The 71,371-nt window shown below is 48.4% G+C and overlaps 1 protein-coding gene across 10 annotated transcripts; it reads right to left on the bottom strand.

Moving 5' to 3' along the window:
- Nucleotides 1–28,031: 28,031 nt before the first annotated feature.
- FHDC1 (FH2 domain containing 1) lies at nucleotides 28,032–69,343 on the bottom strand. Of its 10 annotated transcripts, XM_036315703.1 has the most exons (15): nucleotides 64,094–64,503; nucleotides 63,664–63,759; nucleotides 61,392–61,571; nucleotides 60,697–60,777; nucleotides 60,149–60,281; nucleotides 52,019–52,080; nucleotides 51,265–51,367; nucleotides 45,618–45,703; nucleotides 45,431–45,531; nucleotides 43,366–43,436; nucleotides 43,164–43,271; nucleotides 40,941–41,011; nucleotides 38,066–38,183; nucleotides 34,531–34,695; nucleotides 28,032–32,603 (listed from the first exon to the last, which is right to left on the bottom strand). In XM_036315703.1, the coding sequence occupies exons 6-15, from the start codon at nucleotides 52,051–52,053 to the stop codon at nucleotides 30,465–30,467; spliced, it is 2,997 nt and encodes a 998-aa protein (XP_036171596.1). In that variant the 5' UTR covers nucleotides 52,054–52,080; nucleotides 60,149–60,281; nucleotides 60,697–60,777; nucleotides 61,392–61,571; nucleotides 63,664–63,759; nucleotides 64,094–64,503; the 3' UTR covers nucleotides 28,032–30,464. The 10 variants fall into 10 exon arrangements, with proteins under 10 accessions (XP_036171596.1, XP_036171598.1, XP_036171589.1 ...); XM_036315705.1 differs by lacking the exon at nucleotides 45,618–45,703 and having other exon boundaries at nucleotides 64,094–64,625; XM_036315696.1 differs by having other exon boundaries at nucleotides 60,149–60,777; nucleotides 64,094–64,515.
- Between the last annotated feature and the right edge of the window lie 2,028 nt (nucleotides 69,344–71,371).

Below are 71,371 nucleotides of genomic sequence, written 5' to 3'. Positions count from 1 at the left end.
AATGAATGTATGTTTGCTGAGCAAGGGGTAGGGGGAGCCTGAAAAGTTCAGGCCGGGGAGTGGGGGGAGCAGGAAGAAGCCAGGCAGATCATCACAAAATTGGTTTTCCACATATACCCAGTAACCCCAGCCTTGCCCAGCAAGGTCAACCATGGGCTGGCCCTGGTCACTTCAACATTCTAATTAACCAAATGCCAAAGAGGCCAGGCATTTTCGAAGCCATATTCCAATGAAATACACCCAGCATTAAACAGCTACTCAGCATGGCTCACCTATGCTGATTCAATCGGCCTTGGAATCCTGCCGGCCTTTGGGGACATCGTTTTGAATGTGAACTGTCCATGTTAGAGCTGTGCTTGCGAGCGATGCGGGCGCTGGCTGGCCCTGTGATTAATGTAGAAGCTGCTCCTGGTCACACAAATCAAGGGTAGAAAAAGAGTCTGGCCGTAAGAGCTTGTGGGTGTTTGGATTCTAGATTAAGAAACAATATCTTAATGGCCCTTTGTCTGCATTTGACTTTGAGGCCATGGAACAGTTTCATGATTGACCCGTTGTGGTTAGAGCATGTTTGATCTTGCTGAGCAAGGAAAGGCAGGATCTGTGCTGGTCCAGCCCCACCCACCCACAAGAGGAGGGCAGCCCCGCTGCCCCTCAGATGCTGCCACTGAGACCCTTCTGTGATTCTTTTTTTAAATATATATATTTATTTTTTAAAATATATTTTTATTGCTTTCAGAGAGGAAGGGAGAGGGAGAGAGATAGAATCATCAATGATGAGAGAGAATCATTGATCAGCTGCCTACTGTATGCCCCACACTGGGGATCGAACCTGCAACCAGGCATGCGCCCTGACAAGGAATCCAACAGTGACCTCTTGGTTCATAGGTCGACTCTCAACCACTGAGCAACACCGGCTGGGCCCTTCTGTGATTCTTTGACTGGCCTTTGAACCATGTTGCTCATGGGCTTTCACCAAAGGAATCAAAACATCCACCCGTCTGCCTCTTAGTGGTCCAGACCTTCAGTCTTGCCTCGCTGTGGGGTAACAGGGTTTATCCTTTCCTGTGGTTGAGCTCAGCTGCTCCTTATCAGAAAGCAAGGTTGCCCTTCAGCAACCTCCTGGCAGTCCCACTCTCAGCTCCAGCCCCAGGGGGGCTCGCAAGGCAGCAGGCCACAGCGGCCTACACACCATCCTGGAAAGGAGGTGAGGCTTGGTTGGCTCTCAGGGGGGGCTGACAGCTGCTTTGCATCTGCTTTGTGTGTGTCACCTCACTTTGGGGCTTTGTAAAATCTTATTTATTGATCACCAAGACACTGAAAGCTCGAAACATTTGTTCAATAATTAACATGTGATTAATAGGGACTGTGTCTATTTTTGCTCTCACTGTAACGCAGGGACTAGCATGATGCTCAGCTCAGAGGAGGCCCTAAGAATATTTAGGTAATGAACAAGTGAACACATAATGAGCGCCATACCAAAATGAGAGTGGTGGTACTATGAACAGGAAGGACTCAGGGGAACCAAAGCAATCCAGGAAGTTTCCACGAAGGACTGGGACCTGGGCCGGGCGGCTGACACTGAGTGGGATTTAACCAAGTCATGAGAAACCACAACTATTTCTGTCAAAGATCTTCTAGGGAGGAAAGGACCTGTGACGGTGGGGATGTTGGGGGCTCAGTCAATAACCACCATCCTGGAGGCTTAAGGTTTTTTTCTATGGGTCCAACTTGGGTCCTGCCTTGGGAGTTTTAAGAATTTGCGATCACACAGTGCAGGCCAGCAGTAGAGGCCATGCAACTGTGGGTACAGCAATGAATGTGAACCCAGGGCCTGCTCAGGCAGTGGGGCCTGAGAGGTGTGTTTTATGCTCTCAAGGAGAAGGATTAGGGAAAGTCAACATCTTCCTCCCACTCAGTGTCCTAACTCTTACCCACTTGCACTGACCGGTTTTCTACTTGAGCTTCTTGGATTTTCCCTAAGGAAGATTTTCAACAGCACCACCTACTCCCAGTGTGTCATCTTGGTTCCCACACAGACGCATCTATTCCACCCATACTTATTGAGCACCTGCCATGTGCCAAGAATTCTCCTAGCGGTGGCAGAGCACCAGACAGGCATGGTCCCTGCTATCATGCAGCTTACATTCTCCAGCAAGGAAGACAAAGAACAAAACAAGTAAAGAAAAAAAAAATTAGCATAATTGCTGATGTGAAAGGCACAATCAGGAACATCAACCAGGGCAATAAGATAGAGAGTGACAAGGTGGGGATGGCAACTTCAGGTATGGTGGTCCATCAGAGAAGGTAGCTCTGAAGAAGTGGCGTGTGGGCTGAAAGCTTTAGGTAAAGTAAACTCATGCCAAAAGTCAAGAAACAGTAGGGAATAAAGTTTTGAAATAGTATCTGTTAGAATCTGAGATGAACTGCTAATAACAAGAACCAACTAAAGTGGCTCAACTAAATTAGAGGTTTATTTCTCTTACATAAAATAAGTACAGAGGTAGGCAGCTCCAGATAGCACCATAGCTCATCATGGACCTAGCTCTTTCTAACCTTCTGTTCCACCATTTCTAGTGCCTAACTTCTAGCCTTATAATCACATCATGGCTCAAGACCGCTGCTTGAGCTTCAGCCATCAGATCATCTGTATTCCCGGCAGAAAGAATAAAAGGGGAAGGGGCTACGGGTGCACTGCCCAGCTATCTGTCTCCCTTTGAAAGAACTTTCCTGGAAATTGCATCCGGTGAGTTTTTATTTGCAGATCTTTGACCAGAACTTAGTCTCATGGCCACATCAAGATGTAAGGGAGGCAGAGTCTTTTGGCTGGGGACTCGGCCACTAAGACATTGGGTAGTGAAATAGTCATCTCTGCTTCCGGAGGCCAAAAGATACTTCTACTCCAGACCCCGAGAGCATGAGCTTCTGTTGACAATACCGATGGGATAGAATTCAAAAAGGAGCAACTTCCCCACTGGTGATCTAAATCAGAATTCAGGGGCTGGCTGCTCCCCACCCCCTGTCAGAGCCCACTCTCAGGTTTCCCTTGACTTTACCCACTCATATCAAAGTCATTTGGATACATTCTGCTCTCTTTCCTGAAGAATGAGGAGTGAGTTCCCTCCCCACCCCCCCTCTCCCGAGTACTTGTAGTGTGTCTCTTGATGGACACCCAAAGCTATCAAGTCCTTATTCCCGGAACTGGCAAATGTTACCTTATTTGGAGAAAGGGTTCTTGCAAATGAGATTAAATTAAGGATTTTGAGCTGGCATTGCCCTGGATTGTCTAAATTGGCTCTAAATGCCATCACAAGTATAGTTCTGAGAGACAGAGAGAAAGGAAGGGGAAGCAGTGAGACCAGGAGGTGGAGATTGGAGTGATACGGCCACAAGCCAAGGAACACCTGGAGCCACCAGAAGCTGGAAGAGGCCAGGATCAGATATTCCCCTGGAGCCTCGGAGGAAGATGGCCCTGCCAACACTTTGATTTTGGGCTTCTGGCTTCCGGAACTGTGAGAGAATAAATTTCTGTTGTTTCAAGCCACCCAATCTATGGTACTTTGTTACAACAACCCTAGCAAATGAATCTAGCAGTGTACCAGCCTGGGCGGGGGAGTCGGGGGAAGGGGGGGTTAGAGTTATGGGGGGGGGGAAGGGGGATAGAGGTAGAGGCACATTTTATAGTATACAGTATATATTAATGGATTAAAAAGTTACATTTTAAAAAATTATTAAATTGTTGAAAATAGTAGAAAATGGAAAATACATCACAATCCTGAGACTATAATAATGTTTTTAGTTAAAGAATTTTGAGAAATCTCAGTGGGAAAAAAAATCTACCAATTAAGACATATAACATTGCTAAACATCTAAAATGAAAATGACAGAGTAAAAAATATTTAGAACTTATATGACAAAAGACTAAAGCTAAAATATATAGAGTTCATTTAAATTTATTTTTTTAAAAACAGCTAGACCCTAACATAAATGGAGAAAACTATGAACAACTCTCACAATGAAAAATTCAGTGACATCATAATAAAAAGTTTCTTTTTATTGCATTAAGCTCTATGCTAGGTTCTTCAGAAACACTGTCTCAAATCCCTGCATTAATCTACTACAAGGTAGTGTTATTATCCCCATTTTATAGAAATAAACTGAGGCCCCAGGGAGTATGGACAAAGCTTAGGGAGATGAAATTAGAACCTAAGGCTGAGAAAATAACTATCATTGCAGGTAATTCATTAATTTACTGTCTTAAAGCAGTACTTGCCTTGCTTCTACTCTGTAGGACTAGGCATTGTGCTAGGATTGAAGATATAAAAAAGGACAAGATGCCTCACTTTTCTTTAGGAACCTGGAGACATGGGAGCAGGTAGACAGTGAAACACCAACCAAAGGCTGTGATAAGTTCTGTGATCAGAGCATCTAGCCCAGTGGTTCTCAACCTTCTGGCCCTTTAAATACAGTTCCTCATGTGACCCAACCATAAAATTATTTCTGTTGCTACTTCATAACTGTAATGTTGCTACTGTTATGAATCGTAATGTAAATATCTGATATGCAGGATGGTCTTAGGCGACCCCTGTGAAAGGGTCGTTCGACCGCCAAAGGGGTCACGACCCACCGGTTGAGAACCACTGATCTAGAGGAAACCACAGAAATACCCGTCAAAACATGGATGGATCTTCAGAGTGCCAAGCTAAGTGGCATAAGTCAGACAGAAAAGGACCAGACTGTATTATTTCACTCAAATACGGGATATAAAACAAAAAGCAGCAAGTGAACAAACAAAAAACAAAACAAGCTCATAGATACAGACAACAGAAAGGTGGTTACCAGAGGGGAAGGGGGTGGGAAGGATGAGGAGGGTCATGTATGGTGATGGGAGGAGACTAGACTTTGGGTGCTGTGGACAAGAGTACACAGATGTGTTATGAAGATGCATACTTGAAATCTATATAATATTGCTAACCAATGTTACCTTAACAAATTTTAAAAAAAGAAAGAAAAATTTTGTCATAGATTCCGATTCGCATTTGGGCTGATTTTCAGCACTAACATTCAACAGCAGTGTAGTACCAACTTCGGAAAAAGCAATTTTGCAATTCATGTCCTTTGACCCAATAATTCACTCCTGGGAACTTATCTTAATAAAATCATTCAACAGAAGAAGAGAACTATGGTACTATAGGTTTAGCATAGCATTTAAAAAATAACAACAGGAAGTGGAGAGGAGGCAAGGGGCACTTTGAGACATCCTGAGACAAAAGCTTGGGCGTGCATGACTGATGGATAAATAGGAGTGAGATGAAAGTTCAGCAGGCTGATCAAACAGATCTGTGACTGAACCTCTTGGGGCCCTGGTGTCCCCGGACATGCCCATTGCCTCTGCCTCTGAGTCACAGATTTAGTCCTCACATGTGTCTCTGTGGCCAGCTTGGTTCTGACCCTGTCTGTACTAACAGCCAAGATGGGGAGTGTGTGTTCATAGAATGTGGTGGATAAACACAGTGAAATATCATTCAGCTGCTTAAAAAATTGAGGAAGTCTATGTCAAAATATGGAAAAATGTTTCATAGCAGAAACAGCCTAGATGGCCATAAGGGAAAAGATTTAATGGGCTGTGACAGATTAACACAATGGAACATTATAGTAGCTATTTTTTAAAAAGGATAATTATGAAGGCCATGTAGGAACATGGAAAAAATGTTGGATATGATGATAAGTAAAAATAGCTATACAGAATTAAATATGGGAACAGACTATATAAAAGGTTTCTCTATTTCTCATTTCTATAATGTTATATAATTTTCATGAGAAAAAGGGATTGCATACAAATAGAAAGTAATATGCAACATTTTTTTTAGTTATGGTAGGGTGAATGATTAAAACTTCATTTTTCATTAGCATTATCTTAGTGTTTTTTCAACAAGACGAACAAAGCTTTTAAATGATAAATTTCAAAATTAAGAGAACTCTTCCAACCAGCAGAGGAATAAATATTTCTTGAGCTTCTTCAAAAACATTGTTCTGGGTTCTGGTAGTGAAGGATGAAGGAGCCACACTGGGCACCTGCTCTCGAGTTGTCCACACGATCTGTCTCCATCCTCGTGGTAGATTGCCTGCAAAGATGACCCTCCCCCGTTCCTCCATTCTTATGCACGCTCCCCGTCATCAAGACACAGAGACTACTTTACCTCCCCTTAAATCTGGGCTGGCCCTGTGACTTGCTTTGGCAATAGAATGTGGTCACACAGTATGATTTCTGAGCCTGGGCCTGAAGAGCCTTCCTGCTTCTGTATTTTTTTGGCCTTAATGGAAGCGTGCTGCCATGTAAACAAATCCAACTGTCCTGCTAGATAGAGGCCATGTAAGGAGAGAGGAGCTGGAGGAGAGAGGGTCAGCTCAGCTGGCCCCTGGCTGTTCCAGCTGCCCCAGCTGAGGTGCCAGACATGTGAGCAAAGCTATCCTGTAGCCTCCAGTCTGACAGAGCCATCCAGCCAAGACTACGGGGAACAGAGATGAGCCTTCTACACTGAACCTGCTCAAATGGCAGAACTATATGCAAATGGATGCTTCTTATTGCTTTCAGTTACTAAGTTTTGGGGTGTTTTGTTACGTAGTAGTAGCTAACGGAAACAACTCTAATCCTGACTAGACCAAAGGACTCTAGGACCAGGACTGAGTCACCCTGGCTTTACATCCCCCTCCCAGCACAGAGCCTGGCCCTTCAGAAACATTGGGTGGGTGGATTCAGGTGTGAGAGAGGAGGGAAGCAGAACATATATTGAGCACAATGTAAATTCCTCCTACACACGGACCCAGTTATCCCGCATCAGTTCAGTTAAGGAAATGTGGCACAGAGAGGATAACTCGCAGCCAAGGTCACTCCCAGGGATACAGTTGGGTTTCACACCCAGGCAGTCCAGAGCCCGTGCACTCAACTGTTTTTATCTGAGCTCTCAGAATACCATGACGATGACATTAAGGGGTCTAAATGCTGGCCCTCAACAAGCCCTTCCTGCATAAGTACAGGGAGAACCAGGATTCTTACCAGGCGAGGGCCTGTGGCTGAGGGATTCCTGGGCAAGGTGGGGGGGGGGGCGGGGGGGAGCCTGTGGCCTGGTTTCAGTGAGCCCCGATTCCAAGGCAATTCTGCAGGCTGACTCCACCTGCACCTGCAGCCTCGCGAACACAGACTTCCAGCACTCAGGGGTTCTCACAGGCTCACTCATGTAGCTGGATATAGAGAAAGTTACATAGAGAAACCAACTTCACCTTGGTTTCAGTTTTATGTAGTTGCTATGCTGGGGAGATGGTGAATCTTGAGAAGCCGAAACCACCTAGCTCAGGGCTTGGCCAAGTATAGTTGGTGAGCCATATGCAGCTTGCCATAATTTTGTATGACTTGTGAGCTAAGGCTGATTTCAATGTAATTTAACAGATAACACAAAAATCGCACAGAACTCCAAGGCTGAGTGGAAAGATCTGATCAACCTGGTTGTCTGGTGAGCTGAATTGATTATAATAAAGCCGGTTCTCCAGACTCCTCTCAGCATCTCCAGACAACTCCAAGTTAATGCATCTTCCAGAATGTGCCACAAGGATTCCCATAGGAACAAGAGCGAAAGAGAGGAAAGTGGTCTCACGAACACGGGGCATGGCCAGCTGCAGCCTGCCAGACCCAGGCACATCCCCACCCTGACTCTGATCACCACATTCAACCAAGGAGAACTGGATACAACCAGTGGATTCTCTCCTGCAATTCAAAGCTGCTCAGAAAAGCGTCTCTATATTGCCTCTCTTGGGGACTCAATTCCCATTTGTTTGCATGCAAATAACCCCCTTTCCTAGACAGGTGTCCTAGCAACTCAGTGTTTTCAGGAAGTGAGATGAACCACTCCCGCTACTGCTCTAACTCTCCTGGGTGGAAGGGGCCACAAGCAGCCAGGACACCTGGGTTCAAGACCAGGTTCTGACACTTCAGCTGCGTGATGTGCCCATCTGTAGAACAGGGTTAATGTTTATCTCGCAACCACACGGGTCTGCCTTAAGGCTTAAATCAGTGGTTCTCAACCTTGGCTGCACATTAGAATCACCTGGGAATCTTTTTAAAATCCTGATTTCTGGGCCTCACAGGCTTTTAAAAAGATTCCCAGGTGATTCTAATGTGCAGCCAAGGTTGAGAACCACTGGCTTAAATGAAATAAAGTGGGTGAAAGGTCCTGCAAACACACAGCGTTTGTCTTTCAGATCCTCTCTCTTAGGTTGTTCATTTGGCTCCTTGGGAAGAGAGAGATGGTGAGGAAAAGTAGAAAGGGAGGACAGGGCTACCCATCTCCCAAGTCCCTTCTACATGACAAAACTCAGAGCTCTGATTAAGGTCTAATGGAGAACAAGGAGGAAGCCAATAGTTCAGAAACCACAGTTAATCTTGCTTAACTTTTTAAATCTGTTTTTTAATTTGGAAAAAAATGTTTAACTTTAATTGTACTCAAAGGAATACAAATTAAAACCGTAATAAAATACAGTCTTCCTCCTTTGCATATTACTTCTCTGATGCTCTTTTTTTATGTAGATTCAAATTAATTTCCTTCTCTCTAAAGAAATTACTTTAACATTTCTTGCAAGACAGGTTTAATGGCAACAAATTTTGCTTGTCTGAGAAAGTCTATTTCTCCTCCACTTTTGAAAGATAATTGCACAGAGTACAGAATTTATTTCTCTCAACACTTTCTTTTTGCTTGCATGGTTTCTGAGGAAAAGTCAGTCGGATGTAATTTTTATCTTTGTTTTTCTATAAGTAAAGTGTTGTTTTGTTTTCCTCGGGATTCTTTTAGGATTTTATCTTTATTTTCTGTAGTTTGGAAATGGTATGCCTAGGTATGGGGTTTTGGTCATTTATCCTGCTTGGTGTTCTCTGAGCTTCCTGGATCTGTGGTTTGGTGTCTGATATTAATTTGGGGGAAATTCTCCATCACTACTGTCTCAGATATTTCTTCTGTTCCTTTTTCTCTTCTGCTTCTGATATTCCCATTATGCACACTACAACTTTTTAAAAAACTATATTTTATTGATTTTTTACAGAGAGGAAGGGAGAGGGATAGAGAGTTAGAAACATCAATGGGAGAGAAACATCCATCAGCTGCCTCCTGCACACCTCCTACTGGGGATGTGCCTGCAACCAAGGTACATGCCCTTGACCAGAATCGAACCTGGGACCCTTCAGTCCGCAGGCCGACGCTCTATCCACTGAGCCAAACCGGTTAGGGCCACGCTACAACTTTTATAGTTGTCCCACAGTCCCTGGATACTCATAGTGGGGGTTTTCAGTCTGTCTTCTCTTTGCTTTTCAATTTTGGAGGTTTCTGTTGAGATAGTCTCAAGCTCAGGTGGTCTTTCCTCAACTGTGTCCAGTCTATTTAAAAGCCCATTAAAGGAGCTTTCTCTCTTCATCACTTTCTGGGTCCCCACCTCCAGCTCTGGCCCTCTGAGCCATTGATGTGTCACTCATTTGTGCCAAGAACTTCACTTCCCCAGAGCTTTAGGAATATGACCTGAAATTCTTTGTGGATAAACTAATGACTTCGAAGACCCCAAAACTCTGGCCTTCACCTGCCTTTCCGACTTGATCTTCCTTAGCCTCCTCCCCATGCCTCAGCCAGAAACTGCTGCTCCCTTTGCTGCCCCTGACACCTCTCAGGGGCTTTTGCAGGGGAGGGGGGGTTGGTTATTAACCTGAGTCCTACACTTACACTTATCTCATTGGTATAGTGGCTGCCAAACGCTGCCACCCACCCTCTCCTCCTCCGCTGGGTGTGCACTGTTATAAATCGGTTTCACAACGATTGTGAGGTGAACTCAGGGGCCCTGAGTACAGTTGGGTGCTTTTGGAGGCGGGGTATCTGCAGCACAACAATTAGAGTCCCTCACCCCTCTGCCCTCCCATGTCCTGCTCCTCCCATTTATCTGCCAGACCCATCCTGAGGTAGGAATTAGGAAGTGACACTCCCTGGCTGTGTGTGTGTGTTATTTTCAGCCACCATTTTCCATGGCGCCTGCCCCGGCCCCTTCCTCTAGCTCCCACTGGCCAAGGTCTCTGGAAGCTGTGGACAGGGTAGATAATGGGGCGCCCTGGATGAAAAGGGAGCAGTTCGGGCAGCTGGGATGCAGCAGGGGGGTGGGGCGGTGATGGAGGCTGACCTCCCTCAGGACCCTGGGACTCCAGCTTCTGGAAACTCCTGTCTCAGGCTGTCCTCGAGGCCTCCCTGAAAGGGGTCTGGCTCACACTGCTGTTATTGGAGTTAAGCCAGACAGCAAGGGCTGCTTCTCCTCGCCTCCCCTCTGCCTCACCCCACCCCGTGCCGTGTTCCAGGACCCCAGCTCCACCATTCCCTACACCCAGCATCACTTACGGTGCCTGAAAACAGCACTGGAGGGGCCCCCTGACCCCTGAGGAGCACCTGGAACACGTCAGGCCCTGGGCCAGGCTCCATGCAGACCGCCTAATCTGGCTGCACACAGATGGAAACGGGGCCAACAGAGAAGTTCAGGGATTTGGGTGCCAAGACCCAGGACCTAAATCTCAGGTGGTGGTTTTGAAACAATACCTTCTTTTTCTAATTAGTAGGTTTGATGAATCTAGACCAGACTCATAACAAGGACTGTTTCCCAGAGTGTGTTTCTGTAAACACTGTCCCCAGATGCCCAATGGAAGAACACAAAATGTGTCCTAAGGTCAAATCCAGAAATTTAATTTAATATATTTAATTTGTAAATTTAATTTACATTAAAGGCTCTGAGAAGATCTGAAGTCAAGAAAATGGTCTAACCCAGGTGCATTCTTTTGCTTCCAAGTACCACAAACTGGGTGGCTTAACCAGCAAAAATGGATTGTCTCACTGTTCTGGAGGCCAGTGTCCTTCTGAGGGCCTGAGGAAGGATCTGGTCCAGGCCTCTCCCCTAGCAACTGGTGTTTGCTGGCAATCTTCAGTGCTCCTTGGTTTGTAGAAGCATCACTCCCCTCTCTGCCTTTATCTTCTCATAGCCTCTCCCCATGTGTCTGGGTCCAAACTTCCCCTTCTTATAAGGATGCCAGTAATATTGGATTAGGGGTCCACTTCACTCTAGTATGACTTCACCTTAATTACCTCTGCAACAACCCTATTTCTGAATAAGGTCACATTCCGAGGTGCTGAGGGTTAGGACTTCCATGTATGCGTTGGGGAGGGATGTGTGCACAGTTCACCCCACACCACCAGGTTTCCCCACATTAAATCTGGCCTTGTTCATTCTGGAAAGGACAAGGATGGCATAGCTCAGGGAACCAGAACAGACACTCCCAGGAAAAATCAGCCCCTACCTTTGAACTTCCCCAAACTCAGTGTCACTGGATAATCTGCCCACCCCTCCCACTTCGCACCGTGGCTGGGAACAGATTGAGGCTTCTGGGGCTCAATGAGGGCAGCCCAAGGCCCAGCCCAGAGGAGAAACAGAATCATTCTTCTCAAGCTTATCTCCCATCCCATCACTGGGCGTTGGCAGGAGCACCTGCCCTCCACGTTGAGGGAAAAAAGATCAATTCTCTCCTATTCATCGGCAGCCTCTGGGCAATCATAGTTCCCAGTATTCAAGGGGAACTGAAGCTCTGAGATGTGTACCAATGTGCCATTTGGCTGGGGCGTGAATCTGACAGGACTGGTGGGACTGAGCAGTGACCAAGGCTGAGCATCTCAGCACAGCCTCCCTTCCTCTGCCCACGCATCTGGGGAAGGGTTCAAGGCTTTCTTGGGGAAAAATGGTCCATTGGAGATCTCCATTCTGGTTATCCCAAGGAACAGCGAAGGAATAGAAAGCTTTTTATTCAAATTGTATGCCCAGCTGGCCCTCTACAAATCACCAAAGTTGACATGAGCATCTTATTAAATGTCAGGGACACAAAAAGTCACATTGAAGGACAGTAGACGGGTGGCATCTAGATGAGCCCAGAGAATCAGCGAGGCCAGACAAGGAGGGAACCTCTGGTTTGGAAGATGAAAGTCTGAAAGCTTGAAATTTAAAGGATCATGGGCAGCTCAGAGGAGAACAGTTTAGAACCCTTGAATGAACAAACATCTCCTTGAAACCTAAAAGCATCCAAAGTCGCACAACCCAGGAACCTCCTCAGTCCTGGGTCATCCTAAAGCTTCTTCAGAGCCCCTCCAGATTTGGGGTTTTCTGTGGGCTCCCCTAGGCTCTGAGGGACACCCAGTTCTCACACTGAATTAACCTCCCAGGACTTACCCTGCTCATCACTGCTGCCGGCAGCCCAACCTCCCCCCCCACCCCCCCACCCCCCGCCACTGCCCCCCAGCCAGCGGTCTGTCATCCTGGCCTGGGGGCCTTCACAGCAGCTGTTGCAGACCAGACCACATATTATCTCACCTGATCCTCCCACAGGCCTGCAGAAGTCAGGAAATGAGGACAGTGAGCAGCAAGCAGGTGGTGAATCTGAATGAAACCCCAGGTCTGCAAACTCCAGAGCCCATTCTGAAAAATAAGAAATAGAAAGAGTGTGTGGGTTTGGGGGGTGGTGGCAAGTCATTAGACAGTTGGACAGTTAGGCCCGAGAATCTGCCTCTGCCGCTCCCCTCCACCCCCAGAGAATTGGGATGGTGGCGGAGGTGGTCCTGACAAGTCCCCAATCCCATCGCCTCTGGAGAACCACAGGAAAGACCTGGCTCTTCAAACGGGAAGGGTGGGGAAGAGATCATACTAAGCTTCTACAAATGCATTTAAACCTCGAGATCTATAAATCTCCCAGGAACACGGCTCCAGCTCCCTTAGGGTCGAGACTCCGAATCTCATATCCCCGCCCCCCCGCCCTCCCCTCCCCCGCCCAGGAGGATCAGGCTGAGACAGCTAGCTGTGACCTTCTCAGAAGCATGCTGCTGAGCTTTCCTCTGCGCACAGCCGGAAGGGGTCACCCTGGAAAATAAACCAAGTCAAGGCCCATAAGAAATCCCCGTGAGCCTTTGAATGTTGGAATAAAAGCCTTAGAACCCCCAACAAAGTGGCATTTTTCTCAGTCTCCTTGTGAAGGTATCAACGCTTGACAGACGCAGAGATTTTCAGGGGAGATTGGACCATATTTGCCACCAGCAAAGGCTGAGGGCATTGCTAGATGGTTCAGGGTCTCAGGCCAAAGTTTCCCAGGAATATCTCGATCTCCTATAGCTGCAAAACGAACACATCTCTCGTCCTTTCTAGAAGTCCAGGAAATATTTCTTTAATGTTGTTTGGTTTCTTTTAGTTGTAAAATGGAGAAGTCTCTAGTCGTTTCTATAATGCCAAGAAAGTACTTACTTGGGCCATTGAGAGAAGAAAAAGGCAGTCTCTTGTTGGCTTGCTATTTTCCCTACAACATGTCACTACAAACCCTCCCCAGCCATTAGTTCCCATTGGTCTCCTGGGTCAGCTTTGGCCTCCAGTCCCCAGGCCTTTGACTCTATAACTGAACAGGGGACTTACCTGCCACGGGACTTCCATTTAAATGTGTTTCTTGAGATCCATTCTCTTATGTGAGATTTGATTCTTTGGGAAAGAGTGCCTGTCATGGGCCAGCATTCAATCACAGTGCTTTACTATTGTACTTCACATGATTCCACTTAACTTTCATCGTAACCCTGAGATGGGCGTCTCTCTACCTCACAGGCGAGGCTCTGGAAGGTTCATTGACTCTCCAGGGTCACGCCACCAGAAAGCGACTCTGCGGGATCTGGCTCTCAGCCAGCACTCCTTCCCTTGTGACCCTTGTTTTCTCAGGTGAGCAAACTTCTGCACACGGGAAGCATGCACCGAGTGCCCATTGACCTAAGTACCAGGGACCAACAGAGGCACAAGACACCGACAGAGTACAACAGGGCCCTGTAAAGGGACTGTCTAATCTCTGAGTGACAGTGAGCATGGAGGTGTGTTCTGCTGCTGGGAGGGGCAGCACCAAAGAGCAAGTGACCCTTGAAATGGGTCCCAAAGGGTGACAGTGACCTCTAAGCAACTGGGGAGGTAGGGAGGCAGTTGGCCAGTCCCAGAACAGGGCGGTTGGTTTGCCTGGAGACTGGGCTGGTAGAGGTGGGAATAGTTAATGATGGAAAAGAATGGTACTTCTTGCCCCAATCACTCATCCTCCTGTAGGTATCTCTCCCTCCCCAGCTTTAGGAAAAGGTTTTGCCAAACTCACTACGAGTAGCACGAAGGTAAGACCGGGGTGCATGGGTGGAGTTTAGGGCAGAATCAGGAGAGAACTGAATTTTCCAGCTTTTCATAATGTGTGACTTAGCCCTGGCATCCCAGGGCCCACCACCCACCCATTTGGGATCCCTCCCGCCTCTGGTCACAGGGTGAGTCTACAGACAGTTGAGATATGTCCCTGGGACTACAGCCCTGAACAGCACCCACCATTCATCCTCCCACAGAAACTAGGAAAAGCCTGCAGGGATGGCAGGAAGGAGGCCGGTGTGAGGAGGCCTCACCCTCTGCCCATCTCCAGAAACCTCAGTCGAGCTCTGAGAGTACAATCGCATCTGTTGGCACCACTCATGCACTCTTACTGCCATCGAATTTGCCAATGGCTCTGGCTGAAGAGCAGAGACAGAGATGCAGTCCTGCATGCATACCTGAAGGTGGGGAAGGTTTGGCTGAGCACCTGGAGCTCTGCCATTGGTGGGGTCAGACAAATTCCCGAGATTCCTGGCCTGACAGGAACATTTCAGCGGTTTGGAGGTCACTGCTTTCCCTTTCCCCCTTTCCCCATCTGCCACTCCTTAGAATAACACAGAACGGGAAGTGTCACCCACGGCTGCTGAGCCAGAGCCCTGCTCTTTGTAGGTAGACATCTCTGATCCGGAATGTTCCTCCAACAGCACGCCCGAAGTTCAGAGCCTGAAGGTGGTGCCATTTGGCACTTTCGACCCCTTCATGTGTGTCAGCTCAGCCCACTCCCAAGCGGCCTCTGGTTCTGGCCATTCTGACTCCTGCGAAGTTAGAAGCCTCTCTCGCGTGAACTTGTGTGTCACGGGAGCAGTGATATATGAGTCTGTTTGACCAACTCACTTTCTTGCACTGTATGCCATTCACGGTTCCTAAGCCTGCTGCACTATGAGTGAGCATGAATCAGACAGGAGAGATTTCCGGGGAGCCCTCCTGTACTCCCCTAAAGCAAAGGCACCATCGACGCTGTCTTCCCAAGTGTGTGTCCTTCCTGTCTGGCTGAGATGGGGAAACCTGGGCATGGAACGAAGGTGGAAATCCTACCCCTGTTGGAGTCCAAAGAGCCCAGACCCCAGACCCCCAGGCACTGTGCACACTTTCTAAGTGACACGTGAACTTGTAAAAAAAAAAAAAAATTGCTATGAGTCACTGTACTTTGAGGGAGGGAAAGGGAGAGATCCTCTCCACTCCTTCCTCCCACTCCTGGTTCTCAAGGGCTAACCCGGTCCTCTCTGCAGAGCAGGCTTTTCTTGGTGCCTGAACTCAGGTCCCCCCTGGGCTGGTCCTGAGAGCACTCAGCAAACCAGATCGGCCGGCCCTGTTTGCAGTGGAGCCACGCCCAGGGGGACTTACTTGGTGGAGCTGGGATATGACAAGTGGACTGGGAGCCTCTTCAGCCAGAGGGTGTGATCTCTGGCCCACTGGGGCCTTTAGCTCCCAAGGGCCCTCCCCATTGTGGCTCCGTGGCTCCGCTCTGCCCTGCCTGTGGTTTATGGCTGTGTGAACCCAGTGCCCTCCCACCCCACTGGGCTCTCAGGCCCAGAGGGCACAGAGCCACATTGAACTTCTACAGAATGTATTGGCTTCAGGGCTGGGTCCCTCTTCCTGCTGTCCCGTGTTCTTTAGAAATTTAGTCACTGTTTGATGAGGGGTTTTTAACAAAGACCTTCCCTTCTAGAGGCTGCAGCCACAGAAAAGGGACCCTGGGACTAGTCACAGAACATTATCTTGAACCTTCTGTGTGCTTTCTGCGTGGCTAGAAGGAGACGGGGGTGACCCGTCCTGCCGTCCCTGTGCAGTGGAGGAGCGTGAAGGCCATGCCTTGTCCCATGTCACACAGAGGCTCCTGGCTGGACCAGCACTGCCCCGAGCCCTCTGATTCTGTCACCTATCAAGGCCCCGTCCGCTCTCCCTCTGGTGTTTCTGTATGGCAGTGACTAGTGTCTAAAATGCGTCTATATTTCCATGACTGTCTCCTGTCTCTCCTCCACCCACACACGCACCAGCTCATGAGCTCCTTGGGGCTTTGTTTCTCTTGTTTCTACCTCACCCCGGTGCCTGAACAGCGAGGTGCAGTAGGACCTCAATGAACAGTTGTGGGTGGACTGATGGGCCTGGAGCGCAGGGCCCGGAGCGCAGGGCCCTTTCCATGCCTCTGATCTGCCTTTAGTGGCGTTGAAGGTGAAACCTCAAAGGTGGAAAAGATGGCTTATCCTTCCTAGACCCTTCACTGAAGCGGACTGGGCTAGTCGCACACTGGGCCGGTCGGGAGAACAGGGCTGTGAATCACTCCCGTGGCTCCTGCTTTGGCACCAGCGAGGTGACCTCACCCACTGCGAGGCAGGAAGGGCTCCTGATGACTCACCTGGTGGAGCTCGGAGCCAGCCGCAAGCCCTGCCTGAATGTGCACGAGGCAGTGCTGGCAGGGCAGAGGCGGAGGCCGGACAGCCTGCAGAGCAGGACCCTGTGCACGATGCACACCTGCTCAGTCTGCGTGCATGTGTGGGGAAAACGGGCCCGGAACACACATGTGAACAGTGGGTGCTCCGAGGAGGGGCGTAGCTCGGGGATTGGTAATCAGGGAGGCAAACTCTGACTTTGTACTGTATATGTTTATATAGCATATGTGTTTACATGACTCCTACAAATAATTAAAAATAAGTATATTCTCCCTGAGAATCCAAAATAGCTAGACTGTCTGTCACCTCCTCCTTCTCTCGTCCTCTTCTACCTGGGCTGGAGGCAGAACCCTAGCAAAATAGTTGAATTCAACGACACCAAAGAAAGCCTAGGCTTTAAATGTTTAGATCCCTGAGGAATGAGGTCAAAGGTTGCATTGACCAACGGGGTCAAATAGCTCGCTGGGTTCCATGGACACAAATTGCCCCTCCAACCCCAGGCAACCGCCTCTTATTTTTCTACCCACTTTCCCAGGCCTGGAGACACCGGCTGAGATTTAACATCGAAATGACCCGGGCTCACCTAGTGCAAACAAACATCGCACTAAAAACATACGAAATGGCAGCACTTTCCTAACCTTGGGCTGCATCGAATCCCCAGGGAACTCTTGCAAGGACTTGCACCCTACTGCTACTTCCTGGGGTCTCCCTACAGCCAGGTAGGAGAGGAAGTAGGAGAGAGGAGGAGGCGAGGAAAGCAGTAGGACCAGACAGCTGTCTCAGGTTGAACTACTTTCCTTTAAAAAACATAGCCGCATGCATTTATTTTTTAATTTAAAAAGAATGAGCTCCCTGGTGATTTGACATCTCCCCCGGAGGAGAGCCATAGCTGTATGTCACTCTAACCAAGCTGGGCTGAACCTGTCCCCAGGTCTCATTTCCACTGAGACTGAGAAAGTGTGGACTTCCTTTGAGGCGGGCGTGCAGGCGCTGGAGGGCTGCAGGCGGGAGTGAGTGTCCCCAACATTGAAATGACATCAGGGGCCAACTGTCAGTGCCAAGTCTAAGCGCTGGGAGCTCACTTCTGCCAGGAAGCCACTGGTAGATACAGCCGCGGGACTTCCTGGTGGGACAGGGCTGTCCTGACAGCCTGTGGGGGCCTGGCCAGGCATTGGCTGCGGCTGCTGCTCCCAGCAGCTGCAGGGCTGAGGGGAAGTTGGACAGCGGAGGTTTTCAACTTGGTCACCTGGCACGGGATCTGAGGTCAGGGGACAAAGAAGAGATTCAAAAGGAACAACCCCCCTGGCCTGTTGGGGGGTGGGGGGGAGGCAATGGGAGGAGGAGAATAAAGACCTGAAGGCGATGGTAACCCCCAAACACTTTCCCAGAGAGCAGCCGAGCCTGAAAGTCCAGTTCGGTAAATGGGTGGAGAGGAAATGAAAATTTCTCCTGGGCAGAGCCAGCATTGGAGTAAGCAGAAAGATAATGATTTCTCCCGCAGGGAAGGAGGCATCCTCCATAGGCGTGCTCAGGATGGCCCTGCTAACTGAAAGGCTGTTTTTTAGGTTTTAGTTTCAGGAGAAAGGAAAGGAAAGGTTCCCCCATCGTGGCCTTTGAGCACAGGTGCAAAGCGAAGGCTCCCCCCACCCCCCGCCCCAGGGCTGTGCCCGCGTCTCCTCCCTCCTGACGGGGACAACCTTTCCCAGGGTCTAAGTGGGGCAAAGGCAGGTACCTCATCTTCCAGGCCACGTCCTTCATCTTCTGGCCCAATGGTCTTTCTCACTTCTGGAGAACACCTTTGCCTATGGTTGTTTGCTTTCTGAGGCTGGGGGCCCCTATTTTATAGGACAGGTGTCTGTCTGGCTCTCTTTCCACTGACCCCAGTGAGACCCCACCCGCTGGCTTCCAGAGCCTCCGTTGTTCTCTGGGTACCCAGGGCCATGACTCTACACCCATTGGCACACATGCGCCATCCTCTGCAGGCAGGCTGCTCCTGCCCTGCTGGCAGGCAGTTCTGTGATAAACTGCTGCCCCCAGCCCATGTGGCCCCTCTGAGCTGTACGCCACTTTACCCCTTTGGTCTCCCCTGCAGCCTCACCTTCCTGCTCCCCAGACACATTACCTCATCCCAGCCTTGAACCTCATGCTCGTTGACCACACGGTGTTGTTCTGACTCAGGCCTCTGCACAGGGCACCCTGCTCAGATGCCCTTCACCCACTGCTTTCTTGACAAAATTCAATCTTAGCCATCACCTCCTCCATGCTGCCAGAGTTAATCACCCACTCTTTTCTGCCTCCAATGTCCTGGGTGACAGCTTCCTCCCTTTTCATTCTTTAAACTCATCTCTGTGCACTACAGCGATCGTTTTCATGTCCCCTCCCTCACCAGGCAGCGACTGTGAGAGTTTCTCTGGGCCAAGTCCCAACACAGGGTCGGGCACACGGTGATGCTCAGAGAAAGGGAAAGGAAGGGAGGAAGGAACAGAGGAAAGGGCCAGGTTAGATGCTAAACGTGAGGTCAAAAGCTTTCTAAGGCGAATGTTCCTGAGATCAGAGCGGGGTCTAGGATAAGGCAAGAGACTCTGATCTCAGGTTGTGCTGTACAGGGCAGCCCCTGAGGGTGAGGCCTCCTTAAGGGAGGGGCCCCCAGCACCCTCCCTTCTTCACCTTAGTCCTGGCCCTGCTGAGGCTTTGCTCCTGTTCCTCTCAGCCCAAGCTCACTCACTGAGTGGTAAATCCAATGGCTGTTTGCTGGGCACCCACTGGATTAGCTCTGTCTTAGGCCTGCGGCATAATACAACTATGAGGGAGAGATGTACCGTGCCTGCCCTTGGAGAACTTGCACGCTAGGAGGAGAGGAGACATCAGATAGTAAATCAAGTCACATTTAATTAGAAACCATTGTGTGGCCTGCAAAGGAAGGGGATACGTGGCTCTCAAAATCTGAGCTAATCAATGAAAGATGTGCCTTCCCCAGAGAAAAGAATCTACAGCCGGCGCCAGACAACCCAGCCAAACGACGTTCTCGTTCAGCAGGCCCTTCTCCAGGCCCTGCCTTCCCAGCGGCCGTGCAGCTGCCTCCTCCATCCCCGCCCCCTAGCAATCTGGCTGTACCTAGTGACGACAGTGACTATACATACTGTGCATTGTATGTGGTGGCAATTCCGGAGAAACTCTCTCTCTGCGGTCCTTAAGGGGATGTGTGTGGAAATGTTCACTGTGGTGCCATGTGTGTGAAATGTATAACTAACCTAGGTGTCCATCAGTAGGGGAATGGTTGTGAACACTGTGGTAGCCACATACTAAGGAAAGTTGTGCATCAGTAAGAATTAACAAGCTAGATGCACACAGAGAAACATGAGAAGATCATAAAATATAGTATAAAGAAACCGAATGGGATTCATAGAGTGCTATCACTTATGTAAATTAAAAAGTACACTCTAAAACAATGCTACATATTTTAAAAGGATATATTTACATGTAGACACACACATATCTAGAATCGTTATCAAATATGTTATGGTGGGTGCCTACTGGGGAGAGGGCGAGTAGAAATGGAGATTAGAGGTGGGGCAGGGAATAAAATAATATCCAACATGAAAGGGCTTTACACAGACTGACGATAATGCTGGGACAAGAACTGGGCACGGTCAGCTTTCTTCTCTGCCCCTGTGGTCCAACACAGACCAGACAGTAAAAACCCACCCACCAGTAAAACCCTGACTGAGGGTGCACGACATGGGCACGGTGATGTCATTCCATTTTTTCGGGGGCCACTGGAGTTGTTCCAGCCCAACTCCCCACTTTACGGTGGAGAAGGCCCCGAGAGGGCATGTGAATTGCTCCAACTGCACAGCTCCTTGGTGGCAAGATGCAGGTCCTAGCCCCCAGCCGGCACTCTATTACCCACTCTCTATCTGCTTCTATTTTCTGACTCCTCAACCCAACCACCTCCCAGTGTTTGTTTAAAGGGCTTGGCCATGTCTATGTTAGCACCTGGGCGCCCAGTCTGAAACAATGCACTGACGTCAACTGGCCTTTCCTTCATAGAGTTCAAGGCGAAAACCTCAACACCAGCCGGGAGGCTCAGGTACTACTTTCCTTATTGTTCAGTGTTTTTTCTCTTTCCAGGACAACAGCCTCGAAGCTCAGATGAGCTCATCGACTCACATGGGTAGGTAAGTGCCAGGCCCGGACAGGGCTTTCACGGGAGGAAGTGCTATTGATGTGCTGAGGACAGGAGGAGCTTTTCTTTAAAGGACCCACCTTTCCCACAGCCCGTTCAGCATTCGCTCTGCCCGTGGCGTGTTCACAAGTCCCTGCACAGTGTGGGTACAATGTGTTGATGTCAACAGTTTTGCTGGATCCCACAGACCCATAAAACTACTGACAAGAAAATGGAACGGGGTATTAATGTGGGCGGTTGGTGGAGGTTTATGGCAGTGATGCTGAGAGACAGGGATGAACAATAAGTGGGAGCCTCTTGCAGGAGCAGCCCTCGAGGTGGACTTGCCTCCCTAGTGCCCCTTGTATCCCGAGTGGCCCAGCTTGTGCTAGTACAGGACAGCATACATGCGCAGGGAAAACTGCATATACCATAGGGTTCCATCTACCCATGCAATCAATACCCTGAGCAAATTACAGAACATTCCCAGACCCCGAAACCTTTCAGGTCACTGACCTCCCTCCAAGGGTCGCCACTATGCTGACTTCTGACAGCACAGATGAGTCGTGTCCCCCCTGTTTCAACCCCATAAGCAAGAGGGTCCATAGTTGATAAAAGCCCTTTTAAAATATGAGTTTCTTTGACCCCACTGTTTTCTTGTGGGACAGGCAGGTGACAAGCAGTATTCCCGTCCCGGGACTGCTGACGTACAAGGAAACCTAAGTGACTTGCATAGTCTCAGGGTCTCCCAGGGTCAGCAGAGACCCGGCTGCTGGGCCAGCTTGCCCTGAGCCACCCGACATCCATGGGCCTCGTGCCATAGGCTGCAGCTGTCTGCTGGGCCGCCTGGGCCTTGCTGGGAGGGCACAGGCTTGAGCCATGATGTAGGCACCTGGGACAAGCTCCTGGTATTTCCCTCCAAGAGGCCTCACTGGTGAGCAATCCCAGCACCTTAATGATGTATTGGCTTGTGGGAAACAACCAAACACTGTAGCCACATGTGAGATGCAATGATCGGGCATGCCTACATCACTCTAGAATTTCTCTTTTAGAAATTCCTTTGGAGCCATCTGATAAGCCATAGTTCTTTTATCGTGTGGCTTGTCACCTGATGATCACATTGTGATGAAAGGCAGGTATAAACCTGTTTGACTACCCACCGTTTTTCTCACGTGTGCCCATCAGAAAACAGCGCCCCAGCCAATTGTCACAGGAAATATTCACAGAACAGACTTTCCTCATAAGTCCAATTACCATTCATTGAGCACCTTCTATGCACCCAGGTATATCTCCCATTTTTATAACAAACCCCAAAGGTAGGCATCATTTCCCCCACTTTACAGATGAGAAGCTGAGACTCGGATAAGAAGTGACTTTCCAAGGTGACCCGGTTAGCAGAGCTGGGGTTTGAAACAAGTCTGTCTGGCTCCAAAGCCCACCTCTCCCCCATCAGTCTCCACGGGTCTCTCAGAAAGACCCTGCCGGGCAACCCCGAAGTCCAGTGATGGGCAGGCTCCTTGAGCCCCTTCTGAGGAGATGGGTGAGGCCACTGATGTACGTTGTGAGCCAGAAGAGCAGAAGGGGTGAACTATGACGTGGCCCCAATATCCCTAAGACTCTCACCAAGAGCCCAACAACCGTACTATTAGAATCAAAGAACCTCAGGCGCGACAGCAACATGGAGGGCTGGAGCCCACCTCCCCTGGATGGATGAGAAAACAGACATTTAAAAGGATGTATAACTGGCCCAGGGCCACCCGGCCGGATGAGGAGGTCTCCTCTCTGTTCTCAACATCTGGTGGCCTCCTTTTTCTGTCTTGCCTTCCTTGCAGCCAGGGCGACTGGTTTTCTGTGGGCAGAAGACCCTCCTGCCCAGGTGACCACAGTGAAGCAGGTGGTCGGTGGTCTCATGGGGAGTCAGGAAGAAGTCCACTGGGCTGTGGAGACAGAGCCTCCCTCTCCTCTTTCTCGTGCGGGGCTCTGTTGACCTTGAGGGAGACTCCAGGTACAGAGTGTTCCCTTGGCCTTCCCCTGGACTAGCAGTCTGCTGTGTAGAGAACACCTTCCCTTCATATACATGCTGGGCAAACATTTTCCCAGAGAAGGGAAGTCAGGAGTCGGGATGAGAGGGAACCCTTTGCAGACTTTGACCTTGAGGATGAGATCATGGGCCTTGGAAGTAAATGCATTTTATAGACCCAATAAATTAGACGCAACCTGGCCATATAGGTGCTGTCAGTTGTCATGGAGCCCAGGCTTGCTTATGTCGCTGGAAGAGGGAGCAGAAATAGAGGCAAAGCTGAGTTCAGTGACTTGTCCAAGGTCACACAGCCAGATAGGGACAGAGCCCAGGTGAGGACCCACTGCCCTGAGAAGTTGCCAGGTGGGGCTCTGACCCAGAATAGTGATAAATGGCAAATACATACACTGTCTTAACACAGTCATCTAGCCCTCAGGACTGCTCAAAGTTACACAGGGCTATGATTCCCAAGCAGAGGTATGAAGCCCCTTGCCCAAGATCACACAGCTAATAGATGGCAGAGCAGGATGTGCCCTAGCTGCCAGTGGAGGTCAGGCACCCAGCCCATCCATTTCTCCAACATCCCCTGGGAATATATCTGGTTGTCATTTCCCAGGTCCAGAGTCCTCCAAGGAGATAGACAAATAGCTTTGGAGTGAACTCCTCCTGTCCCTGGTGACTTATTTCCATTTGGTTTGGAAGAGCACAGAGTAGGATTCATCTTGTCACCAGGTTTTTATTGTCCTTTTACAGTTTGAACCACCCTGGCAGCCTCATCCGCATGCCTGGTGCGCAGGTCCTGGCTGTCCCAGTCGTTCTTCTCCATCATGCTCCAGCTCCTCAGGGTTCATCCTGTAAGGTGTCCTGGGCAGAGGACTGGACAGATGTAGACTGACCAGCTGGCCTCACGTTGGGTGCTATTGCTCCATGACTATGGCCAAAATGGTGCTTGGGGCAGCCACGGGAGACCACCGGCCCACACGCTTCCCTTTCGCCTCTCCCAGAATGAATTCCTGCACTGAAAGGTGGGAATGACAAGTTCTGGGCCACTGGGATGGTGAGTGTGTGCTGAGTAACTGTTTGCAAAGCTGTGAGTTTCTTGGGAGAAAATAGCTAGCCAGAGTTCAACCCATTATGAGCTGGTTGAGAAAAGCAGGGCCTTGGGAAAGAGCTGGGAGCACTGGGCATCTTGTCCAGGTGCTGACCTAGCGACTTATTTCTACTGTATTGAAGTCAAACCTGAACTTGGGAGTAGGAGGCCCTGTGGGGGTGGGGAGCCACTCTGCTGTCTGTCTCTCATTGGCAGCAAGAAGCCTGCCCTGGAGGCAGCCCTCCTCTTCCCTCTCCTCCCTGGGATGAGTCAGCTGGTGGGAACCACTGGTGCCCTGGGAAAGAGGAAAATACAGCTGACAGGGAGGCTGACGTCTCCGTTCAGCCGCAGCTGAATGGAGACACTGTTCTTTCTGCCGGGGCCACTTCCAGAGCTGAGTCATCGTGTGAATCCAAATACGGCTCGAACCCCTCTATGGCACCTGCCCACACCGGCAAGATGGCTGTCCCTACAAGTGGTAAGACTGGTCCAGACTCTCTCAGCAACTTTCTCTGTTTCATGCAGAGCAGTTTGCGGCCTAAAGTGCTGAGAGGTAGATTAATCCGTGCTGACAGCTTTGGAGAGCACCAGGGCCCAGTCCTCCTTCCTGGAAACACTTCCACTCTCTCAATGAGGGTGGGGGTAGGAGGGTCCTGCCAGAGTCCCTTCTCCTGCCCGTATTTAGAATGCAGCACGTGAGCCTGCACACTGCTCCCAGCCCGCACTGAGTCAGCACCCTGGAGAGCTGCGCCCCACCCCCTTCCTAACCGGTGAGGTCAGCACAGATGCTGGCCTGCCTGGCCCCAGGACACACAGCAAGCAGGAACCGCAGCCCCGAGGCAATGCTCCTGAGAACCGAGCTGAAGTCATGCTGGTGGAGACTGTGGAAACCCAGGGAACAGGGCTCCTAAGAGCAGCTCTGCTGACAAAATCTCACGTGGACACTCAGATGGGTGTGACATTGTGCAGCACTTATTAGCAAATTGCTTCATAGATACCGAACTGCAATCTTCGAAAGGGCAGCCATGGCAAGTCTCATGAAGCGTCACTTCCTATGTCCCGCTGGTGCCATTGTTCTTAAGCTCGGATGCTACGTCACCCAGAACTGCAGGCTTGGGGGAGTGGCCAAGCGTATAAACCGGAGGCACTCCTGTTTTAAGATGAAGTTAGACCATCTGCTCGGGTTCCAAGGAGGCAGCTCTCCCCCTGACCCGGCGCTGAGGTCAGAGCCAGTCTCTGCCTCGCTTGTCCAGGAGACACTGTGTGGCCTGACAGGCTCGGAGAGGGGCTTGGGCCTGAGGACAGCTCATAGCCCCACAGAAGAACCCCAGCCTCTGGCCTTGCTCCAGCCCACTGGTTCTCAACAGCAGGGTGAAAAAGGAACCACTGGGGAGTTACCTAAAATGCAAATTTGGGGGCCCTACCAGATTCTGACTTGGTTGAGGTCTGGGATGGGGCTGTTACACACTGGAGTACATCCCCCTGTGGGAAAGGGGGGGGCTATTAGATGCTCCCATGCTGTCAGAAGTCAGGGGCACCTCAGAGAGCTCCCCACGGGCAGCAAACGTCCAGCTCCCACTAAAGTGGTCTACTGACCCAGCTCCCAGCTGTCCTTCTCCCTAATGATCTGGAGGCAAAGGGAGTGTGGTTAGTCCCGCCTCCCTCCTGGACAGTTGAAAGCAGAGGGTGTACGCCTCTCTGCTGGGTGTGCGCTGTGAGGAAGCACAGGAGGCAGGTGTCTCTGGTAGAAACATGGCCTGCATTCACTGGAGGTGGCCTAGGAGATGGGAGCCCCTGTGTCTGACCTCCAGAGTGGCGAGGCCTTTTCTTATCAAGCAGTGGACAGTGGACATTACTGGTGCTCAGGCTGCAGTGCAGTAGCCTCTACCTGATGTCCTGAAGGAGGGGAGGAATGTTCCCGGCACCTTGGTGTTTTCCTTAGGGACTCGGCTACAAGTGAGGTTCTCTCCTATGGAAACGTCGGTGCCACAGTCCACCACGGGCGGACAATAGGCTGTTGTGGAAACCTACCTGTAATGCATGACATCGTTGCTTTGGGAAAGTGACTCTGAACTCATATCTGATTGCAAGCAAACTTGGGGAACATCATCTGCCTGTGAGTTAGGGAGTGCTTGGGTGACTCAGCCCTTGAATATCTCTGAGGAGTTTGGGGCAAAGCCCAGGCCCACATTCCAAAGGTTGGGCATGAATGCACCCATAGGGACCTCAAGCAGCATCCTCATTAAGAGGCTCAGCCATCTTCGTACCACAGCCCAACGGGCAGGTTGTGCCAGGCTCTTGGTGGGTTCTGAGTCAAGGGCCCATGAATGAGTAGATTGTGAGGGCTGCTTGGCATCTTGATCGCTCTTGCAGTGGGGTCCAATTTTCCTACCTACCAACCAGGAAGCCAAATGCCTTATTGCAGAGCTCTGGCCTGGAAGACAGAAAAGCCATTATCTTCAACGGCAGGAATGTTGCTTTTATCTTCACTGAGGGATCCAGTGAGCCCAGAGGACATTTTACTGGAAGATGTTTGCAGGTGAAAAACGCCCTAGGGAGAGGTTGCGCTGGGTTGTTTTCAACCCTGTCACAGAGTCAGTCCCAGCTCAGCCCATCGATGCTGAGTAGCATGACTTGCAGACCCACGGTCTCCCATTCTGTTTGTGCTCAGGGCACAAATAACTGTTTAAAAGCATTTATGAACCAAATGCAATGTCCCTTACTCAAATTGGACGTTTATGTGTGTTTGGAGACACATATCAACAACAACAAAAAATCTCTCTTTTTTTTTACAAGACTGGAGCACGAGGCGAGTATCATAAAGAATTAAGAATAAAGTTTAAGCTTCAATAGAAAATTCTGTGAAATTGCAAAATGTCACCATTGCCAGATGGGAGGAGATGGGGGGATTCCGCACCCTTAGAGGTAAAAGTTGGTCATTTGCACACCTTGGAAGGTTGACTCAAGAGTCCTCCCAAACTGCCCAGCTGGTGTAACTCAGTGGTTGAGCATTGACCTATGACCCAGGAGGTCACGGTTCAATTCCTGGTCGGGGCCCATGCCCGGGTTGTGGGCTCGATCCCAGGTATGGGACGTGCAGGAGGCAGCCGTTCAATGATTTTCTCTCATCATTGATGTTTCTCTCTCTCTCCCCACTTCCTCTCTGAAATATATATATATATATATATATATAGTTTGTTTGTTTGTTTAAAAAGAGAGCTCTACCAAACTATTCCAGAGCCTCTCACCATAATACATAAACATTCAGAATCTGGAACGAACCATTAGGAAACTGTGGTCCCTTTGAACTCAACACCTATCTTCAGGAGGAGGACTGCACCACAGGGTCCTCCCGTAAGGAAAGTCCTAAAATAAGAGGGTAAAAAGAAAACTGCTTGAGACCCACTGGGAAAAGAAAAGGCTCTAACAGGCAAAGCCAGGTTCTAAATGTCACCGGGCAAGCAGCAACTCACAAGGACGTCATCTACGCTCTCACCCACGGGTGCCTGACCCAAGGCTATTCCTTTAACCATTTCCAGAAAAAGCAAGAGAGTAGCCAGGCCTAATACCTGATAGGAAACCCCAAGGTATGAGGTGGGTCTCACAGATGCCCCCCCCTCCCCACCTTTCCTTTCAAAGAAGCATCAACCCTGCATTTGAAATAAAACCTCACCTTCCTCCCTCTCTGCTCATTCCTGAGGCCGCTCAGAAGTGAGCTGTGATTTCCCAATAGTGTCCTGAGCCAAAGCACACGAGGACACACAGCAGCAGATCCAGACTTGCCGGCCCCATGGAGATTACACAAAACTTGGCCCCAAACGTGGAATAATGTGAGCATGTACGAGGTGCTGAACATTCCACCGATGGCCTGCCTGTCAGCTGCATGCCTGCTTTCCCACAGGCCTGGCGCAAGGCCCTCAGTTAAACGCAGGTTCTCTGCTAATAAGGAGACACACCAACAGCCTACTTTTGGCTCTTGAACCTTCTGAGAACAAGACTTGTATTCCAACCCTCTCCTACCTCCTGCATCCTGCCTTCCTCTCCTGCCAGGGTTTCTCTCTCACACATACACACATACACACACACACACACACCAAGGAAAGAACACAATCCCATAAACAGGAACTTTATTTAAGTACGTGTTACGTAAAAGAACATATAAATGGACCTTTAAATACATCTTAATTGTTCATCTTAAACAATTTCATATAGAAACTTATTTACACTTCTCCATTATATACTTAAATTATTTTGTCCAAGCTTACTACCGATAAAAGGTAATAGAATGATCACCTGCTCGTACAGATGCAAACACAGAAGTTGTCCACAGGGCTAAGTAAATTAAAACACCACTTCTCAGGAAAGTGGCTGAGTGGGTTTCAAAGCGACGACTCATTCTGGAGGTGTTTTGAGCAGGCCTTTGCAGGAGGCCTCTGCTGAAGAGATGCGGGGGGTTGGTTCTAAGAAGCTGATCCCAGGGCAGAGCTGGTCCCTGGGTGTTTATGACTCCGACTGCTGTAGCTAGAAGGACCCCTGGAGACCATCATGGAGGCCATGCCCCCACTGCTGCAGACTGGGAAGCAGAGGCTTAGGGACAGGGAGTGGCTTGCCCAAGGTACTAGTATCAGCGATGGAACAGGGAGGGACTCGATCCCTGGTCCCTAGAGTCTCACCAGGAGTCCTGACCCCCTCTCTATCCACAAATCCACAAATTTTTGACCTCTTTCATCCATGTCCCATCCACCCATGGGCCCTATGTTTTGACCGCTGTGGTCTGCATGGTTAAATAAATGATTTCTCCGGCTTTTTGAGATGGTGAGAAACAATTCAGGATTCCCATTAACCATCTCTGCGGAGCCCCGGAAATACCTACTCAGGGCTATTTCCGTAAGAGGTTTTGTGGTCAGGTGCCTAACTTCTTCTACCATAAAGTTTACCCCTTCAACTTAGCGGACTCATCGAAGTCAAGTTTCCAATTAATTTGGTTGGGAGGCAAAACTGTACGGGAGGGAGATTGTAACACATCTTATCTGCCTAAATCCGTCTACCACTGTTGGATCTGAAATGAGGTTTCACTAATAAGTGACCAAAAATGGGGGGGGGGGTGCAATTTTTAAAAAATAAAAAAGTTTCAAGAATTCCCCTATTTCCCAAGTAGTCTCAGAGGGAACTAGTGAAGTGGGAACCGGGTAGAAAAAAGTGTCCCCCCACCCACACCTTTCCTCTGCACGAAGGCCTTTATTCCAAATTGTCCCTGATGATACAAATTCTTCTAACAGTTATTTTCTTTTTAGTCTGATTTTAAAAACTTGATTTGGTTTTTCTCAGGATTTCAAAACCACTATACCAAAGAATAGACGTCAACATTTGTAAGTATTACTGTTGAGAGAGAGAGGAGAGAGAGAGAGAGAGAGAGAGAGAGAGAGAGAGAGAGAGAAGGAGGAATGGAGAGGGGGAGAGAGAGGGGGTGGGAGGAAGGGAGGGAGAAAGAGAGAGAGAGAGAGAGAGAGAGAGAGAGAGAGAGAGAGAGAGAGAGAGAGACACGCCAGGTTTCAGGTCACATGAGCAAAGGAGGCTGGGAGCAAAGAGAAGACGGAGAAGAAAGACTGGGAGACAGAAAGGTTTTTCCTCCCCTGTAACCAGAGCGAACACAAGTCGTAGCAGCCGTTACTCAGTCGTACAACAGAAACACAAATGCGAAGACGTGGGATGGGAGAGGTGTGATCTGCTGAGCAGCCCCATGACGTTCCATGAAAATATGGCACTTCTACACCCTGAAAGATGCAGCATTCTCCCAGGGGCTGCCTGCCACCCGTCCGCAGGGAAGCGCTCCCGGCAGCCACAGGCCCCCAAAACGCACGTCCCGCTGCCCACGGTGCCCACACGGAGCCACAGGAGCACCGGTCTCCACCCACCAGGCTCACTTTCCCTCCTGCTCACACGCAAACCCTCATCCCAAGTCAGGCAGGGAGAGGTGAGCCAGGAAGAGTCTCACGGACTCGGTGCAACCACAGGACGCCCAGGGCTCATGGCGAAGCCGAGCTGCCAGCAATGGTCGGTGTGCAGGCAGGTGGAACCCCGAGACCAAGGACACAGGAAGATGAAAACATCTTCATACAAAGCAGTTTTTCTTCTGTCTTTTTTTCCCATTCACTCTGCAAAAGGAACCAACTAAAACACTGAATTTTTATATTGAAAAATAAGCCTCTGATTTCTAAAAACTGGCCAGAATTCCTTGTTTACTTGTTGCGTACGAATGCCATCTCACACGCCCGAGTCTGTTTTTGGCGTAGAGGTGCCTGTGCACACTTTGGGGGTGTGTGCGGGAGGTGCTGGTCCAGGACGGGGGTGCATGGGAACTCGACGGCAGGAGTCGGCGCTGCAGGTGGCAGCCCACAGGCCTCCCAGAGGGTACCTTCAGCGACAGGAGCACTAGCAGGTGGCACCGGCGATTCCCTTGATGTAGAAGAGTCACTCGGCGTTGGCCTTTCACAGCAGTCAGTCCGCATGACGTGCCAGGAGGTGAGGGGGGACAGGCACCCGTCACTTCCATAAGGGGTGGAGGATTTTCCCCAGTGTGGTCCGGCCGGAGTCTTTCTGCCTGAAGGAGGTCCTTTCCCCCGTCCCCCTGCCCTTCAGAGAGGCCTCCGTGTTGGCACCGGGCCCCTCTGCTGGCTCAGGACACTTTTTGGGGGCCCGGGAGCTGTTGGCCCGCCGCAGGGTGCCGCTGTCCTTGGGGACCGCATCCTCAGAGCCACCCTTCATCCTCAGCTGCCGGTGGGAGACGGTCCGCGTGAGGCCAGGGGCCTTGGTCACCGGGAGAGAATCTGTTTTCATGAACCGAGATGAGGAGGCTACTGTGTTTCGGGCAAAGCCTGGGACCTGGGACGGGACACGGGGGACGCTGGGGGTTGGTGGAGGCGGCTTGGGCTCTTCTCCCGGGCTCTGGGGGTCCTGGGAATTGGAGCGGCAGATCTTATTTTCCTCGGGTTTCTGTCTGGGGACGTTCCGGAGGGGCTTGGCGCTGGGCTTCTTGAGGGAGCCCCTGGGCTGCAGGGCGGGCTCCTTGCCCGGCCGGGTGCCGCAGGAGCCGACCCTCCCTCGCAGCGGCCTCTGCTCCTGCTCCTCGGTCACCTCGGCGACCACCCCGGGCCCCTTCGAGGACCTCTTGGGTGACGTGTCCGAGGTGTCCTTCACAGAGTTCCGGCGTGACCACGGCTCCTGGGTGCCGCTGGGCGGCTCCCGAGGCGGCTGCTTCCAGCCGGAGGAGCCCCTGCTGGCCCTCGAGATGGGCACGACCTTGCGCATGCTCTCGCTCTCCGAGGAGGTCAAGGTCCGCACGGGCTTGGGCGCCGTCCCCTGGCCTCGCGGGGGAGCCCCAGGCTTGGGGGCTCCCTGGGACGCCTCCTTGAGGGAGTTTCTCTTTGGTGTGGTCACTTCCTTCCCTTTGGAGGACCTGTCTCTGGAAAGGCCACCCCTGCAGCTGGGCCCAGTCTTTGCAGAAGCAGGAGCAGGGGTCTCCCCAGGGGGGCTGGAGAGAGGGTTGGAGGACACCTGGCTGCCATCCGCCTCCCCTGCCCCAGAGGACACAGAGCCATCCCCTTGGCCGGCCTCCCCCAGCTCCCCACCCCCAGACCTGGCATTGGTTTCCTCTGAGCAGTCCAAGGTCAGCGAGCAGTCAGTGGTATCCGAGAAGTAGAACAGAGGCCCAGCGTCTTTGTTCTCAGGGTTGATGCTGGGCTCGTCAGGGGCCACGCCGTCACCCTGCAGGGCGGCGCTGAGACTCTCCTGGGCACTGAGACTCTCCTGGGCACTGAGACTCTCCTGGGCGCTGAGACTCTCCTGGGCACCTGTACCCACAGGCATCAGGCTACCGTTGCCAGCATCAATGCCAGCATCAATGCCAGCACCAGTGTCAGCTCCGAGGGGTTGCAGGCTCCCATTCCCCGGAGACGCCAGCTCCCCTGGACTGACATTGGTCAGGCTCCACTGGGGCGTCTCCTCTGGGTCCTTGGGACCCTGGACGTCGAACTGGGCCAGCCCGGTCACCAGCTCGTGCTCCTTAATTCCCAGAGCCAGTGGCGAGAGTGGAGGGGACCAGGGAGATGCCAGGCCCACAGGCTCGCTGTTCCTCTTCTGGAGCATGCTGAGCCCGCTACGCCGAGTTCGGAGCAAAACTGGAGCAGAGTCTTCCATCTGGGGCGCGAGGAGCTGGCCACAGGAAGCCGAGGGTGGGTCGGGGGCTCCCTCCTGGCCTGCAGAGGCCTGAGGTCTGTGTGTGCGGCCAGAGCCCTGGTCCCTCAGCTCCCCAGACTCCCTCCAGGCCGACGCGGGCCGGGCCTGCCGAGGGCTGCTCCGGGGCAAGCTGTTGAACTTGTTGGCCTCCTCAGGGCTGCCCACGGAGTTCTCCAGGAAGGTCAGCAGCTCCCGGTCAGCGGAGGCGCCCAGGGAGAGGCGGGAGCGGCGGGTGTTGGGGCGTCGGCAGGAGGGGCTGATGGGCCTGCGGCGCAGGAAGGGGGGCAGGTCCTCCGCACCCTTCTTGCCCAGCTGCTCCACGTCATTCTCACTGCTGCTCCGGCCGAATCCCACCAGCTCCCCGGTCGCCCAGGAATGCCGCTTCTGCTCCAGCTCCTGCAGCCGCCGCAGCTGCCTCAGCTCCTGTACCTCCCGGTTGTGGTTGTCCTGAACGAGGAGTGGAGAGAAGCCCAAAGATGCATCAGACACCTGGGACCCCTGTGCCATTCCAGAGCCACCTACCCTGAGACCCCAGTGAGACACACATGGTGGAGGAGAGACTGGGCCACGGGCATCAAGGGGAGACTGTGCGTTTGCCCTTGTGTGGGGGGGCTGGGTTCTTCCAGAGCTACGTGGGGGTGACCAGAGGAGACACTACTTCTGGCCCCAAAAGTCTGTCTAAGGTTGTCATCAGATGCCTGGGCCTAACTTCCAGCTTTCTGGTCAAGGCACTGACCCCGCAGTGTGGGCTGTGACTCCACTTATACCTGTGACCTCAACTCCAAGGAAAGCCCATGTGGTCCTTGCATGGGTACACACACACACACACACACACACACACACACACACACTCACTGCTGTGCAGCACATTCTACCTAGTGGGGGTATGGATGCATAACTGATGTACACCCAAGATATTACGAGAGGCTTTTCAAATCTCTGTTCTCTGGCTGCTCCCTGGTAGAAAAAAAAACCACACACACAAAAACAAACAAACACCAGAAATGCCAGGGTGGCTTGGTCCCTTGTGCCCCATGCCCTTCCCACAACCAGAGAGAAGGATTTGCCTTACAAATCCTCCACCTTCCACCCTGCTCCGAGTGGCCAGTCCTCTGGGACAGGACAAATGCATACAACCAAGCACACTTTACTGCCTGGCTGTGCACTTTGAATGTACTCCTGTCATGGAAATATGTGGAAATCACCACCCAAATCTGTTATCGGTAGCACATTTTACTTGAAGGTCCATTTCTGCAAACGGACATTCCTGTCCAAGTGTCTGTGAGGCTCTGGCTCCAGCTGGCTGCCAGTGCCGGGGGAGGGGCCAGCTCTTGCTCTCGGGGCAGCTGGGCTGAGAGCATCACACAGGTGGCCCCGAGAGCCTATAGGATTCCAACTGGGAGTGAGGGCCTCAGCAAGAGCCAATCTGGCACCTACCACCCACCACCGCTTCCCCTGCTGAGCTCACTGCTGGGACAAGGGAGCGTAAGCGTGGCCAGAGGCTGAGCCTCCTTCGTTTAGCTGGACAGAGGACGGAGGGACCGAGAAATCAAGGAACTCTGGTCTATTCACTTCTGGCTGGAGAGAAACTGGACCAGCCCCTCAAAGAAACTCAGCTACGGGCAAATCTGCTTTTGAAATATAGAGGAAGAGATGGTGTACATGTATTAGGTTTCTCAGCACCACCAGAAAGGAAGGGAGGTGAGGTGCTTTGTTTTTCATTGAAATGAAAGTTTTATTTACAAAGCCAAGCAACCCAGAGTTTTCTGGCTTCTGCAATGAGCTCAGAGATGACTGGAATTGATGGCTGGAGGGTAAGGTGGACTCAGACAGCAGAGCACCTTCCCTAGATATCTGAGCATTTCCAAGTCGGCCCTGGCCAAGGACAGACTGGTTCCCGTGGCACCAACCCCTGGCGACGGCCATGGGGCTGGAAACAGTGACAGAGGGCTCTATGGTCAGCCCACTGCGACCAAGGTCTCCTGGCAAAGGATATGTTCTCCTGGGGAGGGGCTGAGAAAGACTTTCAGGATCTTTGAAGATACTTTTCAATATGGTGACGGCCATCATAAATAAATCTTACTAACAAAATGCTTTCAGGGCATTCAAGTAGGTAATGTTCTGAGCCTCAGAGCTGCAGATGTTGGCACCTACCACCCACCACCGCTGTCCCCACATGCTGGGCACCTGATGATACGGAAGCGTTTGGGCCTGGGGTGGCAGAACCACTTCCTCCTCATCCTGACCGAGAGGCTGGCGCCCGACCTTCCTGAACCCCCATAAAAGCTCAACCATCTCCTTGCCATGGGCAGAGAGCTGGCTGGGTCTGGAAGAAGAAAAATAAAAATCCGAACAGAGATGCCATCTGCCGTACCTTAACCGCTTTGCTGAATTTGGTGCAAAAGTCTCGAAATATCTGAAGGCACTCATCCAGTTTCATGGTTTCTTTGTCTTCGCAGAAAAAATCTATGAGGGTGTGGGCCTCGTCCTGGAGCTCCCGTTTCCAGTGTTCTAGTTCGGTCAGCTTTTCTACAGCAAACTGCGGGCAGACAGACAAGCACACGCTGAGGCAAGCAGTCGGCGGGCAGGCTGGTGCCCAGGGGAGGGGTGCTCCCGGGTTCAGTTTCAGGTCTCGGAAAAGGGAAGGCTTATTGCGAGTCCAATGTGCTCAGAGCCAAAAGGACAATAATTCAACCCAAACAAAACCTTCGGGGAAGCAAGGTGAGCTCCTGGGTGAGGCCTAGGAGCAACAGAAGAGATGGAAGGGCCTTCACCTGTAGAATGTCACCAATGAAACATTCACCTTCAATGTCACTGAAAAAGTGACATAGGTGTACACTTGATTTTATTAATATTTATATAAATACCAATATTCATATTCTGTATGTTCTTCCTTCTCTTAAAACTGGGTGTTATACTGGCCAGGTTTACTTTAGGGTCCTAGAAGTCACTGTCCTATTGATGAGTTGCCCTGTTGGCAGGGAAGTTAAACTTAATTCCAAATGAGCCATGTCAGGGTCAGGGTCACCCCCTAAGACTGAAGCCCTCGTGCCTTGACCAAGGTCCCAGCAAGGGCTTCCTAGCCAGGGGTGCTCATCTATATCAGCTGGGGTGCTGGGTCTACAGTCCATGCCACTGAGTAGCTGTGGGGTGGACCCAGCCTGCATATCTTATGAAAACTTCCCCAGGAAATGGTGATAGGTAGCCACGGTTAAGAATTTCTGCCTGTACAAATCCACCCTCTTTACTTCTCCATGGTCTCCAAATTCTTCTAGGACAAAGTCTCCAGGGTCCCTACAGGTTCAGGCTACTGCCTCAACCAAGAAGTGGGAGGGAAAGAAGCTTGCTTCCCTCCAATGAACTCCAACCCTTTCAGGAAGGGATCTGCTGGGGCCAAGGGGCACAGCCACACTCCCTGACGCGGCTCAGGGACAACAAAGGTTGAGCTGAAATGAGGAAGCAGAGTGCTCCGAGGAGCCAGCCCCCTGGGCACTGAGTACGGGGACCACGTGAAGCCTCATGCAGCTTTCTTTCCCACTGGGTTATAAGGCTTATATGAAGAAGGGACTTATGGAGTTATTACTTTATGAAATCACGCGTATCATGCTTTCATAAAGACGTAGTTGGAGACTTCTTCGCGTGGGGGACAGGCCTGGGAAATGGTGAAGACACAGGCTGCCCTCCCGTGAGGAGTGGAAGCCCTGCTTGGACCTGCTTGGAGCTACGGAACCTAGAGACAAGTTCTGAGAAGATGCGTCCCCTCTCACTCACTCCAACACACTCTCCCCCTGAAAAGCCCTCTTCCTACACCAAACACACTCAAGAGGATGCAGGGAACCAAAACTATTTAGGAGACCAAATACCAGAGAAAGTAACCATCTGCGCCAGCAGCCCAAGGCAGTGTGTGCACTCACGGTGTATTTTTCTCTATGGAGAGAAGGGTATTAACGAAAGGATATACCCCTGCCTGTCATTCTTCTACAGAAGGGAAGATGGATTCCAGCCAAGAACAGCTCAACTGCAGTTAAACAGGACTCTTGACAAGAATCTACACAGGCATTTACTGCACCTCATAGGCCGCATCCTTGGAGTGTGAGGGGACTGAGAGGACTCGGGGAAGGAATGACACCAGTGCACCGCAGTCACCCTCAGGACCTGGGAAAGTGAAATAGTCCAAATATGGGTCTGACAAGTCACCACGCTCAGAGTCATTACTTCCTGAACCCTGCCCACATGATCAGGGCCGGGAACAAAAGAGTCCAAAGCCACACTGGCAAAACGTGAATGACAACAGGTTAGCAGTGTAGCAAACTCCACTTTCCATCTCTAACTTGTCTGCTCTGGAGCCAAGTTCCAAACCAGTTTACTTGGTGTTTCACACCCAAAGGGTCAAAAGTCCCAAAGAGATCTGCAAAACGGTGGTCCTGTCATTTTTTTCTGCTCCAAAATCTCCAGCGACTCCCCACGGCTTAGAGCACAAAAGGCCAGAGTTTTCAGACTGGCATTCCAAGCCCTTGCTGGCCTGACCCTAACCTACCCTCAAAAATTGTACCCCCCTCTTTAAAGAAATTGAATTTTAAAAAAATAAATAAATAGCTGGGTGGAACATTTTTATTTACAGAGCTAAAAATGACTGCCAGGAAGAAGCGTTTAGAGTTAAAACAAGTTTGCCTTAAGACAGAGGTGCAGTTAAGAAAGAGCTGCTTTTCATGGAAGACCTTTCTGTCCGGCTATTTGGCATACGACACTAATGTTTAATATAAGAACTGAGGAACGAGGCAACCGGAACTCTCATGTCCTGCACGTGGGCCTTCTCCTTGACTTACGGGATTGGCTCCCGTTGTCTGAATGTGCTCCCTGCTGAGCGTTTTCCTACCCACTGGTAGGTGTCTCTGTGCTGCTGTTTGCTTTGTTCTTACACTTTGAGAAAAATCTGTGTACTTGTACGGGGAAAATCAGAGCCTGCTTATATTTCAAAGAAAGCACAGAACCCGTGTTTAATAATAAAAAAATAAAATCCCAACCGAGCCAAACAAAACCAACTGTTTGCAGATGGGAGCTGAGGCGCATCATATTTGCAGCTTCATTACGCGCACACGGGTAACGGCTTCGCTTGGAACAAGCCTCCGGAGCACAGTGTCCCTTCCCGGTGCCAAGGGCAGCCCGGGCACCTGGATTCCACCTCGCAAATCTAAGGCACTGACATTTAAGGCAGCACACCGCTTCCCTGAAGGTTGGGAGCATGAAAAGGTGCCACGCTTTCCTTTTAATGAGGACGATAAACGAAGGATGTCAGACTGTGTGATGAGTGAGTCACAGTGAGCTGTCACAAACAGGTCCACTCTGCTGTTTTCTGTTGTTATTCCGAGCAGCTCCTGACACACCCTGTTTGGGCTGATGGATTTCGGGTGGTGATAGGCACAGCGACCGTGTTCTCCTGCTCTTAACATAAAACATGCCAAAACGCAGCCTGTGCCTTTAGTAAACACAAGCGAAGGGACAACACTCCAGGTTCTCAGGTTATCTTTACGATTTCTGTGGAACTTCGCGGTTCTGTTACGCACCCATTTGACTGGGAGTCGGGAACCCCAAAACCACGACTTACAACCGCAACTTGATTGCCAGGGTAAGTGAGCACCCTCACCTGATACCATTTCACATCGAGCAGTGACACACGGCGGCCCGCTCCCTAACAATTAGCTGAGGCAGTTTAGGCCACATTCAGTATCTTCTGCTCAAAAACAATCCAGCCAGGAATGGGCACTGAACTAAGACGCTCCCTTTACTGACTGGGGGGAAATATGAATGGGAACCTGCTGCTTCCCTGAACACGCCCATGCACACGCACCCCGCCCCGGGGAGCTGCTGAACGACGAAATGAGAGGCACTGACTTGCTTCACCCACAGACCTGAAGGAACTCTTCCATCTGCTGACGGAGCTCATCATCCCGCCGGATGTTTTCCTTCAGCGACCGCGTCCTGACAGACAGCGAGTGCAGCTCTGCCTCCGTGTTATCCAGAGACAACCTGGGAGAAGAAAGGGGACAGCGGGCAGTTGGCAACGGGGAAGCCATGTGTCACGTGGGTACATCAACCCAGTCTAACTGCTGGTCAATCTTAGAAACAGAAGGGCAGACACACCTGAAGCTAATACAAAACACTGAATGTAAAGGAAAAAAGCAACACAAATTGACTATCACATATCAGTTCGAACGCAGAAGCAGTTGTAAGGGTCCAACTATTAAGTGAAGACATTAAAGAAATTTGTAAAAAAGCAAACAAACCAAATAGAAGGGGAGGGAGCCACTGCGAATAATTAACCTACCCCTGTATTTAGAGTTTCCTCCTATATTTTTTACTTATTTATTACTTAATTTTTATCATTGACACTCTTACAGATGTCCCCATCTCCCCCACCTCCACCCCGGTTTTGCCCACCTCCACCCAGTCCCCCCCCTCACCCCCTTTTGGCCATCATCACAATGTTGTCTGTGTCTATGGGTTGTGCATACATGTTCTTTAGCTAATCCCTTCACCTTTCATCCAATCCCCCCACTCCCCTGCCCTCTGACAGCTGTCGGTCTGCATATGTTGTTGCTTATGTTGTTTTTTGAAGAGGAGATTCTTTCCTAAAGACACACACTGGCTCAAAGAAAACAGGCTGTAATATACGTAACTGTTCTTGCTGGTGAGATAACCAAAACCATGGGGCTTGTCTGAACACCTTTATGCAATAAGCATTGGAAAACTAAAAGCTAGCAGGACTCAGATGCATTTTCCTCTGGCCACTAAACACAAACACAGAAGTTCTAACTCATGAATAGCAAGGCAGTGTGTGCTGATAATCCTGACATTAAGGGTAATACGGAGCTACTGAGCGGACATCATGTGGCTGGCCACTGACAGACAGGGAAAGCGCTCTATTTTACAGAAAACTAACAATCATGCAAAGGCTTTTGTTATTTACTGTAGACCAAATCCAGATCGGTAGGGCAGAAATGATGTTTTTGTCACCTGGTAAAGTAAACACAGACGACCCTTAAAATCAATTAGCAAATTCATATAGTAGGATGCTTTCATGCTGCCATTGTCAGTTTTGGTTTTTTTGTGTGTGTGTGTGTTTTTTTTTTTTTTTACAATAAAGTCTTCTGCCTTCAATGGTCATCTATGATCTGTTTGTACTTCATCTTCCACTTCAAATAAACAGACCTTACTGAATAAGTTTTTTCTAAGACAATAGCTAGCTAAACTTCCCCATCTAACTCTGAAATATCTGTTTAAAACTGTACTGGTTGCCCTAGCTGGGTGGCTCAATTGGTTGGAGTGTCATCCCATACACCAAAAGGCTATGGGTTCAATTCCTGGTCAGGGCACATCCCTAGGTTGTGAGTTCGATCCCTAGTCAGGGCACATATGGGAGGTAACTGAACAGTGTTTCTCTCTCTCAATCCCTTCCTCTCTCTAAAATCCATTAAAAGAACAATAACATATCCTTGGGTAAAGATTAAAATAAAAAAAGTAATGGTTATTTCTCTGTTTCTCTCTTAGTAACATTTCTATACCAGTCGGAGGAATAAATATTCCCATACAGATTCCTTCAAGTAATTCAAAACGAAAACAGTTTACATCTTATAAGAAAGATGCTCATTCTTTTGGGGGAATAATCTGGCGATCTGTAAACATGAACTACGAACTGTTCACACTTTGGACTGACTGATCATCCCACTTTGGGAAAGATGTCATCTGTGGCTAGATGTTCACAGTCATCACAGAGACACTGGCCAACGACAGGGCTTGGCCTGCAGAGCTGTGGTTCATGTGCTTATGCATGTGGTTTGCATCCTAACTGGATATAGTCACTCAGATAATGAGTCTATGCAATAAAGACTATTGCAAATAAATCCGTGAATGAGGCGGATGAAGGGGTGGGCTGAAGCCAGATTACAAGAGGTGACGTGGGTATAGGCATCTCTTCCCAACTGTGCTTTAGTAACACCACGTTGGTAGCTTGAAATCAGCCGTGATAGTAGTATTTACACCATGGAAATCGACAAATAATACAAATCAGACCTTTTTTCTCCCCTAAAAAGCTAGTTTTTGAACATTTACTGCTTTGATGCCGGGATGTGTACTGTAAATTTGAAAACACAGAACTGGAGCTAGCATGTAGACACAGATCAGAGCTACATTAAAACACATGACTACATTAGGAACAGAAGCAAATTAAAGTGTTAGACATGGAGCTCCATGCTTGGTAGATACTGTCTCTGTAAAGCCGTGACTAATTTAAGACAAAATCCTTTCACAGCCCTTGGTATGGTTCCAACTTCTAATGTAATAGAAAATAAATGTACCATGTTAGATTCTACCACGAAAACAGTGATGGATGGCCCTGCCAGTGTGACTGACAATATACCAGCTCCCAAGGTAATAGGCTGTGTTGTTTGAACTCTATCTTTTGGGTGTGGAGGGAGTTGAAGTTCTTAATCCCTGTTTTTTTTACACAGATGATATTCATTAGAAGAGATGGCAATAGGTCTTTTTTAGATTAAAAAACTAAGGATTAATTTTTCAAAACCCCCAAATTCCAAAGGTGTACACACACACACACACACCTCTGTAAGCAAATGAAAAGAAGGTCTGAAAGTTCAACAAGACAAAACTTTTAAAAGTTCACACTTGAATCCAGAAGTTATAAAACAGTCATCAGTTTTCATAAGAAGGCAGTTGAAAAAACACACAACCTTAAATCTTCACAATTCACTTTCAGTCTTTCTTGCTTACCTAGCAGCCTCCTGAACATGATGTAATTTTTCAGAAAAGTTTAGAAGAATGGCATCGTTCTTTTGGGCTTCCTGAAACAAAACCAGAATTTGGTCTCACTATAAAGATGGAACTGGAAGGAAATCATTTGCCCAGGCTTAAAGGAACCTTAAAATCACTGTTCCCGTTTTTCACCCTTGATGCAGTCAAAGCCATTCACTGAGACAGTAGCTCCGATGTTCCTAGCAAGATCTACCAGAATGCCAGGACTCTCACCATACATTTAACTTCCTGAGCAACTGATGCTGACATGAAACATAAGTAATGTGCCTGAAAACTCAGGGGAAGGAGGTGGTGCCTTAGCAGGGCCCATCATCTCTCAGAGAATCCAACATCTCCTGTTTAAATACCACCCATACCTGTGAGTGTGCCTTTGAATGACCGAGATACCTTCAGCAGTTAAACCAGTTTGCAACCTAAGTTTAATCAGAAGGTGCCCAAGCCATGGAGACTCTGGATTCTTCACCTGTTCACAGAGTACGAGGAAGACATGTATAAAGGGACCAATGAACAACTCCGGAAACTTCCCCACATGGCAGGGACGCAGGACACACCTGGATACACGGATCTAAAAGGACTGCCAGAGAGTCCCTCCCAGCAAGACACCTGGGAGGAGGAACCTATTTTCTGGTTTAACGTCCTGCAAATTAGCTTTTATATTAGTCCTAAGGTCAGCACGGCCTCCACCTTCGGAAGACTATAGTAATAATTGAGAGCTTACTATATGGAATTACCTCTGTGAGCCCTCACAGTTACCTGGTTTTGAGGTATCACTGTTTCCATCACTGGATGAAGAGATCCAGGGTCTTAGGTTTAAATAACTAAGTGGTTGGGCATCCACCTATGAACCAGAAGGTGACGGTTCAATTCCTGGTCACAGGCCTGGGTTGCAGGCTCAATCCCCAGTGTGGGGTGTGCAGGAGGCAGCTAATCAATGGTTCTCTCTCATCACTGATGTCTCTCTCTCTCTCTCTCTCTCTCTCTCTCTCTCTCTCTCTCTCTCTCTCCCTTCCTCTCCGAAGTCAATAAAAATATATTTTTAAAAAATAATAAATGACTTGTCTGAGGGATTACAGCTCATAAATGACAAATCAAACTCTTTCAGTTCTGCCAACTCTCTCAGTTCTGCCCCGTCTGAAGCTCACACTTGAAATAATCACATGACAGCTTCCTCCCCAGGCTAAAGCTACATCGCTGTATTTGCTGTCAAAACAACAAGGCCTTGCAATGAAGGAAAGACAAACCGGAACAATTCGTTACTTGAGATAATGTAACAACAAAGAGATAATTGTGCTGGGCTGATTTTTCACTTTGTAACTAGTTCCTTTGGCATCACATAGACCCAGTCAAAAATGGAAGTGATGGCTCAGTTGGTTGGAGCGTCCTCCCATGCACCCGGGGGTTCGATTCCCGGTCAGGGCACATGCCCAGGTTGCAGGTTCAATCCCCGGTCAGGGTGTGTGCAGGAGGCAACCAATCGATGTTTCTCCCTCACATCCAGTGTTTCTCTTTCTCCCTTCCTCTCTCTAAGTCAATATTTTTAAAAATGGAAGAGATGGGCAGGGTTCTGAGTCTAATCCTTGGGCTCACGGCAAGGCACGCTAACCCACACTTCACAAAGGAAAAAGATGGAAGTGATCTTTGTAATTGCTCTGATTCTCTCACGGTTTACACATAACTGGTCAAAAATCTAGTCAGTTCAACATTAGAAATGTTTCAACATCCATCCCTGTGGCCGTCACTCTGATTCTCAACTCTTCCAAACAATGAATTCATGCCAACTGCCACCAAGAGGTACCCCTCGTTCTAGCTCTTGCTCCACTCCAACCCATCCTCCACACTTTCCTCACAACAAAACAAAAAGCCATTATGCACACACACCTCAGTTGGCTCCCCACTGCTAAAGCAAGCAATCCACATTTCTCAGCTTTAGGATCCAAATCCTTCATTATCTGTCTTCATCAACCCTTCGCCTCACTCCCCAGACCCCTGCCCTCCCCTCCAGTCCGAGGACCGTGGGCGCAGCTCAGCTCACGTACTTGCAGACAGTGCTTCCGCACAGAGAACCTTCTTGGGACCCACCATGCCCTTTCCTGAATCTGACGCCACCTTAGACCTGGGAAAACCATCACAGCCAGCATGGGGATCCACCACATTCTCTCTCCATAACAACCACTTCCATACCTGTGCAACAAAGTGCAGAAGGTTCATCCCAGGTTTGTTTGCTTTGGTGTCTGCCAATTTGAGCAAAGACGACAGCTTAAATCCTACTGCATTGCCGGCATACCCTCCCTAAAGAAGACAAATCAAAAGAAAAAAACCATATGTTTAGACAGATCAATACAGTTAGAAATACAACGTTTTAATTTTTTTGTATTTTACTTACTGCATTCATGATATTTCCTGCCTGTAGCACCAAGTGTAATATGGAATGCAGCTCCTCACATGACATCAGCTCTGTCAAGAAGAACACACACAGTGACTTAGAGAAGCCTCCAGCTGAAATGTAGAAGAGACAGCTACCAGCTACCACATCCAAGTTCAAGGGTGTTGGGAGCAAGCTCTGACCCTGAACTTCATACGAAGGCTCTGAAAGTAAAGAAAGCAGCACATCCTATGGTGGATCTGATGCAGCATTTGCCACTGGCAATCCATATCCTGGTGGTGAACTGGGAATCAAATATCAGTAATACTTACACATCATAAAACAGTTCAATTATGAACTTATCCCTGTGTTACAGGGATACCTTTTCCCGGCAATGTTTCTTTTTTTCATTGATATCCACCAGCCTTTGAGACTATATTGATGAAATGTGAAAATAGCGAGCAACATTTTGCTTAGTCAATGAGCTGTGAGGAGATAGAAAGTAAACAAGCTGGTATGACATGTAAATAAGGTGCAAAGCATCAACCCTTAGGGGCCAGGCACCCAGAGACTCCTCGTATTTTATTCAAAACTAGACATTTCACTTGGATTGGCCTAAGGACTTAAAAAGGAACTTATCATTGGAATATACTGGTAAACTAGCTCTTTAATCACAGGATCTATTGTACACGCACCTACAGAAAAAAAACACTATTCAAAATTGTTGATGTATTTGGAAGGCTAAAAAAATTTGATGATTAAAATGACAGTGTACCCAAAGAGTAAAATGTCACCTATGGTATTTTTAAGTTAATATTCCCCATTAAGTCTGGTATTACTTTCCAAAAATTACAGCTGGATCACTGCCTACATTGTGTTATCGAAGGAGGCCAGTTTTTGAAGGGTAACCAGATAAGAAACGTTTGTGCCGTGCCCACAAATTTGCCTGCTTAATACGAAAACATGTTCTCCCATCTCTCTTCGAACAGGAGCAGCAACCCTGTTAGAGTTGCTGCAACAGCCTTGGTATAGGGAAAAATTTTAAAAGAACTCTAGGTTGAAAGAAGAAAAAAATCTTCGTTCTTAATCTCCTCTCTAAATGAAGAAACTATGATGGGCTGAAGAGCAAAACATTATTTCAAGCCCAGGTCAGAGCAACTAAACAGGAAAACCAAACAGGAATAAACAGTTCTGCACGATAATGAAATCCAGAAAATGAGCAAGAAGGAGTCAGAGGCGCTGATGGTGCTGGAAGATGTGAGGGTCAGGGAGGGCACGAGACTGCCTGAGAGGAGGAGGCAAACGCAAATGGGCTGGGCCTGCAATCCCAGGGTCAACCAAGGCCAAAGCCAAGCTCCCACCCATATGGAATGAGACATCAGGGCAGCTCTGAGGAGTCTATCCAAGCTGGGTAAGCAAGAATGTAGCAAGCTGTTCAAAGACATGGACGTGGGCCACTGGCCCCTCTCAAAATAGTTAGCCAACCAGTGGTTGGAGTCTGGAGGGGAGGCAGTGGGGGCAGAGACACCCTGACGAAAGAGCCCGCATGGACATTCATTCCTGGGAGGAGTCAGGAGGAAAGGGGTGGGGGTGGGGGTCTGCTTCCGGAAAGCAGGGTCCTAGACACCAACAGAGGCCAGAGAATGGGAGGAGAGATGGGCTGGGCTGGCCCAGGGCTTGCGCACCTTCTGATTAAACTCAGTTTGCAAACTGGTTTAACAACTGAAGGTATCTCAGTCATTTAAAGGCACACACACCACCGACACACAGCAAGCAAACCTACAAGAGGAACAAGAGTGAGCTGCAAGTAGCGAGGCTGACTCCGAAGCGTGAGATGAAAGAAAGCTTCTCTTACGGGAGGATAATGTGCTGATTAAGTAATCAATTGATTAGTCAATTAATTAACTATGGGGGAAGTAACTGTAGATAAACCTTCAATGCCATCCCTGGTCACACCGATTTCCCTTTTTAGGGTGTATCAGAAATGGGACTTTGCATTTCTAATTTCAACCGAATCATTTTTTACAATAAACTGCTACCCAAATAAATAAAAACTAATTATACGAAGGATCATGCATTTACTCACCTTGTATAGCCATTCTTAGAATTCTTATATCCGTGTACAGAGAAGAGCAAGAAGGTAAAAACTCCTTCTTTAGCACCATGGCTTCAATCCGAAGCGAATAGCTGAAAAGGAAAAAGTCAAACTGTAGTTCTGAGGTCACACGTTTAAAAACCTTCCTCTGTAAAGAACAATGATCAGTGGTCCTTACTTTGGCACCTGAATTAAGCAGTGCAGAAAGGAGTCTGCCAGGGACAGCTTGGACACATCACCATTAAATGTTTTTAATTTCTTTATCTAAAAGACAAATGGGAAAAGGGGGTAGAGAAAAACATGACTTGTGATGAAAATGTAACATGATTTTAAATTGCATCCTAGAATCCCTGCAAGCAAATAGAATTTCGGTGCTACCTTCAAACTAGTAAAAGCGGAGACCTGAGAAAAGACAGAAAGGGAAGTCATCACATCTACCACTTTGTCTTTTTGAAAGCAGAAAGACCAAACAAACAACACAAATTAGAAAGAGAGGAGCCGGGTCACTTCGGTGGGTGTAAACAATCCCATGCAAGCCAGAAAGCTGAAATCCTCAGGAAGGTTACCAAAAGGAGACTGAAAAGGGGCCGTCCTGAGGGTGAAATGTTTCTCCAAGTTATAACCTGGGAGGGAGATCACTGCTTGGGAGAAGAAAAAAGAGATGGAGTATTCCTTATAATACAGTCCTTAAGTCATAGGTGAAAACAGTCTTATTACTTTTGAGTCTTTTGGATGTCACATACTCAGACTGGGTAAGGTCTAAGGCAGATCTTTCTGTGGTCAAGTCCCCTTCACATATATTCACTTTATAGGAAGGGACTATTGTATGTTAGGTGAGTCCACTCTTACTCTCCAGCAGAAAGAAATAAAGGAAAATGGCTTAACAGAAAGATCAATGTTAAGACATCCCTCTATGAAAGAATCAGGTAATAAAAGCAAATGCACAATGGGATCCCGTATATATATATATGATTATATTTTCTTCTGCTGCTTATTTTTATTTTCTAAATTGTCTACAATGAACATGCATTTTCTTGTAAAAAATTAAACTATGCCCAGCCGGCAGGGCTCAGTGGTTGAGCATTGACCAACCTATGAACCAGGAGGTCATGGTTCAATTCCTGGTCAGGGCACATGCCCAGTTTGCGAGCTCGATCCCCAGTGTGGGGCATGGGGGAGCGAGCGGATCAATGATTCTCTCTCATCATTGATGTTTCTATCTCTCTCTCTCTCTCCTTTTCCCTCTTAGAAATTAATTAAAAAAAACTTTTTTTAAATTAAGCTGGAAGTTATTAAACACACAAATATTCTTTCAAATGTAGGCGAGAACTAAAAGTTCGGACATAGGAATGTAGCCAAAAAACTTGGCAAGTGCGGATGGAGGGGAAAAGGAAGTTCCCCTCTACACCAGAGAGTGAGTCATGCTTTCCCCACACAGAAAACTGGACCAATCTGATGGCAACAGCCCTTCTCCATCCACTGGGTCTTCCAACAGAAACACTTGACGGTAAGTGGGCCTTCAGACATAGGTAGCCCATCTTTGCAGCTAATGGCAGCCAGGGAGCATGCACCACTTTTTATTAGTCTTCATAAAGCTTTCTCTCTTCCACCTCCTGGATTATGTTGACTGCCCATAAACATAACGATTCTTAAGCCTCTTTAAAAATTAGGGAATGATGTGCAAAAACACAGAGGGAGTATTTGCAAAGATCCACAAACTGAAATACTTACACCAATTCCCTGAAGATACACAATGTGACAGTGTAGATGAACATCCTAGAATTGAGTCTGGTCCTTAAGACCACATCTTTTTCTTGCAACGGACAGAAAAATGGCCATTTATAGAATGGCACTATTTCCCCTACCTTTAGGGCCCCAACGTGATTTTTACAATTTTTTGGCCTTACTAAACAAAAGGGCAGATGGAATCTCTGATTTAGCTAAGCCCAAATCAGAGGTTTGTTTCTGAGCTGAGAAAGCTATGGTAAGAATTCTGATCCCTTCCGAACTGGTCTCACAATTCACTATATATGGGCAGGGCAGAGCGAGACCTCATATGCAGCACGTGCAAATAACAGCAGTTTTCTGTCCAAAGCCTAAGAACAGGTCATGCTAAGTCATCTCGGTCGATATTTCTATTAGACATGTGCTAAACTGTAACTGAACAAAGACTAATCTCCTTCACTTATGTAACGAGCTAACAATGTTTAGATTTCAAGAGAATGGTGATGAAAAGATAGTATTTGATTTAAATGCCCTGTATACAGTTCTTAACTCCATTCCAAAACGGGATTTATGTTCATTAAGCGGGATTACGGTACCTTCACAGTGGCAGGGAGGTAAGAAAAAGAGAGGTGAACCAACCCTATAATTATTATGCATTCTCATCACCATCAAAAAGCATTTATCAAACATCGTTAGGCACGATGCTGTTGGCTGAGCCAAGTGACTCTCATTATGACCCGGCTACACAGTGCTGTCCTCATAGCAAACAGAATGCTCCTTGAGACTCGCACATTCCCAGGGGCAGGCCTCCTTCATCCCGTCTAATTCCACTCCCATGGCCTTAAAAGAGCAGGATTTCCCACCCACAGACCAACAGGAGATTCTGGAGCTCCCCCACTGGCACTTCCCTCCCAGGGGCAGAGGAAACAAATGAGGTGAAATGAGGTGATAAAGTGTCGGAGGAGGCCTTTCCATCTGCGCCCAGAGAGGACAGAGCATTTCTATCACCTTCCAGTCCTACATCCCCAACACTGAGGCCATGACAGGGTCCCCGCCCCAGCCGAGGGAGGGCCTTGCCAGCTGGGTGGGGGTCCTTCCCCGGACCACCTGGCTCCTCCTCCAGCCTCCTCTCAGGGCACAGGGATACCTGACAGAGAGCACAACCCCCCAGTTCTCTCACTTCCAGGTCTACCTTCTTCCTCTGCAAGTTTTAACCACGTGTTTCAGGCAAGATGAACAAACATGCCAGACAAAAGATTTGTGGCAAAAGGGCAGAGGAATCCTGAACACAAATTAACCTTGGGTTGGCTTGTCAGCTGAGAATGCAGAGGAGAAAAGAGCTCTTTCCGTTCATATTTTTCCGCCCGCTGATAAGATCGCGGTGTTATTTGGGTGACACTCACACCAGTACTGTGTGACAGCACAGGTGATGAAAAGGCTGGGAGGCCTCTGAGAAACTTCTGAGAACCTCTGCCCTTCCTTCCTTCCTTCCTTCCTCCAAGTGCAGCCCAAGGAACTGCTCTGGGGTCAGACCAATCAGAGTTCAAGTCCACTTCCTCCAAGGCCTGTCCATCATGTGGCACTGAACTCGTTCTATCCAACCCATGTGAGCCCCAGTTTCTCACTTGTAAAATGAGGACTATCTTACATCGCTGTGAGGATTAAGTGAAAAAGATGATACACTAAATCATTGCAACAATGATTTACTGACTGTCTATGTGCCGGACACTGGGCCACGCACTTGAAATGCAGGATCTCGCTTGGTTGAATGCTGCCCTGTCCAGTGCCTGGGACACAGTGGCACTCAACAAACATGGAGTCCCTTCTTGTGCTAAAAATGAGCACAGAACGTTATGCCACAGGCTCAGCAACATGCGGTTACTCGTACACTTACGCACTGATCAGCATATTTCTGCCACATTCCTAAACCTCTCTCACTTGGCCCTGTCTCCTCCTTGGCCTCATCTCCATCCTCCACCCTCCTCCAAAGACTCTAGGGCTGGCCCTGGGTCTGGGTGGTGCCAGAGGCCACACAGCTCTCACAACTAAAGCTAATCTGACCTTGCAGCGGGCATGGGTCATGGGGTGGCTTTGGCTTTCACTGGGCCTCCCTCTGCCAGCACAGATCCCCCGGAGTGCGTTAGGGAGGGATGCCAAGTGACACCCAGCAGGACTGTCAGGGTGTTCCTGCTGAAGGAAGCTCCCAGTTGAGTTTGGAGGGTGTGGTGAGCTGAAGCCAAGAGTCAGTAATGTAAACAAGGAGGAGAGTGACCAAGCTGGTCAGATATTCAGACGGAGGATGGCCCTGCAGCAGGAGGGTGGTGGGAGAAACAGCTGGGCCTGGCTCAGGGGCTGGGAAGGCAGGACTTCACAGCCAGGCCAGAGGTTAGCTAACAGTCTGAGGGTGAGAGAGCGCCTGGGGCCTCAGGGAAGCCTTGGGTGGGTTTTATTCATCTGGCCCTTAACTTTCCTCCCTGTCAATTATATCCCACACACAACTCAAAAAACCAGCTTTTTAAAACATGAGCAGTGTGACAGCTAAGTTGCTTCTTTGAAAAATCCCTTAGTCTTCCACAGCCTTTGCATTCCTGAATCACCTTTGATTTTTAAATTAGAAGATATTAAGAAAGCCGTATGTAATCTCCCACATCTTCGTGGCATGAAGACAGCAGCCTCCCTCATGCCTGACTTCTGTTTAGTGAGAAATTTAGGGCTTTTCAGAGCACTTTCACTTGTGCAATCAAATCTGACCCTCGCTTAAAAACGGTCAAGATCAGTTAGGAGTGGGTACCAGAGCAGTGCTGAGGAGGAGTCATGAAAAAAGCCCAAGCAGGATTAAGATATTGAGAAAAACTAAATCTTCTTTAAAATCCAAATTAATTCAACCATCTTCATCCTCATTTTAAAATTTGGGAACTCCCATTTTCCACAGAAAAGAAAAATTAGAGTGTTCAGCAAACAAGGTCTGGGTAAGTGATGATTTAATCTTCCTTTTTCTCAATATTTTAAGACCCTTTTATTAACATTAATAAATCCTATTAATTAATCTTGGCTAAGATAAATTATTCTTAACTTTAAACAGAAAACCCAGGATAGGGAGAGGCTGAGATTATTAGATGTATCTAGAATGTCTAGTTACTCAATAAAATTCTCGATTTGGCATTGTGAGTTTATCACTGATGTAAAAAGTATAAATACGTTTATCTTATTGTTATTAATGGTACTAAAGTCAAGTTCCACCTATGCTGTGTGGGAAGGGGAGTAGGATGGGAGAGGGAGGAACTGCAGTATGTGTAAGAGGGTAACATTCCTTTTACTTTATAAGACTATTATTCAAATGTTTACAAGCATAGATATTCATGTATTTCTTTTAGGTTTTTTTCAAAGGTCACTTCTTCAGAAATAAAAGACAATATTAAAATTTTGGGAGGTTTTACAAAATTATTTTTCTGTTTTCTTTTCTATCAAGCTCCTAACCATTCAAAAAGTCAGTGAATTCAGTCCCAAAAAAAAAAAATCAATAACTTTATATTGCAGTACTACATTGCTATCACAGCAATCTCCAACTTTCCGTCAATTATGTAGACAACGTTCATTAACAATTTACCTACCTTCCCAAATTTTAGAGCATCTTTATCCTAAAGTGGCTTACTTGGTCTTTACTTTTTTTTTAAGTATACACATTATAAAACAATCCACGTACACCCTAGGCAAAGATCATCCGCCAGATGATGGGAAATGGAATTAAAATGTACTGAGCTTCCATGTGCCAAGTACCATGTCAGACGCATAACTACCGTTTCATTATCTTCACTGTCCAATGAGGTAGCATCATAGCCTCCATTTACAGGTGAGAAAACTAAAGTTCATGGGCGTTAGGAAAGTTGCCCAAGTTTCTCAATTAAGGGTAGAGCTCCAATTTAAACCTAGGTTCTCTAACCCCAGAACCCATGCTCTTTCCACTGGATCACTTAATTTTATGTGAGAAAACGAATTCTGGGTAGGAGAGTTCCCTTCCCATGTGATTTTTGACATTCCTACCAATATTAAGCTTTTATCATCACTCCTAACATCTAAAACTCACACGGCAAATTCCTTACCTCCTCTGACTCTGGCAACAGTTTAAGAAATTCTCGCAATGTCTCTGCTCCATAATGCTCGCTCTTTCCTTGATGAATATCTTCTACAATGGACTGAGGAGACCTTGAAAAGACAATTAATCAGATTCCATTTCACGTTTGCTCGCGTGCCAAAGAAACACAAGCCCGTGGAAATTAAAACAAATCACCTCCACCCTCCTTTCCATCCCGCCTTCTTCCCAGTCTAAAAGGCAGTTGTGTGTCAGTGATCACCACAGACCCACCGCCAGGAAAAGTGGAGATCCTGAAACACTACTCAGAGGCCACTTCACCCACAACCCTCCCCCCCACCCCCACCCCAGGCATCCCAAAAAAGTCAGAGTGGCAACGACCACTGGAGTCTCCCTTTGGGAGAAGAAAACCATCCCCTTCGGTCTCATGAAACTCCAGTAGAGCCCTCGCCTTTGCACCCTGGACTTCACCACTGTTTGACTCACCAGCCCAACCTCCACTCAAGGGGCAACACTGCAGATGAATTTATAAACTCCCTGATATACCACGCTTGTATGGCATCCTGGGGTAATTCTCCCTATTTCAAGCCACTAGATTGGGTTTTCATGAGGAAAACAGCATAAAGTGCTGGACTCATCAAAGCCATGTGCCTGAGAAGGATTTGAAGGCCTGGGGCATGATTTTCCCTCATGTTAGAATCTGAATTTCAGCTCACACCCACAGACTCTGATGCTCAAGTTTCAACTATATGCAAAAATCTTACTTCTTAAATTGCTTAAGAAATATCCCAATGTTCATGCTCCGTTTTGCATCCAAGATAGTTATCTGTAAAAAAATAGAGACACATAAGATCATTCAAGTACAAATAATAACAGTTGGAGGAATGAAGAGAATGAAAACCTATTAAAAATAATTCCAATTTATAAGAGGATAATTCCCAGTGTGTAAATCTTGTGATTAATTGATATACCTAATATAGTTTTACATATAGTAAAATGTTATCATCTCCCCAAACTTTCTACAATATGTTTCCTTTATTGTAATAATTACACATGATATTATATAATTCTTAATAAATTATATATTTTTAAAGTTAGCAGCTCCCTTTTAAAATAATATAATCCACATTTAAAAGCCTTAACTTGGAAAAAATGTCTTAGTATAGCAAGAATCACATGAGATTTGAACTGAGAAAGTAAAAAATAACTCTGAAGTGATTTCAGAGTGAGTCCCAACTCTGATTTAGGGATAGAAAAAAATATTTAATAAAATTCTCAATTTTTTTCTAAAAGAGAAATTTCTTTTCATTGAAAAAGAATATATATGTTCAACAGCCCTTTTAGGAGGAGGTAAGAAAGTGCCCTACATTTTATTTACTCATAATTTACAAAGGAAAACTCTTGTGATGTATTTCACCAAGTCAAAGACATATTATTATTTTTTTGGCATTTTAACATCTCTGGAATCATCTTTAATTTAATGAAATATGTTGGCTATTCCAATGTACCATCAAAACCCAGATTTTGGCTGCAATAGGCTTTAGTTGTTCAAAATGAATAATTTGGAAGAGTTTTATCAGATTACAAATTAGAACTTTTTTTGGTGGGGGATAAAATAACGAAGCCATTTCTTTCTCTGGAAGTAAATGTCCAGAATGTGTGGAGGAAAGAGAACCTTAAAACTGCTGCATTTTTCCCCATTTGTTTTTTTGGTAAAGGAGACTCGCTAAAATAGGAATGTTGTTATAATGCTCTTCCTTTCCAAATGTATATGATTCATTGTGAACAAAAGAGAATTGGGTTTCAAATTAAATTCCTGATCTCTGGGCCTGCTTCTAAGTGTATAGGAAACAGCAAGACTAACAAGAATGTTAACCAGTTAATGGCACTTCCTGGCTATAAGGTTAAATTTTTACAAGAGTATGGTTGCCTTCATTTCAACACTAATCTTCAACAATCACATTATTTACTATCCTAGGGGTTTATTTCATGTTAACACAATCACCTGCCAACCATAAAATAAACTCCCAAGTTAAAAGGGCCAGCTCCTTATTGGAATCCTACCCTGGGGTTGCAGTTCAAGTTCAGGGTGAAGGGGGGGGGGGGGGGCGGGGGGGAAGGGAAGGAAGAAAGAGTGGCGAGAAAAAAAAACCAAAAACCTGTCAAAGTTATCACCCTTTAAGGAGGAAGGCTCATACCCGAATGATATTATGACAAACAACTATGTGTTTATTATAATTCATAAATTAACAAGTAAGAACATGTATATTGATTGATATCCAAAATACTTTCTCTGTACTCACTTCCACCCAGAATGGGGAAATACCTTTTTTTATTTCTCTCATTAAATTACCACCTCCTGCTATATTTAACCCGTGATGGTGGCACCCTCCTGGGTCCCCAATGCCCCAAATCCACCCTCATCATCTTCACCCTTCAGTCCTCTGGGACTCTGCACACTTGGCTGAGATCCCGCAGCTACTGTTGCTGAAAAGGTGATGGAGACATTAGTCTTATTCCTCCCATTTACCATATAAGGAAACAGAGCCTCGGAGATGTCATTTTTATAACTTCCCCAAAGCAATACCAGAGCTGAAACGCTAGCCTGGGTGTATCGGCTTCCTTTTCACTCTAGTTCTGGTGAGTTTTAGCATCACTGAGATACAGGAGTAAAGAGAATTGGCAAATATTCCCCCTCCAGCCTGGTATTCACACTGGAATATTTCTCCAGAAATGGGGACAGATCTGAAGAAAGCCATCCACGGGGTTGGCCAAGTCCCCTGGTGACCCCAGTTGTATGTGTGGGGTGATGGGTAGAAATGTCACCAGCTAAGACAGCCTGCAGGCACAAAGAGGCTTCCTTATGCCCAATGCAGGGGCAGCCAGCCTGGAACAGTAGTTGTCTCTACAGTCTGAAGCAAGGCTTCAGAAAGTGGCCACCTAGAGAATTCAGCAATATTCCTAAGGAAAAACCTGGGTTGGTCATGACTGACTGCACCCACCAGGGAAAACAGCCCAGTGCCTCATCAAAAAAACAGGAAAAACGAGACAACTGATAACGTTCCAGGGCCTGCTCCCCGCCCCAGGGGCGGTATCCTCAGATTTGCACGAGCAGTGTCTTTCCCACTGGTTATCTCACTGGATCCTTCCAAAGCAGTGTTAGAAAAGTGTTTGTTAAAGTCCTTCAATGAGGGTTATCACTATCCATGTAAATTAGCTTATCTTACTTCCTAAACGCTTGCCAGCTCAAAAAGCTGGGCAATTCAGAAATGAATGTGTGTGGGACTGCTGGGGTGTTGGAACCATTCAGAGCCATGGACTCTACCCGTGGGCCACCCTGTGAGACTCTCTGGCTCCACAGGTCAGACCAACTGCTCCAGGGAAGAATCGATGGGTCCCTCCCTCTCCCCACCAGTTCCAGTCAACTGTATCTATGCCGCAGCACATGGAGGCAGGACTCCGCTTAAGTCACCAGCAGGTACAGCCAGCGAGCTTCCTTAAAGGCCAACCAAGGAGTTACACCATCCCTGGCCAACAGGTAATGTGCTCAGCTCATCCCATCCGGAGGATGTCCCACCACGATGTGAGGAGACTTGCGGTAACAGCAGTCTCCCCACAGTTGGCCAGGGTGGCTGGGGTTGTCCTAAGACCCTCAGAGACACTGAAACCAGGGTACGTACTGGGTGCTCCACAATGATGTGCATGGCTACACCACGGCCCCTGTTAACACCTCTGCGTAAGCTCTCCTAGGTTCTTCTACTACAACGCATGTACTTTTACCTAGTGTCACATCACTACAAAATCTGCCTCCCATATTCTCAAAAGGAAGAGGAAACGTTTGTTTTCTAGTGGTAGTGAAATACACATAACATTATTTACCATCTTAACCACTTTCAAGTGTACAGTTCAGTGGCATGCAGTACATTCACACTATTGTGCAACCATCATCACCATCCATCCATCCATCCATAGAATTCTTCAACTTGCAGAACTGAAACTCTGGACCCATTAAACCCTAACTCCCCATATTCCCCTCCCCCTCCCCTAGCAACCACCCTTCCACTTTCTGTCCCTAGGAGTTTGACCAGTCTGGGTACCCCATGTAAATGGAATCATATCCTATTTGTCCCTTTGTGACTGGCTTATTTCACTTAATATAATGTCCTCAGGTGGAAAAAGAAAATTTTAAATCATTTTTGGTTATTTCAATCCTATGTCAAATTCTGAAAAGCAAAATTTTAAAAATCTTCCTGAATGCTCTATACGTCCTTAGCTTTGGGTTTTAATGGTTTTTCATTTTTGGTTGGCTGTCACGTGGGAAATGTTCCTCCCCCAATGTTGCGGGGGAGGAAATGAAAACCCAGTTGGAACTTTGCTTTTAGTCCCCTTTCAATACAGTTCTGGACTGAGCATGTCCCAGAATTCTACAATATACTGGGGTCAGAACAAAAGTTGAGAAAGAATGACTGAAACCTGAATTACAGTGTGGGAGAACAAAACATGACTTCTCATGAATTTGAAAAACCAATCCTCCATCTTATTTTCTCTCTCGCCATTCCTCTTTCCCCAGTTCAAGATTTTAGTTAGGTTTCCCCATCTAGCTTATGAACACATCCATCCCCTCACATATTTATCTTTTTCTCTTTTTTTGGTGAGAACATTTGGCAAATTTCAGTTTTTACAATACAGTGTTCTCAACAGTAGTCACCATGTTTTACGGGAGATCCTCAGACCTTATTCATCTCACAGTGGTTTCTTTGTGACTCCCAGTTTTGACCTATCATGTTGACTGACACCTTGTAAGGTGGTCCCTTTGCTCCCTCGGTTCAGTTCTGTCAGCTCAGTTACTTTAGTTTCTTTGAAGGACACCAAATGGGTAAGGCTGTTCCTTTCCTCAAGACAGTTTCCTATTCTAGTGAGAGACAAGTACAGACCCAACAACCAGTGTGGGGCTCTGAGGAGGCTGAGGTTCCGTTGAACGGGGAACTTCTCAGGGGTGAGATCAACAAGCTTGGGGGTAGAGGGGGAGGAAGAGTTTGAGCTGAATCTTTTTATTATCATCACCAGTTATACAAATCTGTTATTTCTAATTACTTTATTATAGCTTAATTATTACTGTAACATCTGTAGCCTCCTCAAGTTAATTTTTTAGGTAACAAAGACACAAGGATAGTAGTAATAGGTCATAACCTCTTCCCCCTTATTAAATGTTCCACTTCACTTGTTAAGGGTTCTTCTTCCTTAATTCAGCAATTCCTAGCCCCAGGTCTTCCCTATCTTCCAGAAACTTCTTCCTTTGGAGTACAATGGAACTTGTTTGTAAGGCTTTCTAAGCCCTTGAAAGTATGAGCCAACCACATAATGGCAGGCCATTGCTGTAGGAGGTGCCTATTATTTCCAGGGGACATAACCTGATCCTCGGCACGTTTGAGCCTCCAGAGTTACGGGCTGTGTGGTCACGGCTGGGATGCCATGTTTCCAGGCTCGGATGGGTCCATCTGCTCAACATGCTGTGGAGGGAGTTCTCCAGTCCACACGGACAGGCAGTGAGGACTAAACTGTCAACCCTGGGCTTCCCCTACTACAGAGTGAACTGGAACTTTTAACGCTGGTCCTTGTTAGACTACCACTCTGCTGAGCTGTAGCTGCTTTAGAAGAAAATCTAATGAGGGAAGAAAATCACACGTCCTGTATTCTTTACTGGGACAAAAAAAGAAAGTACATATGATACATCTAGCCATGTTGGAGGCAGCATGGAAAATTGAAAATAATTCTGGATAACCCTGTTCTGTGACAATGTTATGTAATATGCACTTATCTATCCATCTACTAAACTACTTACCCTACCTGAGTATGAAGAGCTAAAGAGTTAGGCTGTTTGCTTACACAGTTATGGTGATTTAACTTTTCTTTCTAGTATGCCGTCTCTCAGATTAGGACCTATACGTGTTAAAAATAAAGCTATTTGCAAACCCATGTTCATAACAGCATTATTCACAATAGCCACCCAAGTGTCCATGGACGGATAACTGGGTAAACAAATGTGGTGTATGCCTACAACGGAATATTATCCAGCCTTACCATGCTGACACGCTACCACATGGAGGGACTTCGAGGACATTATGCAAAGTGAAATGATCCAGGCACAAAAAGTCAAATACTGTGCAATCACACTTATATAAAGCACCCACAGCAGTCAAATTCATAGAGAAAGTAGAAGGGTGGATGCCAGGAACTGGGAGTTCCAGTTTGCAAGATGAGATTTCTGTGGATGGATGGTGAGGTGGTTACACAACAGCGTGGATGTCCCAGTGCCACTGCACTGTACACCTGCAAATGGTTAAGATGGTCGATGGATATTTTACCACAATTAAAAAGATGATTATTCACAGACAGACAACAGTATGGTGATTACCAGAGGGAAAGGGGGTGGGGGAGGTCGGAGAGGGTAAAGGAAGGATAAATGGTGAGGGAAGGAGACTTGACTTGGGGTAGTGGACACATAATACAATATACAGATGGAGTATTATAGAATTGTACACCTGAAACCTGTATCATTGTATTAACCATAAATTCAATAAAGGATAAATAAACATAACAACTAACTAGCTAAATAATTATTCACTTTCAGGTGTTTTTTTTTTTTTTTTTAAGTTAAAGGAAAAAAAGTAAAGATGTTCCTCAGATACAGGGGTGAAGGTGGGTGAGGAGAAAGACTCTTCTCCCCCACCCCCTGAACTTTAGACCTGGCCTAGAAATGGACATTTCCGCTTCTGCCGCAGGTGGGAAAAGTCGCCACACTCCCTGCCACTCTTTTCCCGCTCTGAGAGGTCCTTAACCTTTCTCCGATTCACAAACTCAAAGCAGCAAGTGCCTCATAGCATTTGGCAAAATAAATGTCCCCAATTTACAAGGACCAGCCGCCTCCCCAGAAACATGGTGAGCCGAACCCCCTTCGGTCTCCACAGGTGCTTTTCGGAGACATCACCTTTTCTCCACATGTGCCCACCCATAAGCTGATGAACAAGGACTGATCCAGAGACGGAGAGGCATTGATTGGACTGTCGGGCCTTGGAGGGAAGGTAGGGGAGGGTGGGGGTAAGGGGGAAAGATCAACCAAAGGACTTATATGCAAGCATATAGGCCTAACCAATGGACATGGACAACGGGGGGGTGAGGGCATGAGCGGGGGTGGGGGGGGTGGGGGGTAGAGGGTAACGTGGGGACAAGGACACATATGTAATATCTTAATCAATAAAAAATATATTAAAAATGGAAAAAAAAAATTCTTGAAATTCAGTAAAGTGAAGCTCAGAAACAGCGATGAGAAACGACCTGCTGTGCATTAAGAAGCCTCTGCTGGCAGCGGGGGCGAAGGCCAGGGGACTTAGGAAATGACTTCTTGCTTCTTCCAGGATTGAAAGGGTCTGCTACGAAGCGCAAGGACTTTGCATAAGGCAAAGAGCAGGGGAAACCTGTGCTTCACACGCAGGGTTTTCCTGAAGACTTCCTCTCAAATGCATGTCACAGCTTACAGTAAACTCAAATCCCAGCGTTCTCCACACTTTATAATAAACAGACGACTCTTGGCTATTTCAACAGGGCACCATGCCACCAGCCTCAAGGGCCCCCAAGGGAATTCATGGACAGAAGTTAAGAGCCAGAGAGAAAAGAGGTCAATATTGTCGGCTCGAGAATTCAATAATGCAGGGAGCTGCTACTTCATTCCAGGGCCCTGCCTACTCTTATCTCACACCTCCATCTCTGACCTATTTTCTCAGCTCCCTTACAGCAGATTAAAAAATGATGCATTTCTGTTACTTTTTTTTGTTTTGTTTTGTTTTTGGTGGGCAGCATTCTTTTCTTTTAATCCCTGGTTTCCTAATTATTTCCTCTTGCAAGTAGAGGCTTTTCCATGTTTACTCGAGTTTCTACAGAGAGTATGAACACAGACGATGTTGGACTCAGTTTCTATAATATAGAGTGACCTGTATCTTGGGAGGCCATGCTTCCAGTGAATGCCTTGTAACTTGCTAGCTTTATTTTCTTCTCCAAGTATCACACCGCGTGTTACCTGGAAATACGCTTCCTAGAAAGTCTATCTGAAGACAGCTTTATGCTTTGGCTCTCTGGAAATCTCTGGTCCACAATGGCCATAATTCAGGGCCTTCACTAAACACTGTGCAAGGAAAACTGGAGGAAATACTAAGGATAAAACCCTAAGGATGTGCATTACTTAATGATGCTATTTAACAAAAGGCATGCTGTCTCAGAAAGCTCCAGCTGATCGCAGATGCCTGAGCTCAGGAACTTAGGATCTGTGTTAGTCTCACTGGAGACGAGTAATCCTGGACTCCTCGCAGAAGTGCTCCACCAGGAGAAACCGCAGATGTGCAGAGACAGGGCAGCGCTGAGAAGCCAAGGACGATGGCCCCACAGAGCATGTTCTCTGCATGAGGTCATAATCCACCGAGATGCCTGGGAGGGTCCGGCATGCACGCTCCTTCCACTTTGTTACTACTCAGCTCAAGTTCATCATGTAAGGTCCTTTCTGTCATTCCCAGAGCACAGCATTCCCTTGCCTTATGTTCTTTTCTTTTTAAAAAAAAATAATATATTTTTGTTGATTTCAGAGAGGAAGAGAGAAGGAGAGAGAAACATCAATGATGAGAGAGAATCATTGATTGGCTGCCTCCTGCTCACCCCACACCGGGGATCGAGCCCACAACCCGGGCATGTGCCCTGACCAGGAATCGAGCCATGACCTTCTGGTTCATAGGTCGATGCTCAACCACTGAGCCACGCCGGCTGGGCCTTATGTTATTTCTTAGTGATTCTAATAAGTTTTCAAACGTATGTACACTCCCAAACTCAATACAACGTCCCCTTCTTACCTCCTCTCTCGCTTCCTTGAAGGACGAATTTAAAGATCCTCCTCTCCTGGAAAGGGAAGGCTTGGTGGCATCTTCCTGCTGCCCGAAGAGCTCCTCGATGGTCTTCGTGTCTATTTGGTATTGATGCTGCTGCCTGGATGCCAAGGTCCAGATGTTGGTTTTGCCTCGCACTTGCTCCTCCGGAATGGTTTTCCAAAAGAAGCTTCTCATCCGCTTTTTCTTACCGAGGTGGCTGTAGCCGTTCAAGTGAGATGCTGGGGGCAGTTCTGGAGGGGGAGGAGGGACCGGAGGCCCCCCGGGGAGTGCATGTGGTGGGGGAGGGGGAAGAGAGGGAGCAAACACTTCCTCTGAATATGGACATGGTGGAGGTGGAGGGGGTGGAGGAGGAGGAGGAGGCGGGGGCGGTGTTTCCTCAATCATGAATCCAGCTGCTGTGGCGATAGTCCCATTTTCTTTATCACTGACCAAGGAGACACAATTCATAACATGCATAGTATTGTTGCCTTCCAAGGAGATAATTTCTTGACCTTGAGGACGCAGACACAAACCTCAAACTTGCGTCATGCTTTTTCACACGCTGGTCTGCCACCAGGGACAAAGGCAGCTGCGTTGTGTGTCATCTTCCAAACCTACAAAGATAAGACAAGTTTAAAGTCAGTATAGGAAAACATTCCAATCCAAGCTATTCCCGTCAGAGGCCTGTGCCAGCCCTCCTCGAGTAACTGGATATGAAAATAATGAGGGGCAATACATCCCAGAGAGCAATAAAAAAGGGACTAATACTTTTTCTAAAATGTGAACCAAATTTATCACCTGGAAATGTTGCCAAAACAGCAGCAATAAATCCAACTTGGAAAACTTCTGTTCATCAATAAAACACATTTGCTGAGGACCCACTATAGGTTCAGCTAGTATTGCTCACTTTATGAATAAACTACTTGTTCATTACCTGGCTCGGTGTCGTGGGACAATGGATACCCAACCCCTAGGGAAATTACGCACAAGACTGAAGCGTTAGGCATTAGTGACCTGCCTTTCCCCAGTGTGGCTATGTCCTCTACCGATCACCTTGCACATAATAGGCAGGGATTTGCAGAGGATAAAATAATGGCTGAACTCACACCCCTGGAGTCAGAGCCACCATGTTCCTGCTCCACTTGGTGACATGGCTTCCCAGAAAATAGAGCAAACACTAGACACACAGATGAAAGGTTCCAGCTCTGAATCAAGCTTTGCTGCTTACCGTTTTAGACAAGTCACTTCACCTCACTAGACTTTAGTTTCTCATTTGTAAAATTAGGAGGCTGGGATACATTACATGACCTCTACTATCGCTTCCGATGCTATCACTTCGGATTCCAGTTAAGCCACTCTCTGGAAGCCACCAGAACCTCTCCCCTGTCTCTTCTGCTTCTTCCGCGAACTATTAGCAAAGACACAAACACACAAGGAAATGCTGCCGTGTCACACCTGCCACACGTTGACCCCTTATCCACAGTCACTGACTTATTTTAGTGGCTTGTATTTTTACCGATCTTTACATGTTTGTTTTGGGGTTGGGTTATGGACCTGATGTGAAAACAGGGGTCAAAACAACTACATTTCTTCAGATACAAGGACAGGTAAGTGGGAACGTGGAAGAAGGGAGCCCGGGCAGGATATGGAGTGAGCACCTGACTGTGTGGGTGTATGAAAGGGGGACTGTTTCCTCCAGGTCATAAAGGGCCAAAGGGAAGGCTTTTCAGACTGGACTTCTGAGTGTAATTGTCCTCGTACAGCATCACTGTCAAAGCTCACGCTTACACTAACACATTGGTCAAGCAATGCTGCGTTACACAGGAGTAAACTGTCTGATATCACTACTTCAAATATTGTTAAACTTTTTACTCAGAACCACATACAAGAGGCAGGACTGCCGCCTGGCCTGTGTGGTTCAGTTGGTTGGGCATCGTCCCATGCCCTGAAAGGTTGTCAGTTTGATTCCTGGTCAGAGCACATGCCTGGGTTGCAGGCTCCCTCTCACATCGATATTTCTCTTTCCCTCTCTCTTCCCCCCTCTTCCTCTCTCTCTAGCTTATCACCATTCAATTTTAAAATCTTTAAAAAAAATGTTTTTAAAGCAGGTTTGCCTTGGAAATAAGAGTGGAAATTCCAGAAATAGGCTGCTTTTCCTCAGATCCTTAGATGTGCAAACTAGGGTGAGGCAGGTTATTTACCCTACGTTTCAACATCCTCTTCTATAAGGACATACCGTTTCACTGGCTTGTATAAGAATATATGAACTAATATATGGACAGTCCTTACCAAGATGCCTATATATAATTAACTATTATTACCAACTGGTATCATATGTACATATGATTTCTCTTTACTTCCCCAGGCATTACATTTGCTTTAAAATATGTACTGGGTTTATAGATAAAATGCTCAGGCTGCTAGAAACCTTTAATATTTCCATTCTCTGCTTTCTTAGTTACTAGGTTTCAGAGATTTGTCTTTTTTTAATACTCAGTGATTATATATTAAATTATCTCTATCAAGAATGGATGTTTTTCTGAAATATTTGAATATTTAGATTCTGAAAATTACATATGGCTAGAAAATAGCATTTCCAACTGTTAACTGGATGATTCTTTCTAACCATTTTTACATTAAGTACACTCGCAGTGTTGTGTAGTCATCATCATTGGATAATATTTTAGAAAGCAAAACTGAAAATATTTATCCAAGCCAACTTACAGCTCACTTGAGATGCAACTGGCTTTTAAAAGGAGTTTTCATAATTATCATTAGGGGCATAACCAGGCTGTTTTCATAGTTGGCACCCCTAAAGCAAATGACTCATTGTCAATTACAGTTTATAGTTATATTTGAACTCTTCTTTTTTCAAGACTGCACAGGTAATCTTGGCAGTTTATCCTTACATATTTTAAAATACTTCTGTACATAATATATCTCATGTATAGAAGAGTTCTAATCCTCCAATTCACTAATTATGTATAGAAGAGTGGCTAACCCTTCAATCCCAGATATGCTGACTTGTTTACAGATTATCCCTGCTAAGAATGAGGATAAGATAAAAAAAGTCTCTATCCTAGAAAGCAGTAACTCATCCAGTGCTGAGTAAATATATGCACAGATGTGCCATTAAACCTCACATAGCAAATGTAAAGATACTAATAGAGTGAGAAAGACTATCTACCCGGAAGTTATGCAACAGCACTATCTTCCAATACCAAAGCTCCAAAGAATGCATGTCTTTTTTTTTATTTTATTGATTTTTTACAGAGAGGAAAGGAGAGGGATAGAGAGTTAGAAACATCGATGAGAGAGAAACATCGATCAGCCGCCTCCTGTACACCCGCCACTGGGGATGTGCCCGCAACCAAGGCACATGCCCCTGACTGGAATAGAACCCGGGACCCTTCAGTCCGCAGGCCGACACTCTATCCACTGAGCCAAACTGGTCAGGGCTGCATGTCTTTTTGAGTATTACGAGTTACATGGGGAAGTACCAGATAAAAGCTTGTCAAAGTAATAAATAAGTTAGTGATGCATTGGCGTGATTCCAACCACTGCCCCATCTTGAGAAAGAATGCCATCTGAAAAAGCTGAAAGAACAAAAGAAAACTTACAACATTGTTCCTGGTATGTTGTCTGGCTAATTTTTCCCCACGGTAACATACAAGAATCTTACAAGCCCCCCCAACGGCTTCCAATGAATACGTTGTCCAGTAATGATTAGCCAAGATGCTAAGGCTTTTACAACTGTCGACAATAGGGCTTCCTCCCTGGCCCGGACTTCACATGTCAGACAGAGGTAGGGGAAAGACAGTGCAGACAGACATTCTAACCCTTTCCACCGTCTCAGGGGACATTAGAACAGGACACACAAAGAACATTTAATTTCCTGTGGTGCTATCTACAGTCAAGATGCAAACATACCCGCTCTAAGTCCGCAGGGAAAACACAGGTGCCCTAAAGACACTGGCTGTTGATCACGGCCGCTGATTGCCAGGAGGGGCAATAGAAATAAATAACCTCGCTCTGTCTGGAAAATGTCAAGTATCCATCAATCTCCCCTGGGCAGACAGACAGGCTTGTATTTAACATCTCATCCCCAGGCTGGGGACCACAGCAGCAGGGAGAGTGGCTGCTCCGGCTGAAGATGCCCCGCTCTGAGTAAAATGGAGAGCTGCCATGGCCCCGCTCCGAAGAGAACTTCTCTTGAAGTCCCCGAGTGCTAATCAGGACCCAGCACAGGTGTGTCTGAGTGATAGGCACTCTTGGGGAGGCTGTATCTTTTTTACCACGTGAATTTTTAATAAGGGGACTCTGCAACCATGGCCTTAGCCTTTAGCTGATCAGCAAGCTAAAAGTCTTAGAACGAGCATGCTCATGGGGTCTCCAAAGAAGCCCTCTGGCCCCTTTCTAAACGCTCCTGCCTAGACAGCCACATTACTTTGCTCCTGGTGTCAGAAACGTAGTCAAAGCTCTATTCCCTTGAAGGGAGTGGGCGAGAGGGAAGAAAAGAGAGTATATATGCTTCATTTCGGCATATTTAGTGGGAAAACAGGCTCCTGAAAGTCAGAGTTCAGAGCTCGGAGCTTTCCTGAGAGAGGGGTTAGTGGGGCTTGTTGCTCAGCTGGTCACTCACCCCCAGGACGGTCAACAATCATCAAAAGGAAAGCCCACACCAGAGAGCCTTCCCGCTGGATTGCTGACATGTGTCACAGATGAGGTGGGCGCAGGAAGGGCTGGCCCATACCCTTCGGGTGACAAACGGGGGCGGAACATGCCAAGCTTGGCGAGAAGAGGCAGAGAAGCCCACGGCCCTAGTTTATTTGGGGGGAAAGAAAGACCGGAGAGTACAGGCAATTCTAAAACACGGAATTTTTGCTCCCCACGAACTCATCGGGAAAAGGCTCCTCCCCTGGGCCTATCTTTCCATACCTTTACTACACTCAGAATGTCCACCACACAGGCGAACCGGAGCTGGGAGCTGGCAACGAAGGCCGTTTCCAGCCAGCGAGTGTAACTACAGCACAACACAAACAGTTCACGGATGCCTGGGAGCGCAGCGCCCTGAGCGCGGCGAGAGAACGCCTGTTTTTGAATCTGCATTTCCAGTTTCTCTCAATGCCCCCAAACCAAGGGGGAAAAAAAAAGCAAAACGTGCGCCAAAGGATGCTGTAAAGAGAAGGAAGGAAGCGCAGGCTCCTCATTCCGGGCAGACGACTGTGAGAGCGCAGAGCGGGAGTCACAGACGACCCCACAGTGTCTGCGCAAACAGCTGTTTGAAACGGACTCGGTCCTGCAGAAACTCCACACCGGGGACACCGGGGACACCGGGGGCACGTTTTCCTTCCCAAAGTCGGATACAGAGTCGTCCCCTAAGTCTTTGCATTGGCGAGCGGTCCACCCCGTCCTTCCGCCCCCCAACCCCGCCCCCGCCACTCACCAAAACGCCCGGGCTGGGCCGCAAAAAAGGCTCCACGGGCCCCGAGCCCCCGGCCCGTCCGGCCACACGACCGCGTCCGCCGTAATCCCCAGGGAGCCCCGCTCGGCGTCCGGCGGCGCCGGGAGTGGGAGGTCCCCGCGGGCGGCACGCGAGCCCGCAGCGGCGTCCTTATCTGGATGGACCGCGGCGGCTGCAGGGCGGGGAGCCGTGCGAGGCGCAGGCGGCCGCCTCCACGCGCCGCGGGGCTCTGCGGGTCGCGGCGACGGGCGAGGGCGCGCGCTGAGCTGCGGAGGGGCCGCCGCCCGCTGTGCGGGGACACCCGGGACTACCGTGCGGGCGCCGGGGAAGGGCCGGATCCTCTGCCTCCGGGAGCGTCGGCCTTATCTCAGGGCAGAACCAATGGGAGCAGCCACGCACCCCTTCGCCCCTCCCGGCGCCCCTACCGCGGGCGGGTCGAGGTGGGACCGGGGGTCGCCAGGCCCCGCCCCCTCACCCCGAGGTCCCGGGCTTCAGAGCCTGCCCGCCCTCCGCTGCACAAAGCTCCCCGGGGCGGGGGAGGGGGCTAACGAGGGAAGGTGTCTGCTGGAATCCAAAGTGGAGGTCTCCTGGCCCGCGGACTCGGCTCTCCTCGCGCGGCCGCGGCGACACCCCCCGCGAGCGCGGTCGGGGTCCCGGGCGCCGGGAGAAAGCCTCAGCGCCGCACTGCGGCTCCGCTGGAGGCAGCGGCGAGAGCCGGCGATCAGCCGTGGAGGGAGACTCCTGGTGTTCAGTCGGAGGATTAAACCCGGAGTCCGCGGCCCCGGGCTGGGGCACCGCGGCGGCGGGAGGAGACCCGCCAGCCCCCCAGCTTCCTCCCCGAACTTGCACAAGTGCCGGGCGCGCCTTCCCACCTGAACTTCGCGCGGCAGGAGCAAGTGTGCGGGAGCGAGAGCCGCCTCGTCCTCGGTCCTCGCCAACCCCGCGCCCCTGTCAGGAGGGGCGAGTCCAGTGTCCCCGCGGGGCAGGGACCCGGCGCGGCGCCCCCAGCTGCGCGCTCTTGGGCGGGCGGGTATCCAGCGGGGGCGCAGCGTATCCGGGAGTCTGAGCAGTTAGAGCTAACTCAGCCGACCCGGTCCAACACGGCGGTGGCCCGCGACCTAGCTCGGTCTCCGGACAGGGGTCCAGACCCGCGCGCCTTCGCCTCCAGGGACCGATCCCCGTCCTCGGCGGCCAGGGGAGTGCAGCCGCCAAAGTCACCCGGGTGGGTGTGGAGGGCGCTCAAATGCCCCAGCCTTCCCAGGGAGGCTCGAAGGCAGCCAAGACTCAGCACCCCAGCCCGGAGTCCCGGCTGATCGCCCCCGACCCTTCCGAGTCGCCGGTCCCGGTGGCCCCGGGGCAGGGATCGCCTCGTCCTCAGCCGGACGGCGCACACTCACCCGCGACCGGCTCGCCCTCCAAGCTCCTAGCGCCGCCGCCTCTTCTCCCGTCAGTGCAGCCCGGCAGCCCCGGGCCGCGAGGAGGCAGGACGACGCGGGGCGGGGCGCAGCCTCTGCCGCTGCCGCAGGTAACAATGCTGCGGCCCAGGCTGCTCCCAGCGCCCGCCGCGAGGCTAGCACGCCCCTTCCTGCTCGGCCCCTTCCCCCTCCCACTCTGCCCACGCCGGCGTCCGCGCTGCCGCGCTCACCTTCACCTGCGCGGGGCCCCGGGGGCCTGGAAGCCACGACCTGGCGCGCTGCTCCCCGCCCCCGAAGGCTGCCCCGGAGCCGGGTGGTCGGGCACCGCAGGAAGTAGGGCGGTGGGGGACAGAGATGTGCGGACCGTGCCGAAGAGCCAGGTGTCCGCGGGGAACCAGCAAAGGGGAGGCGCCAAGCTGGCTTCCGAACCGGCAGGAGCCCTCCACAAAGGAGCTCTGCGGCAGCTCCCCGGCACCCTGCCCTGTGCACCCGCGCGCGCGCACCCCCAAGTGTGCACCAGGCCATCCTCTGCCCACACGTGTTTCTCCCTGGAGCACCAGGCAGCGCTTGGGTGGATGGTCCCAGCCCGCGAAGGAGCTTCCAAAGGTCAGCTCCTCTCTGGGCTCGGGCCTGCCAACCTGTAAGTTTACTTTTTTTTTTTTTTTCTCAGTGGTGACTATAACAGGAACCTTTTCGTTATAGGAACTGACGGTGTCTGGGAAAGGCTCCGCACTGGAAGAAACGGGAGAACAGCTTAATCTCATATTTTTCAAAGTGACTAGTAATGCCCGGCAATGGGAAAGGAGTCCAAGAAAACCTATCCGGGCCAACCGGCTGGTGGGAAGTCAACTGCAGGAGTGGGGTGGCGCCCTCAGTGGCGATGAAGTCATCACTACCTTTGCCTAGGTGAGCCCAGATAACGCTTTTTCAGCAGCCTGATGGCCTCACCTCTCCACCTTGGGTCTCTGCCCCTGAACTCCAGGACAGAATATACGACCTACGTGTGGATAGAAAAGAGAATCTATTAGGGTAGCCACAAAACAAAACAAAAAATCCCCAAAACAAAATCCATCCCAGCCAACAGCCCATTTCTTAGCAGTTATCCAGGCTTACACTAACTATGAAGAGAAATCGATCCAACTAAGACCACAGAAAATCTCCAGGAGTAGGAAATGTAATAAAACAGAAAGACAGGGGGAGTTAATATTAATCCTAAAGGAACACTGACTATAGAGGCAAAAGTGAAAAGTCTTTTATGTCAGCCTCCTGAGATGAGGCACCCACCGCACACTTTCCACTCCTCAAGCCTCCCTCCAACCTGAGCCCCCCCCCCCCCCCCACCGACCCCATACTGAGTGTGTGCTAAAATCAGTCACTTTTTTAAGAGGTCAAGTCCACTGACCCATCCTCAGCCAGCGTTCCTTTGATCTCCCTGCAGCACCCTGGCCTGCAGGCCTCCTCTCTGCCTCTCTGGCCTCCTCTGCTGACCCGTCTCATCCTTTGAGGACAGTAACTGGATTCTTCCAACCCTTTCTCTCCCATTATCCCATGGCATTGCTTCTGACTTCAAGCTGGCTGGGTCCAGGTTTTGTGGGGACTGAAGCTTGTGTAACTCTTGAGGGAACTTTTTAAAGAAAAACAATTTTAAAAAATGCTTACAAACTCAACACCAGATTAGATATGTGTCCAGGGAAAGTGAGGGCATGAAAACTTGAGCCCCGAGGCAGATCCACTTCCGATTTCACCTCTATGTCAGGGACTCTTGAATCTGTTGTCCCTATAATATCTCAAATCCAAATTCAGAGTCAAAAACCAACTCATCTTTCTCTCGAAACTAGAACTCTTCCTGCCCACATCCCATACTTCAGACCTGATTTTTCAAATTAAAAAATCCAGCTTTCCTCTGGTTCCTTTTCTCTTCTAAATTCCTGATATCCAAGTATTTGCCAAAGTTGTGCTCTTTCTCAAGTAATATCTCTTACATTTATACTTTATATCCACTGCCACCACACCAGCCCCCATTAGAAGGGGAAACTGATATTTACGTGCTGTTGGCCTTTTGTCAAACATCACCTTTGGTTCTCACAACAATCCTAGAAACCCTACATTCTGTTTTCTAGCTTAGAGAAATCAAACTGGACTCCTGCATCCACTATTTCAGCTTTCTTTCTCCTGTTCTCCCTGACTCTGCTGTCAGATCCGTGTTTTCATCCCATTACCTACCTGTTCAAAACCTTCTATAGGTTCACATATGTGCCTTCAGGGAAAAGAGGCAGTCTTCAGTCAGACACTCTGGCAGCATCCTACCTTTATCTCCATTTCACCCAAGCAGCATATCTACCAACCCTGAATATGTGATTTTTAAAAAAATCTATAATAATAAAATCATAATATGCTAATTAGACTGGACAGCCAAACGACCTTCCAGATGTCCTTCCAGATGACCTTCCAGGTGAAGCCAGGGCTGCGAGGGCCAAGCCCCTCACATGAATTTCCTGCATTGGGCCTCTAGTAGAATAATAAGTAAGTTGTGCACCAATTATCCTATATTATAAAAGGCTAATATGCAAATCAACCAAACAGCGGAACTACCGGTCACTATGACATGCACTTACCACCAGGCAGCAGATGCTCAACGCAGGAGCTGCCCCCTGGTGGTCAGTGCACTCCCACAGGGGGAGTGCTGCTCAGCCAGAAGCCCTGAGCTTGGCTCATGGCTGGTGAGCGCAGCAGGGGCAGTGGCGGGAGCCTCTCCTGCCTCTGCAGCAGTGCTAAGGATATCCTAAACCTTCAGTTGGACATCCCCTGAGGGCTCCCAGACTGGGAGAGGGTGCAGGCCGGGCTGAGGGACCCCCCCCCCTCAAGTGCATGAATTTCATGCACCGGGCCTCTAGAGTGTGTGTGTGTGTGTGTGTGTGTGTGTGTGTGTGTGTGTATTAATTTCAGAGAGGAAGGGAAAGGGAGAGAGAGAAACATCAATGATGAGAGAGAATCATTGATTGGCTGCTTCCTACACACCCTGTACTGGAGATTTAGCTCACAACCTGAGCATGTGCCCTTGACCAGAATTGAACCAGGACCCTCCAATCCACAGGTCAATGCTCTATCCACTGAACCAAACCAGATAGGGTATGTCATGCTTATTTTGACTCTTATTTTCTATATTGTGACCGATTAGGTGGCCAAGAAGTACTTGAGTAGAGCAGAACACAACTCTCAAATAGACTTAGTGTCTCGATGGATTGATCTAAGGCTGCAAATCTAAAGGACAACTTAGTCTTCATCTATTAATATGGGGATTGTTAACCACACCCTTAATTCTCCCAAGTTTGTGCTTGGGAGTTCAGATCAGCTGTTGCTCTGTTTCCCAGAAGTGTGCTAGCCACTCTGTCTGGAATTTGTGGCTTGGAGATGGCTGCTGCTGCTACTGCAGGGCTCTTGACCAGTGGTCAGTGTGGTCAGCTTGCACTTTTCCAAGCCAGCCAAACTTCACAGGGACTGTGTTAGTAGCTTCGTGTGGCCCAGGCAACAGGCCTCGCAGGTGCCAGCCCCAAGCCCTGTAGAAGAATTCTTCTTGCAGCTTGCTCTTCCCCTCCCAGGCTGTCTTTTACAGATTGCTCCATTTCTTTTGCCCATTTCTTTCTTCTAGCTTCATCTCCTCAGCCCCGAGAAGCTCTCAGTTTCCTACGTCAAGTATTTTGAGTCTGTCATTAGGAGCCACTAAACAAAGCCTCAAACAAAAATGAATCAAATTTCAGGATCCATTCCAAAGGATAACAGGCTTATAGTGCTAACATGGGCTTATTTGCTTAAGGAGCAAGTCTAATTCATGAGCTGGCTGCATGGGCCTGCTCGGGAACCACAGTGGACACACTGAAATGAGTCCCTCTGGCATAGGATTGGGGCATCAAACTGATTTTTAAATCTCTCTCTCTCTCTCTCTGTCTCTCTCTCTCTCTCTCTCCCCCTTTCTCAGTTGGACTGAGATTTGCTTAATCTTTAATCTTTATTCTTCTAAAAGCATATCTGATGAGACTAGTTGTTCAAATTTAGATTATAGGCTATGTCTTGGCTCTTAAAATTGGAAACTCCAAAAGAAACAAACTACCAACTCTACAAACAGACTTACAAAGACTCACCAGACCTTCTAGTAACAATCATTTCTAAGAGAAATTGCCAGACCTTGTTTCCTTCAAAAAGTGGAAACTGTAGAATAAATAAAGTCAGTAGAATCATTACTGTCACAAAGAATGCAAAATTTTAAAAGTAGTTATATTCCTATACTATAATTTTTATTTATTTTTAAATATATTTTTATTGATTTCAGAG

Source organism: Myotis myotis, unplaced genomic scaffold, assembly GCF_014108235.1.
Source record: "Myotis myotis isolate mMyoMyo1 unplaced genomic scaffold, mMyoMyo1.p scaffold_m19_p_6, whole genome shotgun sequence".
NCBI lineage: Eukaryota > Metazoa > Chordata > Mammalia > Chiroptera > Vespertilionidae > Myotis > Myotis myotis.
Note: the sequence above shows the minus strand (reverse complement) of the source record. Positions and strands in the feature narration are given on the sequence as shown.

Bases quoted from the DNA above. Each gene is read 5' to 3' on its own strand.
- FHDC1 (XM_036315697.1), bottom strand. From the start codon at position 60,640: ATGCATGTTATGAATTGTGTCTCCTTGGTCAGTGATAAAGAAAATGGG. The intron at 34,696-38,065 runs GTCTGTGGGTGA...GTCTGCCCGCAG, and splicing joins AGATGGAAGAGTTCCTTCAG to TTTGCTGTAGAAAAGCTGAC. The intron at 32,604-34,530 runs GTACGGCAGATG...CTCCTCGTTCAG, and splicing joins AATTCAGCAAAGCGGTTAAG to GACAACCACAACCGGGAGGT.